This window comes from Styela clava, chromosome 12 (genome assembly GCF_964204865.1).
Source record: "Styela clava chromosome 12, kaStyClav1.hap1.2, whole genome shotgun sequence".
Classification (NCBI taxonomy): domain Eukaryota; kingdom Metazoa; phylum Chordata; class Ascidiacea; order Stolidobranchia; family Styelidae; genus Styela; species Styela clava.
The window spans coordinates 18,548,378-18,620,466 of NC_135261.1; the positions used below are offsets into that span (position 1 = coordinate 18,548,378).

At 35.6% G+C, this 72,089-nt stretch overlaps 6 protein-coding genes and 1 pseudogene across 10 annotated transcripts in view; 4 read left to right on the forward strand and 3 right to left on the reverse strand.

The window, feature by feature from the left end:
- Window positions 1-2,642: 2,642 nt before the first annotated feature.
- On the reverse strand, window positions 2,643-5,439 carry LOC144430619 (SCAN domain-containing protein 3 pseudogene; annotated as a pseudogene).
- LOC144430537 (uncharacterized) lies at window positions 3,236-41,482 on the forward strand. The gene is made up of 6 exons (XM_078118538.1): window positions 3,236-3,246; window positions 36,765-36,826; window positions 37,849-37,893; window positions 38,359-40,536; window positions 40,779-40,901; window positions 41,081-41,482. Exons 2-6 carry the CDS (start codon window positions 36,784-36,786, stop codon window positions 41,287-41,289), a joined length of 2,598 nt encoding a protein of 865 aa, XP_077974664.1. The 5' UTR covers window positions 3,236-3,246; window positions 36,765-36,783; the 3' UTR covers window positions 41,290-41,482.
- Window positions 14,539-15,213, reverse strand: LOC144430620 (uncharacterized). Its single transcript, XM_078118629.1, has one exon. It carries the CDS (start codon window positions 15,211-15,213, stop codon window positions 14,539-14,541), a length of 675 nt encoding a protein of 224 aa, XP_077974755.1.
- Window positions 22,642-33,473, reverse strand: LOC144430564 (uncharacterized). 5 transcript variants are annotated; one of them, XM_078118581.1, is made up of 13 exons: window positions 33,377-33,473; window positions 33,171-33,239; window positions 33,044-33,097; window positions 32,886-32,939; window positions 32,642-32,764; window positions 28,846-29,072; window positions 27,690-27,942; window positions 27,338-27,564; window positions 26,851-27,073; window positions 26,304-26,530; window positions 25,282-25,504; window positions 24,436-24,674; window positions 22,642-23,657 (listed from the first exon to the last, which is right to left on the reverse strand). In XM_078118581.1, the coding sequence occupies exons 1-13, from the start codon at window positions 33,450-33,452 to the stop codon at window positions 23,466-23,468; spliced, it is 2,187 nt and encodes a 728-aa protein (XP_077974707.1). In that variant the 5' UTR covers window positions 33,453-33,473; the 3' UTR covers window positions 22,642-23,465. The 5 variants fall into 5 exon arrangements, with proteins under 5 accessions (XP_077974707.1, XP_077974709.1, XP_077974708.1 ...); XM_078118583.1 differs by lacking the exon at window positions 33,044-33,097; XM_078118582.1 differs by lacking the exon at window positions 32,886-32,939.
- Window positions 41,483-47,345: 5,863 nt separating the features above from the next.
- LOC144430819 (uncharacterized) lies at window positions 47,346-51,120 on the forward strand. The gene is made up of 5 exons (XM_078118950.1): window positions 47,346-47,494; window positions 47,836-47,892; window positions 48,086-49,948; window positions 50,165-50,287; window positions 50,755-51,120. Exons 1-5 carry the CDS (start codon window positions 47,455-47,457, stop codon window positions 50,964-50,966), a joined length of 2,295 nt encoding a protein of 764 aa, XP_077975076.1. The 5' UTR covers window positions 47,346-47,454; the 3' UTR covers window positions 50,967-51,120.
- Window positions 51,121-61,837: 10,717 nt separating this feature from the next.
- On the forward strand, window positions 61,838-64,621 carry LOC144430734 (uncharacterized). Its single transcript, XM_078118787.1, has 4 exons — window positions 61,838-62,021; window positions 62,155-63,309; window positions 63,543-63,665; window positions 63,846-64,621. The coding sequence occupies exons 2-4, from the start codon at window positions 62,235-62,237 to the stop codon at window positions 64,052-64,054; spliced, it is 1,407 nt and encodes a 468-aa protein (XP_077974913.1). The 5' UTR covers window positions 61,838-62,021; window positions 62,155-62,234; the 3' UTR covers window positions 64,055-64,621.
- Window positions 64,622-69,816: 5,195 nt separating this feature from the next.
- Window positions 69,817-72,089, forward strand: part of LOC144430682 (uncharacterized) — a 3,953-nt gene continuing 1,680 nt past the window's right edge. The window contains exons 1-3 of the mRNA XM_078118708.1: window positions 69,817-69,962; window positions 70,239-70,295; window positions 70,478-72,089. The exon at window positions 70,478-72,089 is cut by the window's right edge and continues 392 nt beyond it. Of these exons, the coding sequence (XP_077974834.1) occupies window positions 70,714-72,089 (1,376 nt within the window). The 5' untranslated portion in view covers window positions 69,817-69,962; window positions 70,239-70,295; window positions 70,478-70,713. The remainder of the gene's footprint in view (window positions 69,963-70,238; window positions 70,296-70,477) is intronic.

The window sequence follows — 72,089 nt, forward strand, 5'->3', positions numbered from 1 at the left end:
CTTTAAAATGTCTCTGCAACAATCCTACAATGTCATTTGTTCTTCTAGTACAGCTTGGAACTGAGCAGTAGGGCATTAATGAGCTTGACGGACGAAAAATGTTAACCAGTAAATAGAAACGGCCATTGAAGCGAAGCTGAGTTGGCCGGCAATTTCGACGAATGAATACAACTTTTCATCTGTGACGTCATAAGAAATGCCATTGTCAAATGGTTAATTATGACGACTAGAATGGCCATCTTACTTCAGAAGCAACTCGGAACCGGTATACTTGTCTTCAAGGTCAATTGAATGTACTATAAATGTAATTTGGCAAACATGGAAGAATATCAACGTGTTAGGCTAAGATTCTCTTTCAAATCGCGACCTTCAAAATTTTTCTACTTAAAATATTAGTGAAAATAATAGGTATGTTTCAATAATTGTGAGCAAACTTCTACGTGTTCCAAGTAGATGGACACCGCCTACTTGGAGAAATTCTGACTTAGATCACTCGCTAACACTCTAAAACGGGAAATCCAGAAAACGATATCAAAGAAACGTACATTTTCCAATCTCAAAAAAGACGAAGTCGAGGCCTTGGAACTAGAACAAAGAGCAGCAAGGGATATCATCATAGTACCTGCGGACAAAAAGGGGGAACTTGCATACTCTCCCGAACTGACTACATCACAGAAGGTATGCGGGATCTATCGAATAACTTGGTATACAAGTGCATTCCAAAAGACATATCTATACAAATTGGCAACAAAGTAACCAAATTATGTCATAATATGAGGAAAGCCGGCATTATTGATGACATACTATTTAAAGGGATAACTCCAAAAGGACCTAAACCAGGTCGTTTACGTTTACAACCAAAAGTGCATAAGAAAAATCACCCCAGTCGGCCAATCATATCAACAAACGGAACTGCAACGGAAAAATTATCAGCTTTCATAAATTACAAATTAACTAACCTCATGTGCAAAGAGATAATACCATCATATGTCAGAGACAGTATGGATTTTCTGAATATTCTGAAAAAAATTGACAATATTCCGCCAGGATCTTAGTTAGTAACCATGGACGTGACTTCCTTGTATACAAATATTCCACATAAAGATGGCATCTTAGCAGTGGAGAAGTATCTCAGTAAATATACCACAGAAAAACGGGAAATTCCATATATTAAAGAAGCAGTTAATATGGTTCTTGATAATAATAATTTTGTATTTGACGGAAAGCATTATCTCCAAATCAATGGGACAGTGATGGGAGGAACTAAGATGGCTCCCAAATATGCAAACATATTTATGGCAGACTTAGAGTCTGAGATTCTAGAAACAGCCAAGATTAAGCCACAATACTACTATAGATACATCGATGACTGTTTTCTGATCTGGACACACGGCGAAACCGAGCTTATATCTTTTATAAACCATGCGATTTCAATACACCCTTCTATCAAGTTCACATTCGAATATTCAACGGAAAACATCGCCCCTTGATTGGCGTTTTATTTTACTATTATTTTCAAGTGTCCCAAGTTTAATTATAATTCAAAACCTTGGATTTATGTGCTTGCGATAGTTTTTTAATTTTTTTTTTGTCCTACTCGAAATATGCTAGATGGTTAATTCATTCATTTATCATTAGGAATTATTATTATATTTTAACGCTATTTAAGATCAAAATTCAGCAATAACTTTTAACCTTTTTCAATTTTGAAATTGGTCCTCACCAAACTAAGCCTTGATTTATGTTTAAATGTTGGTTTACTTCCTCGTGGTTCTCTAAGTGTCTATAATTTTAATTACATTTAGTTACCCATCATTTTCGTAAATGCAATAATAAAACCCAAATTGTCTGAAGAAGTCTGACTCTGGTCGGACGAAACGTTACAGAAATACATTTGTGTTAGTGTGCAGCTGGCCTCTTTAATTGAATAGAATAGTCATGTTTATTCCAGCTACAGTATCCTTGCAGTATACGCATACGGATCCACTAGCATAAAGGCATAGAGAAAAGATAGGAAGTTAGTCTCGCGCAACCCAACTCAAACTTCACATAAGACGCCGTTTTAGATGGCCGATAACAATAGGCACAAGATGGCGTCCATTACCAACTTTCATGACCTTTGACCGATGCTGCCAGCTCTGTTTTTTGTTCTGTTTAGGGCAGGGGTGGCCAACCTTTCACATACCATGCGCCACGTTTTAAACATAATGTTTCGGATGCGCCTTGAATCTCTTGTATTCCCACGCCTAATGTCCGCTTCTTGTTGAAATTATATAAATTTATAATACACACACATATATACACACGTATATGTAGTTTTTACAATTTACAACTTCACATGAATAGAAATTAAGCAAGGAAGTATAATACATAAAACTGATCAATTTTATTTAAGTACCGCCTTTATGAGACTTTTGCTGCTGTTTTACTTTCGCCAGTTTTTTTATTCTTGGAGTTAAGTTTGTTACTGAGAGGAGCAGTGCATTCTTCAAATTTTAATCTGTAAGTCTTGACCTCGCTTTGCTTTTAATTAGTTTCATGGCAGAAAATGTTTGTTCACATCTATATGTCGTTCCGAAACGACATATAAAACCCTGGGCAAATTTTCTCAGTTCTGGAAAATTTTCACGGGGTAACGATTGCTAGAACTTGATCATGTCAGATGCACTTGGGACTGAAGAAAGCTCATCAAATTTAATTTTCAATGATGGACGAGTTTTCAAGTCAATTAGTTCAAATTGTATAATGCTTGGCGTCTTCATTATGGTTAGTTCACTAAGTGAAAATGGGTTTATAAAAGCGAGTATAGAGTCTTCTTCTTTTGAAATATCATGAAAACGACTTTCAAATGACTCTTGCAATAACTTGATTTTTTCTGTGTATATTGCCAAATTGCCATTACCAGCAGCACATTCACGGTGTTCTTTTATGTGAGGAAAACTGGGAAACGAAAAGTTTCAACATCATCTTGAATGCGATAATGCCATTTACTAAGCTTGGAAATAAAAAGGTACGATTAATAAGTAAAGTTAGGCGTAATATTGTGACAACAGGACTTTAGTATCAATATCTACTCGACTCTACCCTCGATTCTAATTGGCTTTTGCTAATCAGCTATTTGGCCTAGCGTCGCGTGATTTTACTCCAGGCTTCTTCGAGATTAGTTAGTACTTGCGTCACAGCAAGCGATTTTACGCTTCGCTTTTGTTGACAACGGTCATTTGAAGTTTGGATGAAAAAAGTGATATTTAGGGGTCATTTTCAGCATGTTGTGGGTTGATTTATAATAAATTTTTTAGGCTTGGGCAATTCAACTGGTTGTTCAATGGTTATTGGGAGATATTTGGGAAGTCTGGGCAATGGAAAATCCATGTTTCAAGCTTATAAATGACGATTTTCTATTTTTCCAGAAGTTCTGAACATTTTACTTCAGTAGGGAAAATATAGTAAATTTTACTAATTTTTGCTAAAAGTCTAGAATGAATGTCATAAAGTCCGTCCAAAAGCTAACGTCGATAATTGCCTGTTGTTTCTAATTCAAACAAGCCGTAAATGGGCGACGTGGAGTAAGGAGAATAGATTTTAGGTACAATCAAAAGTCACCATGTAAATCGCAAAAAAACGGCTTGGCGTGGAGAAGCCGAGTGCAATTAACAATTTTGGCATGAAAAGGGTTAAAGATGCAATGCGCCACCTCTAATCATGCAATGCGCCACGTTTGGCGCATGCGCCATAGGTTGGCCACCCCTGCTGTAAAGCTTCTGTAGCTACGTCTGGGTATTCATTTAAGAGTTTTGACCAAAAGACTGGCAAAGTAGATATCGCAAAGACGCTTTTCAACTCATTATTATTTGAAATTTCAATCAACTGCTCTATAGAAGAAACTTTCATCGTCGTTTCGTTAGGTTTATTTACAAATGGATTTCGTATCCATTCTTTTAAAATTCTTGGGTCGTTTGCGCTAGGAAAGTAGCGTTCAAACGCCTTTGAAAGCATATCCAAGTGGTTACTCACGATAATAATAACGGTCTCATGCGGTGCGGAATCTCCCAATTGTTCTGTAAGTGTATGAAACATGTCAAATATCCCCATATCAACCCGCCTTTTCCAAAAATTCAATTTGTCTTTGAAAGCAGAAACTTTATCTGCTAACACAAAGACTGTAGTCATTTTACCTTGAAGTGACAGATTAAGATCGTTAAGCAAGCTAAATATGTCGCACAAGTATGCAAGTTTTTGCAGCCACTGTTTATCATTGAACTGTTCAGCAAACTGAGACCGTTTCTCCATTAAAAATGTTCTTAACGGCAGACGTAGTTCAAAGACACGGTTTAACGATTTTCCTCTGGATAACCACCTAATTTCTGTGTGCAGCAAAAGGTTTCTATGTTCTGCTTCCATATCTTCGCAAAGCTGTGCAAACAATCGGGAGTTCAAAGAATGTGCCCTGATGAAATTAATAACTTTAACGACATGATTCATTACTTCGTTAAGTTCTGGTGACATCTTTTTGCTGGCCAACATTTCTCTGTGAATAACACAATGCGTTGAATTGCAGTTAGGTGCGACCTCTTTGATACGAGTTACCAATCCAGACAACCTCCCAATCATAGCTGCAGCCCCATCTGTGCATACTCCGAGACAATTATTCCAATTTAATTTTCCCGAAATGTAATCATTCAGAGATTTGAATAATTCAGCTGCTGTAGTTTTGGTCGGCAATAATAAACGGCATAACATATCCTCGTGTATATCTTCCTGGTAAAGATATATTACGTAAACAAGAAAATTTGCATTATCGCTGATATCAATCGACTCATCACATTGAAGAGCAAACCATGGGGACTTATTATTGCGTTCTATCAATTCAGATTCAATGTACTCGGCTATATCTTCGACGCGTCTGCTAACAGTGCGGGCTGATAAGGGAACTTGTGCAATTTTCTTTGCTGCAGCCTCACTAACAACTTCGCGGCAAATATCTTTACATGCGGGCAAAATAAGTTGTTCTCCGATTGTAAATGGTTTGTTCGATTTTGCTATTCGACTGGCCACGAGATATGATGCCATAAGCACATCAGAACTGGACGTCGAGCTGACCCTCATTAACTTCATTTCTTTCTCATAATCCGTCTCTGAAAAAAACTCCAGTGGTTTATCTTTAAATCCTACGTGCTTTGACTCCAAATGTCGAAGAAGTTTCGAAGGCTTCATCGCCTCATTTGAGAGCTTAGTATGACAAAGGACGCAAACTGGACTAATTTCGTTGTTGTCATCTACCGCTATAAATCCATATTGCAAATACAATTCACTGCACTTGCGCTTGAAGGACTTTTTTTTCTTGGCGGATGATGTTCCCGGTATATCTACACTCTCAGTTTCGTTAGATATTGGGCCACAGTCATTCAAGAATTGCGTTATGGACGTTTGTTTAGCCATAATTAATTTTATTACAAGTGCTAACTTTATGTGTGCTAACTAGTTACGACCGGTTAGCTGCGAGCCAGTAGTCACGTTGTTTGAGAGATCTTACCTGGACTGAAGTGAGATGTTCTTATACAGACGCAATTGACGCAGCATTATTGCGACATACTGACATGGTAATTATTTGTGAAGTCAGAAATGCTATTCAGATGCGTTGTGTTTGTCTGGTTTCCTGTTTGGTGCTGTTTATTAGTCAGAAGGTTTTAGCTAGAATCTAGATTGTGGAGGTATTATTACGACCTTGTCTGTTTTTGTGTCACCTTGCCGCGGACCGGTCGTAACCTTTCCGCGGACCGGCGATGGGCCGCGGCCCGGTGGTTGCCGACCTCGGCCTTAGACCAACATTACTCAAAATGAGTCTCGAGATATCGTCGATTGTATCTTCATCCGTTGGCATGTCATTATCGTCTTTATTGACCTCTTCGCACAAAATAATTTTATTACTATTGTCCATGTAGAAAGAGATGTTGCTAACGTGTGTATTGAATCAGGAGACTCAGATTCCGGATTTGTGGTTTATTATGAGGCAACTTCACAGTTAAAACAGCACAAAACAGAGAACACAAGAAAGCACGTCCGGCCGCCAGCGCGGGGACCGGGGAAGTGGCGTGAAGCTCTTTTTTCTCACGACTCGATGTAGGTCGGAGTCTCACAGTAACCGGATCGGATGAAGTATATCCAAATTAAGGGTCCTCGTAAAGCATATAGACAAATATAAAAAGACAAACTAAATTAAAACACATGGATAATAAAATACGTGACACTAAGTGATCGTTACATATTTTTATACATATTCATTTTATAAACTAACGCTTTTTCTGCTTTATAGTTGGAAATTAATCGTGTCGTCATTGTCGTTAGTACGTTCGTCTTGTGAGGATTGCATCATAAATTAAACATTTCATCTTTATAAAGATGAACAATTTTTGCCAACCACGGTATCCAAAGTATGTTAAATTGATTATTCTTAATTTTTAATTCCCATAAGCTCTGGAATTTTCTGTGATGACTTTCATATGTGGCACTGCTCAATGCGATTACATGGTACACATGCGCTTCGTAAGGTTATAGATTAATATAAATATGGAAATGAATTAGATCTGTTCAAACTGATAATTTGATTAAATATGTAATAGAAGACAGTATTTGATTTCCTGTTATAAAATTGTAAAACGACAAAATTGTAAAAATTATAATCACTGTATATTTTGATAAATCACAACCAATTACTTACATTTTGTTTCCCATTTTTCAATGAATGTTTTACAAAAGGTAGTTTTATTCTCGACTTTCTCTTGTGATAATTCTGAGCAAATGTTGCCACATTTCATGTGGGCATCCAGGAAACATTGGCGACCCGAAAAATTACTACATTTACGTTGTTCAAAACATTTTGTTTGAAATACTCGAAATTCATATCGAAATTGGAACCGATTATATGAAAGTTGACGGTAAGTTATTTTATACAATAAACAAATATGCTCCAACTATATGATTATGTTTGACTGTAAAATAAATAAAGTTTCAGTATATATAGCATTGAGTAATAAAAATAATTAAATTTGTGCGAAAAATCATACCCTTATTAAACTGGCATTCTTTCATCATGCATGCTTTGCATGGTTTGGCGACCGCATCATCATTTTTCAAAATCTTTTCTCCCAAGGCATTTTAATTTTGCTTCACATTGCTTCTTGCACATTTTTTTCATCATTGTTTTTTTTCCGAAGGTTTTATGTATCACTTTCAGAATTCGTATCATCATGTTCTCAAAGTTGTCTTCATCACCATCTCCTGTGCGCCCAGAGAATCCAGACATATCCCTATCACCATCTTCTCTATGTCCAAGAGGTCCGGGTCTATTTCCATCACCACCTACATCCAAAATATACAGGTCTATTTCCATCACCATCTCATCTACGTCCGAAGGGACCGGGTCTATTTTTATCACCATCTCCTCTACAACCGAAATGTCCAGGGTATCTCTATCACCATCTCCTCTACGCCCGAAAGGTCCATTTCTATTTCCATCGCTATCTCCTCTGCGCCCTAAAGGTCCAGATATATCTCCATCCTTCTCTCCTCTACGCCCGAAAGGTCCAGGTATATCTCCACCAACATCTCCCATACGCCCGAAAGATCCAGGTCTATTTCCATCACCGTCTCATCTACGACCGAAAGGTGCAGGTCTATTTCCATCACCATCTTTAAAAAAGCCGACTTTTCAGCATATAACGATTTATCTGTCTAGTAAAATTTAGTTGTGTTCAACGTAACTCGCAATCGTATCGACTTACGGCAAAATAAAGTTATTGACATAGGAAACTACACCGACAATGTGAATTCAAATTAATATGTCCGTTTCTGCTTGTTTAAAGACTTGCTTGGAGTGATATCGTATAACGCCCTACAAGTCTTTATGTGTGTGATACCCAACTTCAACCATTGCGTAAATTAATATCTTCTTTCTGCTTGTCTGAAACCTTGCATAGAGTGATATCGTAAAACGCCCTTTAAATTGTAGCACAATGCATCGCCCTGTGGCTGGATATAAAATCAAATCATTAGATCTGCGTGGTAGTGAGGTCGCTGGCCTCATTGAGTTTGTTAACATAATCGCCAACGCCTATACGGGTGATCAGCTCCATTTCGTTATTGTGACGTCGCAATAACGTAATTTTTGGATGACGAAGTCAAGCTAGGGCCAGGAATGATATATGAAAAAATTGTTACGATAAGGCTAAGCCGACTAGAAGTTACCGAGGTACAAAACTACACTCATAGGGTACCCACAGGCGCCATTATTACGGTTTTATTATTGTCCTTATTATTGGGCAAGATCTATTCCGTGATTGTGACGTTGCAGTGACGTAATTTTTGGATGACGAAGTCAGGTGAGGGCCAGGAATGATATATGCAAAAATTGTTACGCTAAGCCAGTGGTTCTTAACCTGTGGTACGCGTACCACTAGTGGTATGCAGGGGCTTTTCAAGTGATACGCGAGAAGCTTTGAATTATTGCAACAACCGATTTCGTTTGCCCATTTTACGTGTTACATCAACAATGCATTTGCATTGAGACTATCAGCAACGAAGGGAGCGTTCGGACTTCGGAGGGGTGGTCGACGCGTGTCGAGATACCCTGATAAATACATCATGAGGATGTTACTATTATTACCTGATGTATGTGTTGGTTGATCGGCATAATCTTGACTTTTGAGGCAAAATAATTTGAAGATTAGGTTAGGCAGTTCCAGATAGCGGCTAGCGCCGACCAAAGTGTATTTGTCTCGAGTTGTGCGATAAGTCAGTGGTGGCGATGATCAGAGCCTTTCAGCTCTAAGTAGACGACGCAAATTCTCTCGTGATTTATTACGTTGTTATTGCATATAATTAATACGTTGAAACTTTGCACCAAGCTTTAAAAATGTAAGTGCCACATAAAATACTACCATAGACTGAGCGTTTCTTGTGCCATTGTTTCCGCCACAAAATCGGTTTTGTCGGTGGTACGCGGCCATGGTAAAAAACAAAAAAGTGGTACGCGGTCAGTAAAAGGTTGAGAACCACTGGTTTAGAAGCTTTGTACTGATTTTAATATAGCTCTATAGATCAATTTCGCAGAAAATGGTATGGTAAAAGTTGTTTTTGGATGAAATATTACATAATGGTCATGTTAACTACTTGGCGGATCACAGCATGAATATACCGATAATATGTAACAGAAATGTTACAAAATGTTGTCCATACTCGGGGTCTGATCTAGACGTTGAGAGGCCGTAGGCTGTGTCATTTGTGAGGCCCGTTTAACAGTGAAGCAACGAAGAAACCAATATGACGCCTAATGTTCATTTGTGTTATCGTAAAAATTTAGTATGGCGTCATGAAAATGTCAAAATAAGAAATTTGCGATTTTCAGTATCGTTCAAACGTTTTCTTGAAGAAGTTTACGCGTAAACAAAACTGGTTTACTCGCTCTCCATCAGTATGGTTCTCGTCTAACTCCGCCCAAAATAATTTATGTCCAACCTTACCTTATGAAAAAATATAACGAAAACCACAATTATCTAGAAATAAACTCTGTTTCAACACAAGCTCTTTCGCGTCTTTATTCCGTTATCAATTCCATGAATTGAGTTATTTACAGTATGATTGTTATATTTGAGCGAATGGCATATTGGAAGAGATTTTATATGCGAAACACCAATGCACAATCATTAATTTTGACGTTAAATTTCCTTGCTTTCCTTTATATTCAATATTAAAAAACAAAAAAGTAAATACAGAAAAAAAACAGAATCCATAATTTTTTTAATTATTTCTACAAAACTGGAGAAAATCTATTCAATTTTGTTTACAATGAATCAATTTTCAATTTCAGGAATTTAGTACACTTCGTAGAAAAATTATGTTCTCTTTAGAATATTTTTAAATGACCTCATCGGCGTTGAAAACAGACTGGCTTCTGTTGCATAAAATTGTCAATAACGTATAGAAGATCAACTCTGAACAAAATTAAATGAGTTTTCTTGATTATTGTATAGAAGTAATTGAGAACTTTATGTTTTTTATTTTCGATATGACGATACTGGAAAGAAGATTAATATAAAAGTTTTCTGTTGCGCCTATCTTGGGTGAAGTGCATTATTCTTGTTGGCGGGAGACCCACAGTATTTGTTTTCATTTTAATAAGCCTCTCGATTGTTCAAATATTTAAAATAAGCAGCAATGATTTAGGAGTTTACAGGAATTGCTACCTTTTCCGACATCGTATTTATGTGAGGCCGGATTTTCAATATTGACAACTACAAAAACGAAATATCGAAGTAGACTGGATGTAAGAAACACGTTACGTGTGTCACTGTCGACCATATCTCCAAATTGGAAACAGTTCATGGCCAGCAAACAAATGCAGATCTCGCATTGAATAGCAACGCCTATGTTTTTCAATATATTGTCAATGTAAATTTTCTATCGCGTGTAATTTATTACATAAGCTTAGTTCAGTTTTGTAAAGGTGGTCCGCCAAAATTTTTGTCAGGCTTTACCGGTCCGTCACCCAAAAAAGGTTGCCGACCACTGGTCTAAGGCATGTTACCAACGATGATAATCAGGAAGCTACATTACGGAAAATCGGACAAACAGCGGATATTTCTTATAGAACATTGTATATACTTTTTTACAAAAATTGTACATTATTTTTTATCGGATGAAATTTATAAATCGTATTGTATATATTTACATATATTCTTGTAAAACTAGAGTTAATTGTGTGAAGGTGCGGACGTCGTACTTGGAACACACAAGTCAGATTGGCAGTGCTAATCGAATTCCAAGAAAATTTGACGTCAACCTGGGTGTTTGTCAGTTACCGATAAATTTCAATTTAAATATTTAAAAACTCAATCAAGGCTCGATAACAATGGGCTGATTAGAACTCTCATTCTTTGATATATATATTTAAAGTAATTAAACTTGCAGTATTTTGATAACTTCGGGGTTTTCCCGACTGCGGCCCTCAAGGCCACAGCATTTTTTGCGGTCCTGCAATCTCGCAACCTTGGACCAAAGCGTATCAATGACATTAAACAACATGATAGGCAACTCTGATGTCATTCCATAAGACTGCAGGCGAAAGATTGTATTTCATGATACGCTCCAATGCACATATTTCTCGTCGCCTTTCGCGACCGTTTTCCGCTCGCTCTTGCTACTCGGCGTCTTTTTTACGTGTAGTACCTGCCTTTTTGCGCCTGTAACAAAAGAAAATAATCTCTATATCTAAGAAGTTTTGCTCACTTGGAAAGCTGGAATGGCAGACAAGCTGTTAAGAGCAATTCTGGACATCATAGACGTTTTTTTATCAGAGAAGATTACAAACGCGATAGCGGATAGATTTGTGTGGAACATTTTGCAGATACAAAGTTCAAAGTTAGTAATTTTGATGTTTGCGCTTAAACATTGAATTTTCATTTAAAGAGGGTGTCATACAAAACCGTTTTTACTTCTCTTAACGATGCTGTGATACAATTCTATAACACAAAGTTTGCAGCTATCGAACTAGGTGAATTTATTAGACATATTACATATTCAGTTTATCGTAGGTAACATTGCTGGTACACAATGCATCGTAGATAGGTTTGTGTCAAAATTTAGTAATTTAGCTCATAGCCCACTAATTAATATTATCTTCTATGCAGGAGGTTGCAGAGCTGAATTCAACTTGCAGCCTTACCGATCACTTGACGACGCTCATTTAGTTTGGCTCGAGCAAGTCTTCTTGAAATGCTTGTGTGGATGGAAACTACCTATATGTTTTGCCGTCCTCCGATATTAGACAAATTTATTCTGAGGGATTTCGCCTATATTTCTCATTGATTGTTGGCTGTTTATAATTCCTATTAATTGTGAATTCTGATTATAACAAAGAGTTGAAAATTTTTTTACCTAATTTACTGGCACCTTTTTCTTGTCAATACTCCAAGCTGAGGTAATAAACAAGACAATACATTTATGTCACCTGGAAGCAAAATATGCACACTAATTAATAGTTTGACACATTGAGATAATACATCATGACAGAAAATGCAAGTTAAAGGTAAGTATGACCATCACGTGGTAATTAAAAAAATGAACAGGGGCTGTGGAGTATGAAAAGTTCAAGACAAAGAAAAGAACAAATGTTCATAGCTAATGAACTCTCAATTTTGCCTCCATTGCTTTGTGAAGGCCAATATATTTCGATTTTGTATTTAATATAGCGAGATTTTTTTCAATTTAATTGAAGTGATATTCTTTCCCAAAGTTATGCTTGAATCCTTTAGAATAGATCAGTGGTGTCAAACTCATGGGTTTTCGAGAGCCGCATTGCATTTTGGAAATTGTAAAAAGGGCCGCAAACAGTTTTTAATAATGTATACTTGAAAGATATTTTTAAGATAGTTTTAGTTTGTGACCCATATTGTGATGCAACTAAACAGTTGGATTAAGTTTTATTATTTTCTTCAATTTCAAATGCAATTACATATTAATATTTGCATTCAACTATTATTGCAACATTTGCAAGTTACTGTATTTATTATAAAAAATCATAAAATTCCATGTACAACCATCAAAATCATTTTTGAACAAGCTTTGGATAAGGAAAGAATATTACATACACTAAAAATGACTTAATCTAAATATATGAACCTAAAATTAACAAAAATACTACAGTATATACTCAATGTTTTTTTAATTACATTTGTCCTGACGTTTGGCATCTTTTTTGTGTCACCAGCATACTGAGGCCAGGCTGAAATGATTTTATAGTACCAACTCTAACCAACGAGGTCACATGATCATGGGTTAATCTGGATCTTTGCGAATGTTTAATTAATTCCAGTAATGCAAAAAAGTTACTCATTTAATGTATAGATCAGTAAAAAAACAAATGACAGATTTTTTCGACAAGACATTTCGCACCACATTGCGTGGCATAGGATTGCTTGAATTATTATTGATATTGATTTTTAGTAACTAAGTCGTTGTATAATTATATTAATATACAAACACATGGAAATTTTCTGTTCGAAGTTGGTCTTCGAATTAGTGTTTTTTCATTGTATTGATGGAAATATGACAAATTAAACAATGTGCTTCAGAATTTTGTAAAATGCAGAAATATTGCAACTCCCATTTTCTTCGAAAATGCCACCTTCTTCATGTACTTTGCGTTTAATTTAATCACTCAAGTGTTTTATTCAAGTATTCTTTGGCTAGCTTGATGTGTATTCTTAATTGGGTCAAAATGGGGACAAAAAAAATTAATATTCCAAAATTACTTTCAGTAAATTGTTTTCTGTGTGAATAATCAATTCATTTTTGAAGGTTTGAAAAATATATTACATTTGGATAAGAAAAAAATTTCCAAAATACTATTACAATTATTGTTAAGCGTTCTAGGGCCGCACTTGAAGTTCTCTGGGGCCACGAGTTTGACATCCCTGGTCTAGATTGAAGTTGTCCAAAATATATATAACAGTATTTTATCATGAATGATGATTATACCCTTTCCGGAATTTCTTCTATAATACTACTAAAAGTTGATGAACCAAATATAACACTGGTGCAGTGAGTTACCCGTAATCCTCATTTTCCAAAGCTGTTTTAAGTCTGGCGTGTTTTGTGCCTTTTTACAAAGAAGACCGCCTATGCAATCCTACGCTTTGGAATTTTTAGTTATTTCCCTCAAGCCCAGCAGGATGTGGGGGCCATACACAAATCTACCGGATGGTCGAATCTCGAATGTCTTTGCATGCTTCCATAGGTTGTTTTTCTATTGCAAACATTTATGGAGTACTCTAATTATATTTCTTGGAATCACACTGTCACTGATATGTCGCCAGATTTCTGATATCTCCCCTTTTGCTATAGTTGTCCTGTGAATAAATAATGGGAAATTGAGATTAGGCGAATAGTTGAAAGTTTTGCTTTATGTCGGCTTAATTTCGTGATTGATATACTTACTATTTTTGCTATTGCCTCTTGTGCTGCAAGTGTCTCACAATGCTTAGACAGGTTGGCCCACAACTTTCATATCTAAAGAAAGAGAGGAGTGAAGCGAACTAACTTCTTTCTAACAAGAAAAAGACTTTCAATTATGTTGATGTTTAATCCATAACAAAGCAATGTTAACGACAAGCGAACAGAAAACAGAATGATAAGTTATCGTAAGAAAAGCACGTAAGTAATCAGTAGCAGTGCGGTAAGCCTGTGTATCCTTGTCGTTTAGTTGATCTGTTTATCCCCCGATAATTGCCCGTGAAACATTGGCTAATGTGAATTTCCAGATAAAATTTCTACCGCATATAGTCAAAGGCACTTTTCGTGTGCCATATGTCGTAATTGAGGTGCCATTAGCTGCCAAAAGTGCTTGTCATGGTCGCCCGTAACGACGGTCATGACCGGTGGCAGGCAGCACGCTGACTTGTGCACCCGTATCAACTAAAAAACTGCGTCCAGAGTTTTTGTCTGTGACGTAATAAAGGTTTGAATCGCCGACCGCCAAAGAGGTTACTGACGGTCGGCTATGGCGTTTTCCGAAACCACAAAAGAACATGGCGGGCGACATTTTTTGGCTTTCTTGCCGAATTTCCTGTGATAAAAACACATTTCAGACAAAACATGAGATGGTTTGAACGAACTGGTTTTTTGTACAGCGTTTGTCACCTCATAGCCTTTTGCAGTTAAAATATCATCTGCTTTCCTTGCCAGCTTCCGAAAATCGTCGCCCGTGGTTGTTAAAATGTCTGTAAGTTGAGACCGGACGTCTGGTGGCAGATGACTGACGAACAAATGGCGAAATAAGAAATCAGGTGTCTTACCTACTGGATACAATGCAAGCATGTTGTCCATAAGTTCCGTTGCCGTTCCATCCCCTAGTCCAGGCATTGAACAAAGGCGCGCAGCTCGTTCAGGATCCGTTAGCGAACATTTAGTAGTGAGCTTCTCTTTGAGATCTTGGTACTTGTTCGTTTCCGGCGGGTTATTGAGAACATTAAGAATGCTGGCAGCGGTATTGTCATCCAGAGCGGCAACCACGTAGTGGTATTTTGTTTCATCTGTTGTGATATTTCGAACAGCGAACTGCGCTTCGACTTGGTGGAACCAAACGGCAGGATTTTTAGTCCAGAAAATCGGCGGCTTTAATGATACCGCTGTTAGGCCTCCTTTGTTGTCTTCACTCATATTCTTCGTTATGTGCGTATTCTTTTCTCAAAAGTATGCTTTTCACGTCGGGATCACCATTTGAAGCGAACTAACTTCTTTCTAACAAGAAAAAGACTTTCAATTATGTTGATGTTTAATCCATAACAAAGCAATGTTAACGACAAGCGAACAGAAAACAGAATGACAAGTTATCGTAAGAAAAGCACGTAAGTAATCATGCGTGACAAAAACATAAACAAAACAATTGTGACTCATAACGGCTATTATTAGTTAAGTGGTTCGCCACAGGAGATTCATTAATTTTCGTTAGGAATAAATAAAGCAGTCTATATGATTTAGAAGGAAAAAGCTAATAAATCCAATATCTCATGTTTTGATGTAAAAAATATTTTACTGAATTTGGTATATAAACCAGCTAATAAAAGGGTTTAGTCAGAAAATTATAAGCATTGGTGGCTCCAAATACTTGAGAGATCAGCATATACAATATAGACCGGTATGAGTGAAATGTTAGGTGAACTTGTCAACACTTTGATTCAATACGCAAATAAAAGTGAATGTGCAATGGTATGTAACAATGAACAGCAATCAGCAATGAGTATATATCCTCACTGATTGAAAAAATCTAAACGGAGGTGCATGAACTATTTGAAACCATGGGGGGTAAGTAAATATGCAATTTCGACAAATGGGCAACTACGTACCGTACTGAATTAATAACTTCGTAGTATTTGACAAAGGCTGGCTTTCCACATGCACTTAACAGTGCGATGCCCGGGTGTGATATACAACAATAGTATTTACCTTACCTTTTTCCGATTTCTTTTTACCTCAACTTTCCAAAATATCATTAAAATCGACAACAACTGTCAAAGCAGGCGCGAACACTACTCGTGCTATGCCTTGAAAGCAGCACACATCCGCTCGTTTTCGTCTCGCCAAGTATGTGCATTGGAGCGTGCTATCAAATACGATCTTCGGCCAAAACTGCCGGAGTTGCGCATCATGTTGTTTAATGTCATTGAGCGTATGTATAATACAAGCGAGGTAACGCTCCGACAATTACGGACTTTCATACGAACCATCGGAGCCTGACGGCTTCTGCCAGGCACTGTTTTTATCTCACTCTTGGGGGACGCGGCGGTTTCGCTTTTCATTCGCGAGTTTGAGCTGTTGCTTGGTTGAGGGCCAATGTTGCACCTGGAGTGTACTGGATCAGGTGGAACTCGTAATATCTTTTTCGAAGGTATAAAATACGGCACCGTACTATATAAACTATGCTGACTATATTAGATAGGATGTCCGGCTACCAGTACTGCAGTACCTGATAGCACTGAAGTCCGGTACCTGCCATACAGTTCTTCAAGTTGTGTTAATGCCACTGCTTACTACCGCGTTTCCCCGAAAATAAAACCTTGTCCGAATTATGAAAATTATTGTAATATAAGCCCTTTAAAATGATAGTCCATACCTAAATTAGAAGAAATTGTAACTTGATGGCAAATTTGTGGAGCGAAATCACAGGCTGAAAGACGTCTGTTTGCTGTTGCTGACTTGACTACATAAGGTGAATATAAGTTGTAATCGGAAACCTCACAAAAATACAGTATGACAAACCTTTCAAATATAGCATTGGGCCTAAAGACTCCAATCATGAAATAACAAATCATGTTGATTCTAAACAATCATATATTATAGTATATATTTCGATACAAGGTGAAATGACACAAAGTTTCATACATCGATATGACATTACTGTTTAACATACATAATGTTCGTTGCCGTTTTGATTTTATATATCAGAATCTGAACCTATATATTATTTACATTAAAAACGTGAACTATGACAATAGACAATACGTTTATTTCGTCGTGCCAGAAATCACAACACAAGTTCACAACAGATAAAAAAATTATGCATTACAGTAACAGATTTCATTGCAATTGACAGGAAATCGCGAAGGACCAGAAATGGTCATCATAAGTCAGCGACCTAGACCATAAGTCACACCTAGATTTAAGACGAGTCAAAAGTATAAATTGCAATTAAAGAAAGCAATGGATACAAAGAGAAACTTAGTCATTCAAAAAATTACCAACAAAACAGGGAGTGATATAAATATTCATATACGGTAGCATTTGGGAGAGAGAAAAAAAACATAAGGCGGGAAAATTCAGTGATTAATTTTTTTTTATCTTTGTTCATTTCGTCATGCAGGAAATAATACACAAATTCAAGGCACAGCTTATACAATACAGAAACGGATTTAGTCGCAATTTAAAAACAGGTGCCTTTCATCGCAAGAAACAGAAGGGGTCATCATAAGTCTGCGACACCAACATTTGAAATGAGTCAAAAATTGAAATAATAAAAAAAGGTAACGGTAGAGAATATTAGTCATTCGTAAAAATTGTCCAACAAGGGGAGGGAGGGTAAGGATTCCTGTGAAACATCACATATAATTTTAGAATGAGATAAAAAAAAAGTCTGAGAAATACAATAAGACAAGTAGTTTTGAGAAGAAAAAAAACGGTTTAGCATATCAATTTCCTGAACTTCTGTATAATGGCAACTATTAAATATTGTCACTTGCAACATCAAATCGAGCTATATTTTTATTTGCAGAAGAATAAATAAATAAAAAATTACATAACTTTTAGGTACGAATGCGAAAGCAGAATTCATACTCCATGTACATCCAACATATGAGATTTGAATGTGAGAAGAGAAAATGATGCAGTTTAAATCTGACTGTGAAATAGGAAGAACAGTCTCGGTGACCTTATTGCCACCAACTAACAAATGTCAGCCGGGCCATCAAAAATCCAGAGAACAGAAACATATTCAAGCCTTATAAGTCTAAAGGTGATTGCATGAGTAATAAAAAATTTTAGAATGAGGTGATTGAGGTATGTCATATTTGATAAAGCAAAATCAATTCATCCCGACTGTAAAAGCTAACATTTTCATTCCCAAAGTCACCACCATTTTATACAATTCATGATTCGTTCGCTGTTCTACATAGGTAATATATTCAAAAATTTGCTAAATTAAGCAAAATATTATTGTGTACAAATTTAAATAAAGAAATTGTTTCTTTTTTAATGCTGTTGCAACCAAAGCCAGTGTAATAAGACCAGATCCCAATTTATTGTAAATTTGAGACATAACTCTCACATAAGGTAAACTTAAATTTTCGAAGTTTTCGAAGAAAACTTCAAATTTTCGAAGAAAATTCAAGTTTACCTTAAATTTTAAATGTCATTCACTTATTAATTTCTTGCATGTCACCATTATTGCAATTTATACAAATCAACTTATGTAAAATTTCATTTTTAATAAAAATAAAAAATATCATAATTATTGTTGAGTGTTCGAGGGGTGCGAGTTTGACATCCTCTGGTCTACCGTGCTGAGAATGCATCCAAATGATATCCAGGCTTCAGCCCCGATCATCTATTAAACAAATTCCACATCCAGTAGGGCATTTATGCATGAGTCTCAACAACTTGGGGGATCATTCCTTTTACTAATTTTCAATTGTAGACTAATCTTCTTTTTAAAACATGATTGGTACCTAATCAAGGATGAAATTTCCTTTCTTGATAGCTGCTTTCTCCCTCCATATAGTTACATTCTTTTGCAGTTCATTACAATATACAATACAATTTTATTTCGATTACTGTTACTTTGCAAAGTACGTCATTTTATAGATAGCTCTTAGGTATGTAATCCTTTTCCTCTGGAAAGTTTAGCTCCCAAATATCAAACAAATCCAGCTCGGTGTATTCCAGTGCAATAACTGAATGAGAAAATCCAGTCTGCCAGTACCATCACTTTTGAAGTAGCTCCGTGTGATTTGTGTGACTGTGTAACAGAGCAGCTCAAATGCATAACAGATATACAAGCTAGTCTGGATTCGATCTATAAATGAGAAAAAGACTGTTGAAAAAACGCTAACACACAGCGATATATTTAAACAAGTCAAAGCAACGCACAAGTATAAACCTGACGAAACGTGCTACGCAACGAGTGTCCCCCTAATTTTAGGTAAAACCCGAGTATTAGAAATTATTTTTTGAATCGAGTTTCGTATTTAAAACCGAATAGGTCACCCTGAGTACGAATAAGAAATTCATCTCACCCATAACCACGAAGAAGTACAAAACTGCAACCAATAGTTTCATTGTGTTAGAATATTTGATTACGCATTTTATCACAAAAATTGCAGTCGATAAACTCAGTTCCACCAATCACTTTACAAAGATATTCAAACAAAAATACGATTTTCAAATTGAATAACTGCTTTTTTGTGTACAATTATCTTTTATGCGGATACCTAAATAAACTACTAAAATTTGTTATTTTTTCACATTTAAAATTAAGTTACGCAGATTTTAAATGGGTCTGACTTCACATCGAAAACGTGGCATAAAAATACTATCTTCAGGTTAGGCCCAAATTATCTACTCTCTTTTTATGTTTAAATATTCGTGGGTTATCAGACTAACCAATAATATCGAATAGCTAATATAATCTTCGTAAATTAAGTAGTAGATTTAATGGATTGAAAACTTGAAGTTGTTTGTCAGATATATTTAGAAAATTCACATGACGTTGCATCGTCATTTTGTTGACATTTCGTCTACACTAGAAATGCTAATTAGTCAAACCTAAGCACTCGATCAGAAAACTTTATAAAATAAAGTTTTGCTAAAGTTTCGTAACGAAAACGTCAGAGAATACCAAAAAAAAAATGTACGCGTTTTTTGTTTATGGCTAATGACAGCGATGTCAGAGTTTCTCCGTATAGTTGAATAAATATGTTGCTTGTCCATTTTTTTGTAGATCTTCAATAATGTCGATTCGATTAAATGAGAGTCCACTCAGTTTCCGCCAGAACATTCACAGTCATTTGTCGCTATTTTGCGAGAATAAAAACTAGGTCTAATGACAGCGTGTTCACAGTATTCAAAAATGTAAGAGACATGACAAAACTACTACATTCAAATTTTTTCTAGTCGTCGCTGCCGATACTTAATCCAAAATTTCGGTGTTATTAGTTAATTCTTGGAAACACTCTTATATCACATTGTGTACATGCTTTTCATAATATCCGTTACAATTATTTTAACACTCAACTGTAATTTTTCTGAGATTGCGGTATTCATATTTACTGTAACTGTTTTTATTTATATTAGTTGTTTATTTCTGTTTTGTATAACAGCCTTATTGGCATGGTCGTATATACAAATATATGACGAAATAAATAAATCGAATTCAAATTTTCAGGATTCACGATAGTAAAATAGGAATGTTAATAATATGGCGTGCAATACATATCATGTATAACCAGATACAAAATCAAAATAGTATATCATTGCTCACTGATGGTATAAAATACTTTTTAATAAATATTTTAAATGACGTCGACTATTTTATTCGACTCGTGAATACAACGATGATGCTATACCTATTTTAGCAATAGTTGTATTCACTGCCATCAAGAGTAACGCTATAAATATCTTGTATTAAGACAAAATTTGGAAGTTTTAATTCACCAATAAGAAATATCGCTCCAAAAATACATCGTTAATGTGATAGATAGAGATGATTTTCACCAAAGCACACCACTACTATGTCTTAAAATATACCCAAACATTAGACCGAAAACACCTGCCTATAAATAGAATGACTAATAGATTCGACTACATGTACTTGTTTTAGATTTTAAAATGACACTCCGATAATAGACTATAATTAAACCACAGCACAGCAGGTATGCTAGAAATAAGTTTAAATATCCCGCGTTTTTATTAACGTAATAATCCTTTCATGTTATCATCGACCCATGTGATGTTGGTCTGAAGTAGAACGTTGATCCATGATTAAATTTCGACTTTCTTAAAGTTCCACTTCTGGTATTGGATTTGAGTGCGAGATAAAGATAAATTCATTTTGATTTTCTCGGTAAGCTGTCGGCAAACGTGGACATTATAACCCCTGCACGAAAATCATAAACCCACATTACTTTTCATACAGTTCAAAACACATACAAATATGCGCGCTATTTTAGCGTAGCGAACAGTATGGCACATTTTTACCGAACCACATATTAAGATATAGATAATCGTCAATTACACTAAAAAATAAACATTCAGTACTGTACATTCATTACTTTAAATAGTAAATAGCCTACAGTGTGCATAAGTTATCTCAACGTAAACATTTATCGATCTGCAGTACATTTTGTTCAAGCTATGTATAAAATGCCAGAAGATCATAATATGCAAACAATGGAGTAATGCTGAAATATATATATGTAGCCTACACGAATGCAAAAACAAAATATTTCACCCATAATTTCACTGTAAACCATACCCTGGACGATGCTGAGACTGTGAACCATCGTAAGTTACCAGTGATGTATCCGGACTGCTCTAGCAGGTACTGTGACAATGCCTATTCACCCTCTTCAATACAGCCACTTGACCTACTATTCATAACCAAATTAATCATTGTATTTAGTTTTTCATGTTCCTCTCACGCACTCTTTTAACACTTTAGAAAATTGTGACATTCCGGTAAATTTAATCTTCTATTGGGCCGAAGTTAAGTCAATTGGGGACGTGAACTACAAAAATGCGGAACAAATTTGTAACGGAAGAGGTTCTAGAGTTGGCCAAAGTCCGTCCCTTCACCCATAAAATAATTTATGAGTTCTTTGAGAACTCAGATTCCAATAACACAGACATTATCAATGGTGAGCTATGACGTCATCAGAATTTGCCACCATGTGGCGATTCCGCAAACACATATTGATCACGTGATCAGCAAACAGGTTCCGTGGTCAAGCCAGCTGGTAAGTTACCGTACCGTACCACAGTGAATTTCAGCGTAGCATAGCTCTCTTGATAAAAGTGCGACCATCGGTAACAAAATGAACGTGGTATACATGTTATAAACAATACGTCTGATTAAATACCAATTTTTCATGCCCTGTTCATACAAAATTTGAAGGTTTTTTCAACATAATAACGTATTTTAACAAGAAACATGAATTTAGCGTAGGTTCATCAAATTGGATGTACAGTATGAAATTTAGCGAAGGTTTATTATATGAAGGTATGTGAAATTTGATTTCGAAAACTTCCGAATCTAGACTGCTGAAGTGTTTCCAACCAACCAATATATAAAAACAATATACAAGGGTCAACAAGGTCAGGTTACGCATATGAAGAGGCGACGTATACATTTCATAAGAGAATCAAAATGTAGTACCCATTTCTTTTGCATTTTTAGCCGAGTTTTTTTTTATCATATTACTGTCGTCAGGTAAAAAATGAGTATATAAACTGCTTGCATAGCCTTTTTCTACATGCTCTTAAGATTCAATAGCAGTGCGCGGCGGCAGGTCTTCTTGCGTTCTACAGCGGAACTGATAAACGGAAAGAAAAAAATGCCGCCGAATTGAATTTTATTCAGGTAACACATTCACAGCCAACATAAAAATGAAACATCCGTTTTATTCATATATTTAACCTAGTGGGTTATAACATTAGCCTAATCCAACTTTTTCTCAATATTTCATTTGGGTTTGTCCGGTATATGAATTGGTAATTGCCCGGCATTGTATAACTGTAATTAGATGATAAGAGATCAACAACAGTGTAGCAATGGTTTACTCCTTGTCTAATAACACACGATACTTGGCTCTTGCTCAGCTGGAGTTATTGCATCTGAAACCAATGAATGTGTAACTATTTTCAATTTATACTTCAAGACTCGATAAGATGCCAATTTACACGAAATAATATTGCTAACATTGATTCAGAAACAACGCATATTTATTGCCAATCAACAGCCAACACCTAAATTTTATGTTGTTAGAGAGTTAGGTTGTTAGAAATGAAAGCACATTACACGTGTCATGCGTTCCCATAGTTCCAAATGGGAAGAGTCACGTTTCGGCCCGAGATCAATGTTATCTTTATCTTTACTGTGTGAATATAATTTGTTATAAAATGTCAATTTGATTTTTGGATGGCCTTGTGCGAAATGAAATCAGTTTTAAACGGATAGAAGATGTAATTTTCGTAAATATTAAAAAATAGTGGATTACATTGAAATGTTCATAGCGTTAATAAGATGCATACAATATGAGGAAATATAAAACGTCGTCAATTGAAATTCTCAGATCAAGTAAATATTCTTCTGAGTATTACTGTGAATTATCAATTTTTTTGTTCCATTTGTTGTTCTTTTCAGCTTACAAATTCTTTTGGCACAGAACGCCTTTCACAGAATCGCTGAAATGTGCATTTTTCATTCCCTGTCCCGGATCTTCCAAAAATACTTCGGCAAACAAATAAACATTCCTGTCTTCTTTGGTGTTATACTGATTTATTGGAAATGAACTAGGCCATCTTGTATAAGAATTAGATGGTTCCACTCTTCCTGTCTTTAAAGTTAAAAAAAACATATAGTATTGAAAAACTCAAGTTTTACAACTCGGTTTCGAATTTAATAATAGTTCTTGTTGTGAAAAAATCATCTTTCACATTAACTACTGGACCCAATTGCTTTGAAATTTTCAGTGGTTCAAGATTGCTGTTGTCACTAGAGGGCTATTACTTTTGTTACAAAACCTAATGGGGCCTATGTGGTATTCGTTTTTATATTTGGCATTTTGTGCGGCGACGTCAACAATACTAAAAACTAAAATTACGTGTAGTGGTTCCGCGACCCCATGTCCCCGAATCTCGTTCTTAGCGAAAGTAGGAAGTTTTTCTTTGGGTTGTTTGGACTACGGTACCGGTACTGTAAAATATTTGATAATACAGTAGTATTATCATTTGGTATTTCAATGCACGTTGGGACTGGAAGCATGAATCATCTGAAAAAGCTTGCACAGTCCGGTGCCGTAAAAAGATACTGGTAAGTTACAGCATACTGTTGCACAGTTGTAGCTTCGTCCAGGTTATGATTTTAAGGAGAATTGTGAATGGGGAAAAAAAAATTTGGCTTTTGTGTCCATATATTTATCATTGCTCTCTCGTATATTATTGAGTTAAAGATATTACTGAGGCCACACAAATATAGGGAAATATCTATCTCCCCTGACTTTCACACTTACAGATGCAGTATGTTACAAATTCAAACTTGTCAGCTCCGGATAGCGAAGTCAATATAGCAAACTTGTATGTGTTTATTACTGCAAACTCGAATTTACCACTGACCTCGGGTTCTACTTTGAGATCGATCCATGCACTTGCCGTGGTCTGCGCGTCATGAATTTTTGTTCTGAGGTAGCTCATCATATGGTCATACGTCAGCTTATTTGGTACATGAGCAATTCGGGAATTGCCTTCGGTGCATATTTGAGTTGCTTTGTTGTAGTTCACAACGGCCTTGTCGTATACCGTTGCCCAGTAGCAAATTCGGTCTATCATTATACCTCCGTCGCATATTTGTTCAGCTAAAATTTTTGATATATATATAATAACAACATGCCTGTTTCTATATATGAGGTGATGATTGAGTTAGTATAATAGTGTGTTGTTTGGCAAAATATAGATTGAAACTCTATCAGGGATCTTAGTATTACGTAACATACGTTTAAATGGGTTTTGAAATATCACACTGTTTGTTCATGGTTTACTATTATATATATGGATGGATGAAATGATGCACGAAATGATACTTGCTCAAACGTGAGTATGTGGAATATAAGCAAAAGCTATGAAAAGGATGCAATGACATGATCATATGTCCGTTAGATATTTTTAAAATAGGTTGAACACCGACGGATTGTACTCAAGTGTAAACCTTGGAGACGAATCAAGTTGTAGCTTATGAGTTTCGAAAAGGTCAGACGAGGAAATGTTTTTCATATTGGAGTCAGTTTCATTTCAATCGTGTGTTGAGCTCGATTGGAAATCTACAGTGAACCCAAACTGATGATGTAAAAAGGTAAAGTAGCAAGAAATGCCCCACGTTCAGTATATCTTCTAAGCATATAGGCTACACGACGTTCAATCGTGCGATTCATGAGATTACGAACAGAATGCATTTGCTTTTCTCACCATTTTGAGGAGTGGGCTGTTGTACCACTGGCACGTCTTCTTGTTGACACAAAACACCGTACAGATTTTTATGATAATCAATGTTGAACATTCCTTGACCGTCAGTATCAACAAATATCTCAACATTAAGAAAGCTGTATGTAGCTTCTCCGTACCCATACCCCGTCCTTGGGGCTCCTGACGCCCACCGTGTATAATAATTTGTAGGAAACACTTCGCCGGTCTTAAAATAAGCAAATATGCTTTTAGATAGAATATGTACAAATGAGAACAACATGCAACTAGAGCTGCGTGCAGCTTTAACAGGCTTCCCGCGTAAAAAAAACTGAAGACGCGTTTTTCTCACTGGAGCGTGAAAGCGTGGTCAGTCATGCATAAAATTTGCAATTTATGATGGGGGACTTATTATCTGCATGTGATAAATTTCAAGTCTCTAAGTAGTGTCGTTCTCGAGAAGAAGATGAAAATGTAAAATCCTATATTGCTCACTGGAGCATATCGCCGAGGTCACTCATGCGTATCCTTGACATATCGTATCCAGAACATGTCCATTAATCATTGTTATGGATTTCAACCCAATAGCATGTATCAATTTTGAGAAATCGCAAAAAAACTGAAGACGCGTTTTGCTCACTGGAGCGTGAAAGCGTGGTCAGTCATGCATAAAATTTGCATTTTATTGCTAGCTGAGAACTTCTGCACATTTGAGGCGAATGTCAAGTTTGTAGGACCAATTTGAAAAAAAATAATAATAAAAATAAATAATAATAAATAAATAAATAATAATAATAAAACACAGGAATACAATAAGTTCCCTGCTGACAAGCAGCGGTAAGCCTAATTACATATCATGGTAAAATGTTACCTAACAGTATATATGAGTTGCCACTAAATCCGAAAGTAAATATCAAATCACATTCAATTTCGATTATGTAAATAAGTCAGGTATAGACTCAAATACCAACAAATACGCCCATAGGAAACGAACATAAATTTCCTTACCAAATTTTGAGAGAACTTACCGTATGCTTCACTCTTAGATCAAACCAAACCAAAGATTCTGTAGTAGGAGTCGGTATTTTTGTTCGCAGATAACTCATGATTTGTTTGTAATGAGAAACATCTGGAATCCGACCAACTACCGAGTTTCTTTCATTACAGATTTGATTTGCTCTTTTATAATTTACATCGGACATTGAATGAAGTTCAGCCCAATAACATGTTGTATCGATCTTTATATCACAATTATCTGTTTAAAGTGTCAGTCGTTGGTCACCATTAGCATTTATTTTTTGCCATGTCTCAAAATTTGCAAATAAAATTATAATAGCTGTAATACAGCAGTAGTTGAGTATATAACCAACTTACAGTCGAGGCATTGTGTTTACGTCAAATACCGCTGTTAAAGTTCCAATGAAAAACTTCTATTGTGCTTATGAAGACGTTTTCCATCTGCTTATATGATTCATAGCCATTTACGTTCTATATCAAGCAAACTTTCATCATGATTTTGACGTAATGCAATATAGTTTAAAATTGCGCAAATATATTATACTTATTTAATCTTACCCGTCTTAACTTTATTCATTGTTGAGACTTTTGATGTTTTTTGCTGGCATACAACGCCATTCAGAAGCCTCGGATAATCATAATTCATCATTCCTTGACCAGCACCATTGATGAATATTTCAACATTAAGAAATGTATACGTCGCCTCTCCATATCCGTAACCTTTTCTTGGTGATCCTGCCGCCCATCGTGTATATTGGTTGGTTGGAAACACTTCAGCAGTCTAAGTATCAAAGTGTATTTTCGCAACTCGGAAGTCGAAATCAAAGTATATACAGTGAACACACTTTTAATTAATAGGCCTTCGCGAAATGAAATGAATTCATAATTTTGATAAACGTATACGCGAAATTCATGTTTTATGTTGTAAAATTCCCAAACTTTCACAGGAACAATGCATGAAACGTATTTGTTTAGAAATAATTACCACGTTTGCTTTGTTACCGATGGTTCCACTTTTCATTACGATATTTTTTATGTAGCTTACCGTTGGTTTCACTCTCAGATCGAACCACACCATTGATGTTGTTTTTGTTATTGGAATCTGAGTTCTCAGGTAACTCATGATTTGTTGATATGAGTGAGGGTCCGAAATTTGGGCAACAATAGAACCTCTTTCGCTGCAAATTTGCTCCGCTTTTCTGTAGTTCACTTCACCATTTGAATGAACTTCAGCCCAGTAACAGATTGAATTTAGACGAATGTCACAATTTTCTAAAATATATATTAGAAGATTGCGTGACAGGAATATGAAAAACTAACTACAATATTTAATTTGTTTATCAATGGAGTCCAATAGCTAGTTTATTCAATATTACGTCAAAATATATTAGACTAGCCTGCTCCGTAAAACGAATCAAGATGTTCCAACTCCAAAGTTGGCTGTGAATAAAACCGACGTCTCGCTGGAACTCGACAGAGTACTCCTTGATAATCCCAGTCGTGATGTCCATTGCCCATCCCCAAGTCGGGATCATTTGGATTGTTGCCAACGACCACATAGACGAAGGTTGTGTCGGTGTAACCGTAACCAGACTTTGGAAATGATGGTCTCCACTTCGTATAAAAGCTAGGTGGAAATACCTCACGAGACTGTAAATATTGATAATGATCATGATGGTTAGTTAATAGGTCTACATCAGAAAATAACATGGGAATTGGCACCCGGTGTCATGATATGGGTCATTTCAGTATTGAAGAGCTTGTTATCAAAGATCACAGGATACCGATTCTAGGCTTTATCAAACATAAGAACACCACTGTCACAACTAAACACTGTAAACAATAGAATAATGCGCAAACAGTAGAGTATGTAGTGCGACAAAACTAGGGTAAACAAGGGTACATTGTCCATCTAATAATTACACTGTATGGACACACCAACACCACAGAGCTGAAGAATTTTTCGTGAGGCTATATAAAGCTAAAAAGGCAGTTTCAAGGCTTCAGAAAATGTCGGTTGTACTATAAATGACATCGATTTGAAGATGGTAAGTTAGAAGATTTGAAAACCTGGTATGAATCACTTAGAACCCAGATAAGAAATGACATGCATTCATTTCTCATAATCAATAGCTTAACATGTATTTTTCAGTGGATCATTCCATGCTTGGCTCTATTGTATCCTGAAAATTTCAACCGACCATGCATGGTGGGTGGGTGGTATAGTTGTAAATAAGAGCAGACTGTTAATTTGAGTGTGACAACGCATAGCGACTTGTTGCGGATACTATTATCGCAAGTGATTACGTTCGTTGTATTTTGATGTTTGGGTATTACGTTCCATACTTAAAATATAATTGGAGAAGTATCATTTAGCGCCATTTCGCGGAATACAACTCTAGCATACGCTTTCAAAAAGCCATCAGAAGAGTTTTAGGGCCTAATGATTGACGAGTAAAATCAATTTGGAACATACGACTTTATTATAAAAGTTCATTTAATTTAATATCTTCAATATGGATTAAGACCAGAAATATTAGTTTGCATAATTACCTCTTGATCAACCCGGAGTGCAATTAAAACACTGATTCTGCTTTGTTTAGCTGGAATCAACGTCTGTATATACTTTGTGATTTGTTGATATGCATAGTAATCTGGAATTTGACCAATGTCAGAATTTCGATCTCCACATATTGTAGAAGCTTTGGCAAAGTTGATGTCTTCCTTTATATGTATTTCAGCCCAATAGCATGTTGTATTCACACGAATCATACAATTTTCTTTTAGAAAATAACAAATTATAGTTTAATGCATCGATAGTTATTAAAAAGAACAATTATATATATTATAAAAGCAATGATGGTGGTGAAAATATGGCACCCATAGCCATGTAGAGCAATGGTTCGCAAACTATGGGTCGCGATATTAACCGTCTACGTTGATGTTGTCTGCTCTGCGGGCTAGAAAGGTTGGGTACCACTGGAGCCAATAGTTACATACAACAACGTTAAGCTACGGTTCCAAAAACTTATAGACGATATGGATATACAGTCATATTGGTCCAATTAAATAGAATATGCTGCTTTTTGATATTAATGTACTTTTCTTGTTGTGGGGCTGCGAATATCTAAAAGTTTTTAGTTTACTAAAATTCGGGTCGCCGGTAAAAAAGTTTGGGAACCACTGACGAACGGAATAATAATCTCTCTCTCTCTGACGGGATGGTCATCACTGACCAGCCGTGGCACTCTTCACGAATCGCCGCCATTGTTTCCGGTTTTGTGCCATTCTGAGTAACTCAAGCATGCTTATGTCTGCGATGTCCTTCACGTTGTCTGACATTCTTGTTTTTGGTCTCCCACGTCTTCTTTTGCCAGGGGTTTTACCAAAGAGCAAGTCTTTTGTTAGGCCTTCTGTTCTGGCGACATGCCCCAAAAATCGCAATTTCCTGTCATTGATGTTGTCCAGCAGTGTTTGGCACGGTTCAATCTTCTCCATGACCCATTCATTTGTACGTTTGTCCACCCAGCTTACGCGCAGAAGTCTTCGGTAGCACCACAATTCAAAAGCAGCAATTTTCCTTTTGTCGACTTTCTTGAGTACCCAACACTCTGCTCCATATGTTGCTATTGAGAATACCAATGTTCGTAGAAGTTGTTTTTTTGTGCGTTGTGAAATGGATCTGTCTTTCCAAATATTGGTCAGCGCAATCATCGTTGACTTCGCCATTGCAATACGACGTCTTATTTCTTTGGTGTCATCCACTTTGTTTGTAAAAACTGTACCCAGATAGTTGAAATTTTGTACATTTTCAACAGTTTGGTTGTCCACAATTAAGTTTATATCATTTGGTGCCTGTGTTATTTTCATTACCTTTGTTTTGCTGACGTTGAGAAAGAGTCCTGCTGTTTCGCTGGCAGCCTTTACCTTGTTGGTTAAATCTTGTAGTTCCTGCATACTTGGTGCAATCAGGACTACATCATCAGCGTATCTCAGGTTGTTGATTACTCTTCCGCCAATTTGGATTCCTGTTGGGATATGTTCGAGTGCTTCACGCATTACTTGCTCTGCATATATATTAAAAAGGTGGGGTGACAATATGCATCCTTGCCTAACACCCTGGCCAATTTCAAAAAAGTCTGTCATTCCGTGTGTCGTCCTTATTGAAGCTTTCTGGGACTTATACAAGTTTCTGATTAAATCGATTATGTGTACAGGGAATCCCATGTCTGCCATGACATTCCAGAGGACTTCCTGTACCACTGTGTCGAATGCTTTTCTATAGTCAATGAAACAGAGATAAACGTCTGTTCCTACCTCCCAGTTCTTCTCAAGTATCATTTTCAGGTTAAGTATTTGGTCCCTAGTTCCCTTTCCTGGTCTAAAACCTGCCTGCTCCTCTGCTATTTCATTACTTAACCTGTTCTGCATCCGATTTGCTATGATTTTTAACATAATTTTACTACTATGACTAATCAAGGCGATAGTTCGGTTATTGCTACATTCAGAAATGTCTCCCTTTTTCGGAAGTATGACGAATATTGATGTTCTCCAGTCAGACGGCCATTCTTTTTGTTTCCAAATCGCTGTACACAATTTGAGAAAATAGCGGATGACGTTGCTGCCTCCTTTCTTTAGAAGTTCAGCTGGAAGATCATCTATTCCTGGAGATTTACCTGCCTTCAAGTCCCCAATCGCTTTCTCAACTTCTGCATATGTTGGTGGGGGTTCATCTTCTTGGTGCACCCTTTTGTGTTGTTCGACTAGTCGGGTGTTTGGTTTCTTGTATAGATTTTCACAATATGTCTTCCATCGTTCTTTAACTTGTGGCCCTTCAGTCAGCATTTCTCCAATCTCGCTTTTTATAGCATCATTAACTGGTTTGAACTTTCTGGTCAAATTTTTGACAATATTGTATAAGTCTTTTGTAGAGTTAGTAACCGATTTCTCTTCTAACTGTTTGCATTGTTCATCAATTGCGCGCTGTTTGTCTTTCCGCATCATTCTTTGGACAACTGCGTTCTGTTGCCTGTATGCCGTCCTGTTTTCTGGTCTGGCGAGGCCACGTGCTTTGATCGTTCTTCTCTTTTCTACCTCTTCCAATGTTTCGTTAGAAATCCATGAGAACCTTGTTTGTTTCTTTTTGGGGATTTTTTCCTTGGCAATTTCGAGAATGATGCTCTTTCCTGAATCCCATATTTCATTTGGACATTTCTCCTCTTCGCACCTCAGCAATTCCTCAAATTTATTTTCTACATCAACAGTGTATTCATTGTCAATCAAGGTGGTATCAAATCTCAGCGGCGGTGGGGGTTTTTGTATCTTTTTAGCCTTACTCTGCATTTCGCCACAAGGAGCTGGTGGTCACTGTTGCAGTCAGCCCCCGGATAGGTCTTAACATTTTTTACACAAGCTTTCCAGCTTTTGTTGATCATGATGTAGTCTATTTGATTTCTTGTTTTTCCATCCGGTGATATCCAGGTGTAAAGTCGCCTTGGGTGATGCTGAAAACAGGTGTTTGTAACAACAAGGTTGTTGATTTTACAGAAGTCAATAAGTTCGTTTCCTCTATCATTTCTGTCTCCGAGTCCAAACTGTCCATGTGTTTCACTTTTTGTGGTCGATTTCCCTATTTTAGCATTTGCATCTCCCATAATTATCTTCATGTCTCTATTAGGAATTTTGTCGGTGACCTCTTGTAGCTGACTGTAGAAATCCTCGATCTCTTCTTCAGTGGCTGTGGATGTTGGCGCGTAGAATTGAACTATACTAATGTTATAAGGTTTGGCCTTTATTCGTACTGTGATTATCCTGTCATTCACCGGGTTATAGCCGATTATTGAGTTCGAGACTTCATTGGCGAGTATGATTCCAACACCGTGACTGTATCCACTTTCTTTTCCAGCGAAAAGAACTGTGTTATTGGCTGTTTTGAAACTTCCTCTGCTGTTCCAATTGGTTTCTGACAGTCCGAGAATTTGAATGTCGTTTTCTTTCATTTCGCTGCAGACTGTGTTCAATTTCCCAGCTTCCTTCATCTTTTTGACATTCCAAGTACCAATCCTGTACTCTTTTCGGAGATCCATTCCGGGTAATAATAGGGAGACCTAAACTAGGTCATCGATTTCAATGTTTAATATTTACTTGCTCGATATAAGTCACTGCTGATTATGTATATTAAATTGCGACTATATCATACACACTTCTGCATTAGCTGACACTTACTCAAATCTACAAATCCTATCCGACTGTATATTTGAGCTTGAACAGTTCTGGGCTTACATGATGATTTACTGGCGCATTGCACTTATATACCCAACGCATAGTACACAAGTAACTTTTTCTTTACCTTGCTGAGGCATCTCGAATGGTTGCATGATCGGTTCAATCATTGGTTGCGGCATTTCAAATTGACCATGCCCTCCTTTCACCACTTCGACGTGTTTATCCATTTCAGATATTTTTTGAGAAACTTATGGAAGCAAATAATCAAGATAAGAATTGCTATCATAGATATTTTTTTGAATAAGTCGATACAGCACAATAGATGCCCCAAAAACATGGTAATAGAAAAATTATAAAAGAAGTCTTACATTGAAAACGTTTTTCACTTTCTTCATGGCTATTTTGTTGTAGATGATTTAGACCTTAAAACGAACGAAAACAAAACAATAACAAATAAACTGTAAGGTGCAAGCATAATAGATGCCTCAAAAACATAGTAATAGAAAGATCACATAAAGAATCTTACATTGAAAAAGTTTTTGACTTTGTTTTTGACTTTGCTGTTGTAGATGATTTAGACCTTAAAAAGAACAAAAACAAAACGATAACAAATAGGTTGCAAAGTACAAGCATAGGTTTACTATTTTACTGACCCTGTTTGATATCACGAAAGAGATTCAACAGTTCTTGATCATTGTTTATGTTGTCGTCACTCTTCTCTTCTGTTAAAAATATTAAAATTTCATTAGTATATGATGAAGGCAAAGTTTTTTATTTTTTGCGATATTCAACCTGAGTACGAGGACAAAAATAGCTCCTGCATTTGAATAAATTGTTAGATATTAAATGTTCAAATTACCGGTATCTGTTGTGTTCACATCATCAGTCAAAGCATAATTCAGTAATCCAAAGATGACTATCAATTGTAACTTCATTGCTAGTTTCAATCGTCGGATATAACTGATGATAAATAAAATAGAAAAGAAGTATATATAATAAAAAAGTGAATCAGAATGAAATACTTTCATCCCTGATATATTATAATATAGTTTTTATACTAACTAGCAAATGCAATTATTAGTTCTGATGATACTTTTATCATCTAAAGAAATATTATTAGTCTTAGTTAGTCATTTACGATACAATCACTCGTACAATACAAAATGCACACATCTGTGGTTTAAATTTAACAAATAAGACAGCTAAGCGTTTCATGAATGTTCTCAACTAAACTATATTTGTCTAACGTAAAATTTATGCTTTGAAAAACATGCAGTTTGAAAAGGGCAGTATCTCTAAAGATTTTTTTATCAAAATAGTCGCGCATATGTGCAGCTAGCATGCAAGATTATGCAAGTTAACCACCTCGAACTGGCTCGGAGTCGAACAAATCGTTTTTTATTGTCCTGCGGCGTATATGACGGGGAAACCCCAACATCGGAAATAAAGTTTTGTACACGTACACATTGAACAAATTATAGTTCAATGCATATAAATTATATCAATAAATATTAAAAAGAAAACGATATCATAAAACAAATGATGGCAGGGAGTGAGAGTATGACACCCACGGTCATGTAGAACAGTGGTTCGATATACAGTCACGTTGATCCCATTAAATTTATTAAACAGAATATACTGCTTTTTGAAATTGATGTACTTTTCTTGTTATTACAACAAGCTTTAATTATACAACTGTGGTATTCAATGATAGTCCCTTATTCTATTCCGAATACAATTAAAAAGGCATAACAAATCTACTTTATTTTCGTAATCAGAAATTTCAAAATGAGGTAATGGATATGTATGCATACCTACAAAACCACAACAATATTATTATATTTGTGTTAGTGTGCAGCAAGACTCTTGAATCATTTAGAATATATGATATATATGGTATATTTACTTTTGCTACAGCATCCTTGCATTATAGGCAGGCATACTGATCCACCGGCACAAAAGCACAGAATAGGAATAAGTAGTTAGTCTCGCAGAAACCAAATCAATAGAACAATAATAAAAATGTGATAATTCTTATCGTTTACCGTGCGACTAGGTTCGTTATCAAATGTGTCATTATCAATTGAAAAATTCACATACCAGTGTTACGGTCTCAGAATACTTCTGCCTTTGGAAGGTCAATACCAAGTTTACGTTAGGTGGTAACGTCATTGTGTCTGGTCTTCCTCGACAAATTTCTCAATGTTTCCCATTGTACATATATGTGCTTAATGAGCATTTATTCTATTTTTAAGGTTTTATCGATTGTGAGAATATTTCATATAGAAACCCTAGTTGTTTTGCTTCACAAGGTACAAGCCGTCCCATGCGCAGTACAAACTTACAAACTTAGTTTGTGTTTTTTGTGACGTACGGACATCCATTTCTCTATAGGATTTCATTTTTTTATATTTTATTTTACAGTGTGAATGCATTGATACTCTGATATACGTCAAATGATATTAGTCGTTTGAAATGTATAAAAAAGTTAAACATAAAGTAAAATAGTTTCGTTTGAAAGTTACGAATTAATACTGCTATCGGATTTTTTAAATTCGAATTGTCAATTTGTTCAACAAAATTCCTAGAAAAAATTTTGTTTTTGTTATGCCACCACGTTGCGATCGGGCGATGGTATCAAACGTATCAAACCATAACAAATAAAACACAGAAAAGTGAGTTTTAATTAAAATTACAATTCTTTTTATACAAAAATAGTATACCCGTCTATACAACATATTCATGTTATACAATGAAACAGCCGTCAGTAGGTCTTGAATATTGAGAAAACAGATTTTCAGAATTGAAAACTGTATTGCATTTATATTTCGTCACGCTCATAACCGAATTGCGTAAGTCATTTTTAGCAGTTTTGAGAAAAACGTAAAAAACTTCTTAATGATATTGTTATGCCATTGAGAGTCAATAATTTGCCATAGTTCAATTTTTTGATCGCAGCTGGATTCAAGTTAATTTGTATGACGCAGTTATTATGGGACGTCATAATGGCACACCGTGACTTAGGCAGAAATGTGTCTATGACTTGGGGACATACGCAATTTCGCAACTTGAATTTGTATGCACCAGTCCTGAAAACCAAACAACTCAAAATCGCCAAAAATGACTTACGCAATTCGATTATTATCCTGACGATTTGATTTTTGCGTAGCTGTCATGAATAATATTCGCTGAATTCAGGTTCAATTCAATTTTTAAAAGAAATGCATTGCGATAATACGGCACAAATTGCAAAAAAATACAAATATACTAAGTTTCTAACATGGGCAATAGCCAATTTGTATTGTACTAACCGTTTTTTTTACAATTGATCATGTTGTAGTACCTGCAATATGGGTCTGTAAAATTCTATAAAAAATAATAAAACAAACAGAAAATGTTGGTTTACCGTCATTTCTGCTTAGCATTAAAGGGATAAGAAAAAAATGAATGAGAAAATGAGCTGTAGTAAAGGATACAAAAGGTCATGTTCAGCCAATAATTATAGTAAATGCTCATTAATTTCTTTACTAGGTCGAGTATTCATGCGACAATCAATCATCAAACATATTATTTGAAAATAAAACGCCTGCAGCGAGTTTGCAAGCAAACGCGTAAAAAATCTTGTTTTTGCAATACGAGCCCTAATTTTTCAAAAACGCTTCCAGAGATTTGGTAACTGATAATAAATTAACGTCATTATAGGGATATAACTTCATGTGATCCTTTTAAACATACTGTATTTAAATATTATGATGCTATTACTGCGTCATAATCACATGTTGAACACCTCGAACATTCTTCCGATATAAATTATCGGATGAAACGCTATTTATAGTGGAGCATTATGATTGGTTCTTTTCAATTTGAATCAAATTCAAAATTGAACTGTATTTTATATATCAATTGGCCTTTCGTACACTAAAATGTGTTTATATTTTCTATAATTAGACCATGTCGTTATGATCAAGATTGAGTAGGGGCCTAACTGTGATATCCAATCTTGGTCTAGCGTGGCCCACTCCATTTGTAATATAATCTGTAATGTGAACTATTCTAGTCAGGTCAGGGAAAGCATTGCTAGGTACTATATCTATTTTGATCATCGATATTTGAGAATATAATTTAGGCACTTATATCTCGCAGAACCAGTAAACTGTAAGCAACTGATCAGTATAAATATGACCCATTTTATCCAGCCCTCACAATTGACCAACAATCAACGACGTGAACGTTCTCTAAAAAGTGAGATCAGTTGTATAACAAAGAATGAATTTGTCACTAGCAGTTTTGTGCTGCTTGGCAGTCTTGGGTAAGTTGTTTATAAGTTTTTCCATATTCAAATAGATGTTGATTTGGGTTATAATCGTTTTGTCAATATTACTAGTAGAAAATAGTTTTCCTATTTCTGTTGTTTTTGAATTTGAGAATTGAAGATTAAACTATTCAAACTAATAAATACAACTTTTATTATGGTATATTGTTAGAAAATTATTTTTCTCGTATCTATGTATATTATGAATCTTTGACACTCCCAAGGCAATTCTTATCAATGGAATGTTTTAATGTCGCTAAAACAGTGTTGGCAAGTTTTCACTTTTTGTACTTCGAGTTGTGTCAGTTTAAATATTCATATTGCGCTTATTTCAAACTATTATCTTCGTCGACAAAGGTTATGGCGGTGTTGTGCGTCCGTATGATATTTTAATATAAAAGCCATTGTTTGTAAATGGACTTGCTTTGCAAAACTATGGATGGACTTTCTCAAAACTATGACTGTGACGGCGCGAGACGCTGTGCTATCAACTTTGCTTAGCATGTTTGGAACAAGTATAAATCGCTGAATCATGTAGGCCAATTAATGATAACTTTTACTGATTTAATCATACAGGTGTGCCTCAGGCAGTTGTTTGTTTGGCCATTTTATATAGTGCCTAACCGGATATTGTATCAAGTAACCGTAGTTTTGGCGCACTTTGCTCATTCGTGCTTGATTTTACTATGCGAATGTTCTATATAGGCACTAGATCAAACAACAGAATGAAAAATATCAAATTTCAAAACCTGTGGTCGGTACATTTTAATCTTGAAAAATCTTTTGCACTCCATACCCAGACATTCCCTTTATTCAATTTTTCAATTGTTTAAGAACGCTATAATATTTTTAGTTAAACCAAAACATTTATTTTTGGCATTACCAATTTTTTACATTTTTGGCATAATCGATAACAACGCATTCTTGTTGGCCATTATGAATACCACTCAAACTATATCATTGCAATGTGTTGTCTATCTGTATCGCAAACAATTTATTCAACAATAATCCTCTTTCAGTATCTGCCGAAGATGCGTGGATGTCAAGACGCAACTGGGGCGGAGGTAAGATTTTGAATTAAAATTGAAATAATATAATCCCCTTAGGCCGGTTTGTGGGATTATTAAAGCACTTTGCTTCTTTATTTTTCAAACCGACTAAAACTCCCGACAGTAAATTGACAAGTGAGAAGTTACCATTATCAAGTCATTTCTTTATGTGTAACATTAAACTGATGCTCAGTTATGATAAACTTTGCCTCAATCGAAATTAACGAGCTTCAGACGAGCAGCAACAAAATGTTGAAAATTGATATCCCGTCAATTGCACACCGCCCCAAAATTTCCTAGCTTGAAGGATACCATGTTTGACGTAATCCAGCTACAAAACATAGAAAAAAAAATTTTGTCGATCCTAAATGAATAATGCACTAGGGTTTATATTGTGTATCTTTTTATTGAAATGTATCCAGGAGAGGTTTCATTCAAGTTCTCATTTTATCGAAAACTGAAAAAGGATTTATTTTTTAGGGTACAATGGACCTAGACCATTTTCTGGTTCATCTCGTACACCATTTCAAGGCAATAGCAGACCAGAATCCTTTAGCCTTAAACCAGGTCTTCCAGGATTGTTTATGATGGTAAAACGTGTCGGAGATAGGGCTAGGTCAGCTCTAATGAGTAAAGGGCTGAGAGTGAAACAAGGAACATTTGGCCGACCCAAGCCAAAAGGGCCACTTGCTAATCATCTGCCACCTCGAGGAGTCTCTGGAATTGAAAGTGGACCGACGCCATTTTGGCGTAGATCTATTCCGTTTTCTCTACGAAGGAATCTTCCTGTAAGTAACGCCGGTCCGCGATCCGATAGTTTCCGTCGAATGGGACCGTTCGGTGGAGGCAGAAGTTCTGATAGACCTGGACCGTTTCAACGTAGTGAGCAAGGCGAACTGAATAGATATGAACTTTTCAGACAACGAGTTTTTGGTGGTGGAGATAATTCAAGATTCTTCGGACTTGGTAGAAATGAGCAAAGCGAGGATGAAAAATATATCGAAAACAAATTCCGAGGTGGGTATGGGCAGAGTCGCACAAAGAAAGAAACAAGTTGGCCAGGAACAGGAAAATTTAGTAATTCAATAGCAAATATGGTAAAGAAAATTATGGAGACAATTCTTCCTAAAGGCAAAGAAAATAACGGTGTTGGAGGTATATTCATGAATAAAGATGACATGTGGAAACCTGGACCTTTTGGACGTCGTCGGGAAGACAATGACGGTGAAAGACCTGGACCCTTCGGACGCTCAGGGGATAGACCTGGGCCATTCGGGCGTCGAGGATACGGTGAAGGAAACAGACCTCGACCTTTCTGGCTTAGAGGAGACGGAGGTAGACCTGAACCTTTCGGACTTCGAAGAAATAATGATGAAGATAGACCTGGATATCTCTGGCGTAGAGGAGATAATGATAAAGATAGACCTGGACCCTTCAGACGTCGGGGAAATAATGACGGAAACAGACCTGGACCTTTCTGGAGTAGAGGAGACAATGATAAAGATAGACCTGGACCCTTCGGACGTCGGGGAGATAATGATGAAAATAAACCTGGACCTTTCTGGCGCGGAGGAAATAATGATAGATATAGACCTGGATCTTTCTGGAGTAGAGGAGAGGATAATGACGGAAACAGTCCTAGACCTTTCTGGAGTAGAGGAGATAATGATAAAGATAGACCTGGACCCTTCGGACGTCGGGGAGATAATGATGGAAATAAACCTGGACCTTTCTGGCGCAGAGGAAATAATGATAGATATAGACCTGGACCTTTCTGGAGTAGAGGAGATAATGATAGACCTGGACTCTTCGGACGTCGGGGAGATAATGATGAAGGTAGACCTGAACAATTCTGGCGTAGAGAGGATAATGATAGAGATAGACCTGGACCCCTTAGACGTCGGGGAGATAATGATGAAGACAGAACTGGACCTTTCTGGAGTAGAGGAGATAATGATAAAGATAGACCTGGACCTTTCGGACGTCGGGGAGATAATGATGGAGATAGACCTGGATCTTTTTGGAATAGAGGAGATAATGATGAAGACAGACCTGGACCTTTCTGGAGTAGAGAAGATAATAATAAAGATAGACCTGGACCGTTCGGACATCGGGGAGATAATGATGGAGATATACCTGGGTCTTTCTGGAGTAGAGAAGATAATGATAAAGATAGACCTGGACCTTTCTGGAGTAGAAGAGATAATGATGAAGATAGATCTGGAGATTTCTGGCGTAGAGGAGATAATGATAGGGGAACATCTGGACGTCGAGGATATAATGATGGAAATAGACCTGGACCTTTCTGGAGCAGAAATGATAATGGTGGAGATAGACCTGAACGTTTCAGGCGTCGAGGAGAGGAAGAGGGAGCTTTCTGGAGTAGAAAAGATAATGACGAATACAGGCCTGAACCTTTCGGACGTCGCGGAGATGGCGATGAAGGTAGACCTGGACCTTTTTGGCGTAGAGGAGATGGTGATAGAGATAAAACTGAAAAATTCAACATAGATCAACATTCCAGAAAGTTCAAAGAATGCAATAAAAAATGCAAATTGAAAGACCAATGTTTCGGCAAAAAAGACTTTGAAAAAATGATGATGATTGCTCCTAAACCTTGCAAGACATGTGTGATGAAAGAATGTGAATTTAAAATGGGTAAGTGTACATTCATACTATAAATTTCAAGTAGCAGAATACCCAACTGAAAGTATATAAATGAACGGAACAAAACATTGAATTGTATGGAATTTGAATTGTCACTTCTGTTTTTAACATGAAGCTTAACATGAATATTATTATTTATTCAATTTTTCGCGATCAAAATCTATTGATTTGAAATTTACTGCTATTTCATATGTTTATTCAGATTGTGATAGTTATATGTATTATCTTTTTAGATCGTCAATGCTTTTTGGATTCCCATGCAACGTGCAGTGACATATGCCCAAAGATATCACCTGATAAAGTCAAGGATAAACGTTCCTCATGTAAATCTTGTATCAATAAATGCGAAGCGGAAGGTATTTCTTCATATTTATTTCTTTTTACACCTGATGTTGCTATTGTCTAAGAAGCTTGACCCAAGCTGGGAGATTTGAATCTTTTATAAAAATTTAAAATTTAAGCATTTTAGCCATCATAACCAAATAAACGACTCTAAACACGACGATATTTTAATTGGAACATCTTCTTTACAAAGATGACAACCAGCAATCTAAGGATGACAGTGAAGGCTACGGAGAAAACGTCACAAATGGAGTCGAAGACGACATGAATAGTGAAAATCATGGCAATTCTCACGATGATCAGACTGAGGCAGACAACGGAGATTGGCCAGAAAATGAGGAAGATAACGATGAGATAACCCCTGAGATGATTTTGTCAATATTCAATAAGTTGCTATCCTAACTTTTTGTCAGAACTAAAATAAAAAATTATTAACCCTGGTAAATTCTGGAATTTATTTTTCTCCAAATTTGACTTATATGACTATTAAAAAATAGCTTAAATAAATAAAATTTCGGTATGTAAGAGTTATTAAAAATGTACTGTTTGATAAATTAAACATATATATGTGTGAGTAATAAATTCATCAACTAAATGGATTGTCGTAATATAATCCGCCTAATTCGAGGTCGCATAATGAAAATGAAAAGGTTAGAAGAAGGTTAGCAGACTCGAAAAAGTTTTACATAGACGCTTAGTATCAGTTAGATATGTACAAAATGTAATTTTAGCAAAATGTTTTGAGTCTTTAATTCGAGTTGTTTACGTTGACTGCTCAGAAAAATGTTTTTGGCATTTCGTTATGTATTCCATAGCCTTCTGTTCAGAGCAATAAATCCCCTTTTTCTTTATTCTCTTACACAAAGGGTACGCATACATCGTTTGGGTTTTATGATATTGTTGTTGTCAGAATTCTTTTTCTTGTTCTTCTTATGAAAAATCGCATTTTTCTTTATTTACTAGACTAGACCAACTGCTTAAAAATTTATTTACATTGCGTAATGATTGAATTTGGCACTAGAAGGCTATTATTTTTTATTTATGTCAAAACTTTCTGGGAGCCCCATGGGATTCGTTTTGTTGTAACTTGATGTCCATAAAATAATGACCTTCTAGCGACACCAAACATCTTCAACCTCTGAAAACGCCTAAAAATAAATCCTATAGTTAATGATAAAAGCGATTGTTTCCCAATAACAACAACATGTATGTCAGCGGATCACGTGCTTAACGAAAGTCTGGAGGTTTTTTGGGGATGAGGTAGACTATGGTACTGGTGCTATAAAACCATTGCTAATACAGTTGTGACTCGGATCATTTGGTATTTTAATTCACGTTGAGGATGAAAACATGAATTATCATCGCCACAGGACCTGGGAACGCTACGACAGTTCGGGTACCTGTACCCTCATATAGGTACTGGTAAGTTACCCCACCTGTTCCACAGTTATAGATTCGTTCAGGATAGGATTTTGGCGAAATTGTGGGTGAAAAATACGTTTTGATTTCATGTCCCTATATTTCAGTATTGCTCCCTAGTTCAGTAATATTACTGACCAACCGAACGACGCTTAGGTAAGTGTCATCGTTGTCCTCATACTAAACGAATACCTGAATATATTCTGGAAAGTTATTATGCGACTTATAATAGAATCACAGATTTTTGAATTCGAACTCGTCTTCACGCCATTATCTCGCTTGTTTGTGGTACGTTGCAGTTGAGGCAAATTGTCTGTAATGCAATCTTAGCTCGCGGTAAAAGGAAAAAGAAAAATATATTCTTATTGTATAGCCAGTGTTTAAGATAATTACGATACATATAGCTCAGTTTTCGAGATTCCCGCATCTATTACGACCCCACCATTATGCTGACAACGAAAATTGCCAGGCAAATGGCATTTTCAATCTAGATATCACGAAAAGTCGTTCACCAACATGATGGCATTGAAAACTGCACAACAAACTTGTCTAACTAACTCGCATACTCGACAATACGTGTCATGCAAATCCTTTAAACAGATTGCTGGTGTGCTCGTTCAACAAACCTGTTTCCAATTAGATAGACATGTATTAATTTACGGAGCTGACATTCTGAAGAAAGAGCAGCAAATTACGTTTGTTACTTGAGATACGTTATGAGCAAAAATGCAGATTTGAGTTGAATATTCGATACTTTATTTTGTACGAAATATTGCAAATTAGGATGAATGAAACACACCAGGCTTATTCGTATATAGCTATAGCAATGCTTGTCGTGTCCAGTATGCCAACTACATGCCAGAACAGCAGCGTGCTTGATAACTGCGCGCGTATTTACATGTTTTCAACCTCGTTTTATGGGTTTCCTTTATTTTCTCAGTCCTTCGCGTATACACGTTATATTGTTTATGTTTGCCTATTTTATCGAGAAAATTGAAATAAATTTATGTTTATACTACACTCAAATCCTATACCAGAAGTGCAAATTGAAGAAAGTCGGAAATTTAATTATGAAGCTCCGTGCTATTTTGGTCCAGCCATCACGTGAGTCGATGACGATATGAACGGATTATGACGTAAATAGAAAACGCGGGAGATTTGAATTCGTTTCCAACATACAGGCGTACTATCCGCAGTTTAATTATAACCTATCATCAGATTGTCGTTTTGAAAATCAAAACAAGGTATCGAATTAATTGAAGCTAAAGATATTCTATTTATAGATAGTTATTTTCTATCAAATATTGTGGGTCTATTTTAGGACATTTTAGCGCGGGTTTTGGTGCATATTTCTAACTAGCATTTCAACTATATATTTTTGGAGTGATATTTCTTATTAGCTAATTCAAACTTTAAATTTTGTTTCATTTATAATATATTATGATCACACTACGAGATATCTATAGTGGACTTAATGGCAAGCGAATACAACTATTGCTAAAATTAGTATAGTGACAGAGTTGTTTTCATTAGTCGAATAAACGAAAGTCAACGCCATGCTTATTTTTAAAATATGTTTCAACATTACTAAGGTTATCCCACACTATTTTCGATCACTTATACCGGGTTCTACACAATATGTGAATAGTCAGGTTTACAGCCATGTCGTGACTCCTAAAATTCGGAAAAACTCCTCGGATTTTTTTGGGCTACATTTTAATCCGTTCTTCAATTCAGACCTATACACCAATATAAAATTTAAATAAACAAATACAGAAAAGACAGCTAGAGTCAATATGAGTAAAATTTGGATTAAATATTGGCTGTGATGACAAAAACTCATTTTATCGATCCGACACCATTGCAGATCTGCCATAAATTAGACAAACAACAGAATTGTTCGACTACACTGAGAAACACTGACATCATATTCAAGTGGTCTTTGGTAACATATAATAAAAGTAAAAAAAAGTGCGTGCATGTTATTTTTGTACACTCTGACGGTTTTAATTTACGAATTGCACATTGCACGCAATGTTAACAAAATGGCGATGCTATATCATTGTAATAATATTTTCTAAATATATCGGAGGAATAAAATTTAAACTCCAATCTATAAAATATACTACTAGGTTTACGGGGATAAATTTAGCCATTCATTATTATTGGTTAGTTTGATAACCCTCGAAAATTCAAACATAAAACGAGATATCTTGAACTAATCTTGATCAGCTTGGAGATGTGCCTAAAACTAAATGGAACCACCTTGACGTCATAAAAATATTTTATACCAGGTTTTGGATTTAAACCCAATCTCATTTAAATTCTGGGAAACGTATTGTTATAAATGAAAAAAAATACATAAGTAAGTCGAGAATTTAAATATGATGCACCGTGATATTTTGAATCAACATCACGTGAGTCACTGGTGATTTGAACGATTATGACCTAAATAGAAACGCGGGTGATTTGAATTTGTTTGCAGCACACAGGCGCACGAGTCACAGTTTAATTATGGCTTTTTATCAGAGTTTTATTTTAAAAGCTTGAACAAGGAATCGAATCAATTAGGCCAAAGCTATTCTATTTATAGATAGTTATTTTCAATCAATATGTTGTCCTATTTTAAGACATAATATCGGCGTGTTTTGGTGAATATTTCTAACTAGCATTTCAACAATATATTTTTGGAGTGATATTTCTTATTGGTGAATTCAAACTTTCAAATTTTGTTTCGTGTATATGATCACACTACTGGATATTTATAGTGGACTCTTAATGACAAACGAATACAACTAATGATAAAATTGGTATAGTGACATAGTTTTATTCATTAGTCAAATAAACGAAAGTCAACGCCATACTTATTTTTAAATATATTGTATCATTACTATTACTAAGGGCACACACCATTTTTAGTCACCTATACCCGGTTATAAACAATATGTACTGAGCACTATGTTTACAGTCATATTTTGTGTCGTGAATCCAAAAAATTCGAGTCGGATTTAATTAAGAATGCGTTTCAAGTGTGCGTTCATATATTTTTGTACACTATGACGCTTTTCTCTACAAAACTTTAGCATACGTTATTTCAAAAAATTTTCTGAATGGCTCTTTCGGGATGACTATTAAACATTGCACGAACTGTTGACAAAATGGCGACTTGATACCATGTTAATAATATTTTCTAAATATATCAGACAAATAAAATCAAAATTTCAATCCATTCAATGTATTACTTAGTTTACGAAGATAATTTACCTAGTATTGTTATTTGTTTGTTTGAGAATCAATTTATTCATTTGAATATTGAAACACAAAACGAGACAATTTGAGCTAGTCTTGATTAGCTTGAAGACGTGTTTAAATGGAACCATCTTGGCGTCATAAAAATATTTTATACCAACTTTTGAATGTAAACCCAATCTCATTTAAATTCTGCGAAACGTATTTTTAGAAATGAAAAATAAAATACAAAATGAAAGTCGAGAATTTAATTATGATGCACAGTGATATTTTGATCCATAATCACGTGAGTCGACGGCGTAATGAACGGATCATGACGTAAATAAAAACGCGGGAGATTTGAATTCGTTTCCAGCATACAGGCGTTCTACCCGTAGCCTAATTATAACCTATCATCAGAGTTGAAGTTTGAAAACCAAAACAAGAATTCAAATTTAATGGAGCAATTCTATTTATAGATAGTTAGTTTCAATCAATTTGCTGGACTATTTAAGATATAATGGTGGCGTGCTTTGGTGAATTTCTGTGACTAGGTATTTAATGATATATTTGTGGAGTGATGTTTCTTATTGCTGGATTCAAACTTTCAAATTTTGTTTCGCGTTTATGATCACACTACAAGATATCTATAACCGACTTTTAATGGCAAGCAAATACAACTATTGCTAAAATAAGTACAGTGTTAACGTTCTATTCATGAGCCGAATAAATTAATGTCGACGCCATTTGAAATATTTATTCCTGAATATATATATTGCATCTTTACTAAGATTTTCACACACCATTTGTAATGTCGTTTATCTGGTTATACATGATTTGTACTACATGCCACATTTACAGCCATGTATATTTTACATATGCAAAATAAAATTCCTTTTATTAATTCAGACGAATTAACTCATAAGAAAAGATAAAAACAAAAACAAAAATTAACAAACACGAATTGTACAAACAGAGTAAATTTAAATAAAATATTTGATTCGATATCGGCTGAATATAGATGAATATCAGAAAAATATAAAAGTAATAGCTTTGTAGCGACCTTTCCCATGTTCACGATGCCGAAAACTTGATGTCATTAGGTCCAGTAGTAGCCATAAAATTATTATTCTCACATGAGGGGTGACAAAAGAATGTGATGTCCGTGTTGACTGCAACTGGGTCAACTCTTATTCATCGATCCGACACCATTGCAGATCTGATTTAAATTAGTTAAACAATAGAACTGTTCGACTATACTGAGAAACTCTTATTCAGGAGGTCATTCAGGTTAGTGAAATATAACAAGAGTAAACAATAGGAACGTGAAAGTTATTTTTGTAGACTTTGGCACTTTTCTTTACGAAACTCTAGCTAAAGTTATTTTAAAAAGTTTTCTGATTGGCTCTTTCAGAATAACTACTAAACATTGCTAGCAAAGCTAACAAAATGGCAATGATATATATCATGTTAATAACATTTTCTAAATATATCAAACAAATAAAATCGTATTTCAATTCATTGAATGTACTACTTAGTTTACGAAGATAAATAAATTTAGCCATCCATTAATATTGTTTAGTTTGATAACTCTCGATTACTCGAACACAAAACGAAATGATTTAAGCTGATCTTGATTAGGTTTCGAAACGTGTTTAAATAGAACCATTCTGACGTCATCCTGACAACACTTAGACCAAGTTTTCAACGAGAACACAATCTAATTCAAATTCTGCGAAATGTATTATAAATGAGAAAAAATACGGTTATTTTGGGCAACAAAACAAGAGTTGATTTAGTATAAATTAGGTCCCTTGCTCACACTTGTTACCAGTTGGTGATCGACAGTGAAAAGCGGTTAATCAATTCGTAAGAACTCTGTTTATCGACTACAAATCAGAAACCAAATATTCTGATAAAATGAAGATACTGACTGTTTTGTGCAGTTTCGTAGTTTTAGGTAAGATAAAAAAAAAATTATAAGTTCTCACAAAAAAACCGTTTTAAATTTGATAAGCAATATTAAAAGTTTTGTGACCATATAGATATTCAAATATTCCAATAATTCAACCAGTCAAAAGCTTATTATCTGAAAATTACAGTATTAATTTCCCGCCTTTACAATTCATAGTAAATCTTATTGAAAATAGAATTGATGAAAGATTTTGATTTTTGTACACGGGCAGGCTCAATGACTGACAACATTTGTGCTGCCCCTTATAAAAGATATTACCAACGAGTAAAATGAATTTCCCAGAAGATAGGATCAACTGAAAACCTCAATATCTATATTTCTTTCAGTATCTTCATATGGCGGAGAGAGAAGACAATATACTCAATGGGGATTAGGAAACAAAGGTATTTGCTTTTTTTGTTTTGTTCATCAAGAATATAAACGTAAAAAAAGGATGTAACATAAAATAATTTCTTCTATATTTGTGATTTGTATACAAAATTTCTATCTGCTCACATATAACAACTTTACGTTCTTTACGACTGGATTTGGGGAAGCGAAAATATGATAATGACACTAAATATATTTTTTCTAAAGGTAACGTTGGACCAAAATCATTTGGAGACGGAGTTGGACAAGACTCATACGGATGGAGAGCGAGTAAACCAGCTTTGTTTATGCGTAAACGTCTACAAGAAAGAGCTAGATCGCGTTTTTCTGGAAATTCTCGTACTATGAGGCCATTCGGCCTGACAAATGGACCATCCCGATTTGGCTATTCCGCACCGAAAATACGAATCCCCTATAAACCAAGTCTCTTTAAACGTTCTCCCCCGGGCAATATGATCAAAAAACAAGATAAACCTGAACCATTGTGGCAGCGAGCCCTGAAATTTATTTTCGGTACAGATAAACCCGATGGTGGATATGGTGATAGTCCTGGACCTGGATTTTTTGGGCGTAGAAGAGATGGTGACAGACCTGGACCTTTTGGACGTCGAGGAGATGGTGACAGACCTGAACCTTTCGGTCGTAGAGGATATGGTGATAAAAATAAATCTGGTCCTTTTGGGCGTAAAGGTGATGGTGATGAAGACAGACCTGGACCTTTCGGTCGTAAAGGATATGATGATAGAAATAAATCTGGACCTTTTGGTCGTCGAGGGGATGATGATGGAGGTGGACGTATTTCTTTTGGACGTCGAGGATATGATGATGATAGAAACAGACCTGGACCTTTTGGACGTCGAGGAGATGAGGATGAAGATAGGAGTAGACCTTTTGGACGTCGAGGAGATGATGATGATAGAAGCAGACCTGGACCTTTTGGCCTAAGAGAATATGATGATGATAGAAACAGACCTGGACCTTTTGGCCGTAGAGGAGATGATGATGATAGAAACAGACCTGGACCTTTTGGCCGTAGAGGAGATGGTGATGGAGACAGACCTGGACCTTCCGGTCGTAGAGGATATGATGATGAAGATAGACGTAGACCTTTTGGACGTCGAGGAGATGATGATGATAGAAACAGACCTGGACCTTTTGGACGTCGAGGAGATGAGAATGAAGATAGGAGTAGACCTTTTGGACGTCGAGGAGATGATGATGATGATAGAAGCAGACCTGGACCTTTTGGCCTAAGAAGATATGATGATGATAGAAATAGACCTGGACCTTTTGGTCGTAAAGGATATGATGATGATAGAAACAGACCTGGACCTTTTGGCCGTAGAGGAGATGATGATGATAGAAACAGACCTGGACCTTTTGGCCGTAGAAGAGATGGTGATGGAGACAGCCCTGGACCTTCCGGTCGTAGAGGATATGATGATGATAGAAACAGACCTGGACCTTTTGGTCGTAGAGGATATGAAGATAGAAACAGACATGGACCTTTTGGTCGTAGAGGAGATGATGATAGTAACAGCTCGGGACCTATTGGACGTAGAGGTGATGGTTATAGGAGCAGACCTGGACCTTCTGTGCGTAGAGGAGAAAATGATCTAACTAGACCTGGACCTGTTGCACGTCGAGGTGATGATGGAAACAGACCTGAACCGTTCGGTCGTAGAGGAGATGATGATAGAAACAGATTTGGACGTTTTGGACGTAGAGGAGATGGTAATGGAGATAGATCTGGACCTTTTGGACGTAGTGGAGATGATGATCAAAACAGATCTGGAACTTTCGGTCGTAGAGGAGATAGACCTGGATCTTTTGGACGCAGAGGAGATGGTGATGGAGACAACTTTGAGAATGTGATGATGAGAATTCTTAAGATGATACATAAAACCTTCGGAAAAAAAGACAACGTTGAGCAAAAAAATAACAAAATATGCAAAAAGCAATGTGAAGCAGAGGAAAAATGCTTTGGGAGAAAAGATTTTGAAAAAATGATGATGCTATCGCCCAAACCTTGCAAAGCATGTGTGATGAAAGAATGCCAATTTATTATGAGTAGGATTTTTTTTCACATGTTCAAATATTTTTATTTTTAATACAATTTTGAAACTTTTTTTCACCTCACAGGAAAACATAAACTTAAAGAATGCTTGTTTATTGTATTAAAAATACTCATCTGCAACTTTCAAATAATTGTAATTTTGTAATGTTGAGTATGCCAAACAAAATGTTTTGGACATTGCTAATGTGTTATTTTTGCACATGTTTCAGATCGCCAATGTTTCTTGGATGCCCACAGGAAATGTGACAGCATTTGCCCAAAATTATCACAAGAGAAAGTCGAGAATAAAACGACCTCTTGTAAAACATGCATTGAAAAATGTGAATCAAAAAGTAAGTAATTGGTTATAATATTCTTTCTTCTATCATAATATAATGAATAACACATTCAACTCTTTTGGCGTTTTGCAATTTTTTAATTGGTTGTCATACTCTTTTCTCATCGTGACATGATATTCAACTCTTCAAATTTAACTCTTGTGTCTATTTACAATTTTGTAGCATGAAATCCAATCCTGTTTTCTCTCGCATATTTGATCAATTCATCAGTTTGAACATATCTAATCTATTTCCATATTCTATTAGTAATAAATGGAAAACTGTCTTGCTGTTTTAATTGTTCATAATAATAAAGATGGAATGTTTACTTCATGATGCAATCCTCACCAGAAGAACACACTAATGACAATGGCGACACAATGATTATCCAACTATAGAGCAGGAAAAGCGTTTGTTTATATAATGCATATATAGAAAAAAAATGTAACAATCACATAGTAACGTAATTATTTTGTGCGAAGGGGTCAATGAAGACGATGATGACACGCCGGTGGATGAAGACATGATCGACGATCTCTCAGAAGAGAAAGAGCTAGAAGAAGAGGATAGCCATGATGAAACCGCAAGTGAAATAGAAGTTAGCGATGAAGATGAATTTGGAAATGATGAGATGACTTCTGGTGACACAATGTCAACTACGGGTGGTGATATGACATCGGATTCTGATGAATAATAATTCTGATTCAATGACAAAAGCTTTCTTTTTGAAACTTGTTAAAATGTTCCAGTGTATACATGCATATCTGAAATTGTTGTGTAAAATACTTAAAAATGTTGCAGCCTTTATGTGTTGAGAGAATATGTTAATAAAACGGTATAACAGAGTATGAATGCGAGTGGTGTACTTACATAGCTGTTCCTGTTAAAACGAAAAATCATTACTTCGTTAAGTAACTTACACAAAGAGTAACCTTTTGTCAGATTCGGTAATTGTGTAAATGTGCGAACGTCATACTTGGAACACACAAGTCAAATTGGCTGTGCTAATCGAAATCCAGGGAAATTTGACGTCAACCTGGATGTTTGACAATTAAATTTCAAGGTAAACCATTAAAATGCAATAAAGATTCAATTTCAACGTCTTGTCAGACCATTCAAATTGCTCACAGGAGTCGTGGGTTAATTTAAATTTTCGTATAACATCAAGTCATAGTCTATGCACAAGCTATGCATCTTTAAGGATAGTAAACATTCAAAAGTCACTAGTTTTGGAACTTTTAGCACAGTTTTACATTCTGACAAGTCTGCTGCTTTTTCTATGACACTGAGGTGACATTCGATTGGGAATAACTATGATATTGACAATGCAAATCGCCAGGCATACGGTGTTTCCAATATAGTTACCACGAAACTGAAGTCGTTGACCCATAAGATGGTATTGAAAACTGCACAACAAAATTAGTCCTTTTATAATATACACTCATACTCGATAAGACTGAAAATATGCGTGACGTGCAAAGCATTTATTTGAGATAGATTGCTGGAGTGCTTATTCAACAAACCTGTTTCCCATCAGATAGACCTGGATCAATTTACGCAGCTGACATTCTGAAAAAAAAAACAGAAAATTATATTCGTTACATAAGTTACTTTATGGTTAATGAGTGACTATGCCAGACCACTCTTCAACAATGACGTCACAATGCAGTTGTAAATATATTATACCGTCATAAATAACTCTTGAACATCTCTGATATATGTGTTTCTAGTCGCGAGATGTGAGTGGGGCGCATTACTCAGTTACAGATAAATATAACATTACTGATAAACAAACTTACCATTCCTTATTTTTTAAATAAACGGGCATACGATAAAAATGGTTATAAAATAGTAAATTACCTAAATCGGAGGTTCGTTGTTGCATAGATAAATTAGTATAGATAGAAAATATCTGGGACAACAATTATTAACCTGATCAAACTCAGTCTTGAACCACTTAACTTATGAACCCCAACACCCTCAGAAGATCACACGAACTGAAAGAACTTTGTTGTAATATTCCGCTTGAAACTCGACAGAACAGTACGGCAATAACACTCACAAAATGCACACAGAGTTTGTGGACTATAGAGGACTTGCACGGGTCACGTGACATTGTTGCTGGACGGCAATAAAACAAAAACGTCCATTTGGCTCCTGTCAGTTGCAAGTCGGATTATACGTTTCCGTTTTGTTTGGCTGTTGAAAATGGTTATTTCGTTGTTCTGTTGGCTGTACGTATAGTATAGACAACGAAATGGATCTTCAGTAATATTCCACTGATTTCAAAAGATTCTGAACGTCGCGCAACGTGGATATCATCTATTGCCTATTGGCAGAACTGCTTGGTGTCAAGTCCAGAAGCCATCTTACTTGTGTTTCACTGTTTGCGGACAGCACTTCGTTGATGGTGAGTGATAATGTGCCGTTATCAATTTCTTTAAATATTCACAAGCTCCCTCATTTCAATGAAAAGCAGATGACAAACTACTGTTATCAGTATGCCTACTTGCAGTTGCAGACTTGACTTGTGTAAGACAGTAAGGAATTAATAATCTAATAATCAACTACTGTTATTAGTAGGCCTAGTTGCAGACTTGACTTGTGTAAGACAGTAAGGAATTAATAATCAATTGCTGTAAGGTATTGTTTCCCTGATTAGCAGGTAATCTATTACTAAGTGTGAAAGGTTGAATAGATAACTAAAGTTTAAAACCAGTGGTCATGCAAAAAATAACCAGAATTCAATTGAATTCGCCATCTAGGAATACGCTCGCCACGGCATCTCTGACCACCCTGGTAGTTTCACAGGTTTCAATCCCATGCGGGGATAGTTATGTGCTAGAGGATTGCAGCTCCACTCCCACCGAGGGTGGTTCACATGAACGCTGATCGGGTACGACCATTCCCCCCCCCCCCCCCCCCCAGATAAATCCTATCCTAATGGTGCTTGTACAACTGATTCAAAATGTCTTTTTATCGTCATTGGTAAAAAAGATATGCTACCCGGAATCAAATTCATTCACGACTAGTGGCTGTGGTGGGATATGGACATTAATTTCACACTCCTTGATTGTTAGATTTTATGAAAACTCTTATCTGTATCCATTATCTTACAGATATGGGTGCGACCATGGAATAGATGGATGGCAAAGTATAAGTTGCAACAAGACCACAGTGGCACAAGACCTCAGCTTGCGTGACTTGATAATACATCCTCAGTATCCATTTATTGATGCTTATCGTAATGACAAAGTAACTTGTCATTACTGTGGATTGGTGGAGATAAAGTGTCCATTGTGCTTTAACGAAATCAACTTCAAGACGACCCTATCAAGAAAAAAAATTGTTTCGGTGGGTCTGGTCGTGAAGGTTTCATCCTAACGTTGGACACCGATACTACAACCAGATACAGTTGCCTATGAAACTTAAGCGAGGCGTAATATTGCGACTTTGTGATCTGAAAGGAAATTCTGATGCGTAGCCGGCTAGCCGCAACCTTTTGTTTAAAGAATATTATGAGATACGACTTAAGAGTCTAAACTTTTATTTAAGAGGGGTGTAACCCAAGCTAATTTACAAATTGTATTCACGGTACCAAATGTATCACACACTTTACAGTAATTATAAATTATATTTGAAAAATAAAGCACATCAAAAATGTATTTTTAAAAAACTGGTTTTATCTGCAGATACTAGGTTGATATTGAGATTGACCATTTCAATGCTAAATTTTCTTTAGTCAAAAGGCAAACTTGATTCGCAAAAATTTGTGAATGCGCACAGTACACCAATTTGTCTAATGTTTTGATTCCATAGGCAGGAGGTTGTGGATCGGTGCTGCTCAGGATGGGATATTTTTGCCTCTAAATGCATATTACGTGTTTCACATGAGTCCATCGTGCTCAGATTCGACTGTTTTCAAGGTCTGAAGGCTCCAACAGCCTTATTTTATGGGTACACAAGAGAATTTTCAATGTGGCATGCATGGGTCAGTTGGAGTCACTAACCTCAAGATATCTATAAGCAAGGATAAGATAACCTGGAAGTAACATTCCATAATTTAGAGTAAAAAATGTATCTGCCTCCACAGCCCTTTCAAATGGAAGATATGATGCCTCGGGGGTAATTTCTATCAAATATTTTACAGTATTATGGTTCTAGTGAAAAGGGGTGTAGGCGGCTTTTTTTTAGTGTGGTAGGTCTAGTCGAAAGACACATTAAATGTTTATGCTAACAACTGCGAATTAATATTGCAACGCATACAAGTTAACAGAATTTGTTGAAATGGTCCTGCCTTTTGCCTTCCTTCAAAATCCTCCTTTTTCTAACTATTCTCTTCTTCTCTGGGGATGGCGAAAATTCAAATATCGATGGGACATGTAAGCAGCTGATAATGGGTATCTTCACTTTTTCCTGAAAATAAATTAAACACTAATCATCATTTGACAGTGCCAAGTTTGTGTATCAGATCAGTAATAAATTACCTGCTAACTAACAAAACAATCAGACAACACCTTCTGACCATTAATGAAGATTTCTTTCAGTTTAAAACGCAACTATGCCAACGCAACTAGTTTTTAGGATAGAATTTATCTGTGGTTGGGGACAGATTGCAAGGTGCAACATCGTACGATTACCATTCTATGTCGGGATTAGTTAGCCAGTTTTTTGTTTTAGAAGCATGGACTTGATGGTGGGGGATGTCGTAATCGACCAGCGGTCGTGTGAACCACCCTTAGTGGGAGGAGAGCTGCAATCCCCTCGCACATAACTATCCCCGCATGGGATGGGAACCTGTGAAACTCCCAGGGGGATCAGAGATGCGGTGGCGAGCGTATTCTCAGATAGAGAATTCAATTGAATTCTGGTTATTTTTTGCATTAGCACTGGCGTTAAACTTTAGTTATCTATTCAAATTTTCACACTTACTAATAAATTACCTGCTAACTAGGGAAACAATACCTCATGGCAATTATTGATTAATACCTTACACGAGTCAAGTCTGCAAGTAGGCCTACGCCTAAGCCTACCAATAACAGTAGTTTGTCATCTGCTTTCCATTGAAATGAGGGAGCTTATGAATATTTAAAAAAAATTGATAACGGCACATCATGACTCACCATCAACGAAGTGCTGTCCGCAAATAGTGAAACACGAGTAAGATGGCTTCTGGACTTGACACCAAGCAGTCCTGCCAATAGATGATATCCATATTGCGCGACGTTCCGGATCTTTTGAAAACAGTGGATTATAGCTGAAGATCCATTTCGTTGTCTATACTATACGTACAGCCAGCGGAACAATACGAAATAACCATTTTCAACAGCCAAACAAAACGGAAACGTATAATCCGACTTGCAACTGACAGGAGCCAAATGGACGTTTTTGTTTTATTGCCGTCCAGTAACAAGGTCACGTGACTCGTGCAAGTCCTCTATACTGAATTTGTAGATTGTGAATAACACACTGAGTTTATGGCTCAACTAAATAGGAGTTTGACTAATACACACGCAGAGTTTGATTTCAAATACTGATAGATTCCGGGATTAATAACTGAATAAAATACAAAAGAAATGGTAATTATAAACACATAAATCCCAGACTATCCTAAAACCTAACATAATGATTCCCTACTAAATATTAAAACTAACAGCAATCTAAAATGATTCATAAAATCTACACTCCTATAAATCCTAAAAAGACCAGCAAAGTAGATAACAGCAGATTGCACTATAACTAGCTCGCCTCGCTCACGCAAGCCGAAAGCAATACAAGAAACTAACTAAAGAGCAAAGAACTTTATCGGTCGATTGCCGCAGCCAATAGCGTGCAAGATAAACATATTGCGTTTATTGCCGTACAACAAACAACCAATCCGGAACCTTTTGAGTCTTCTGATTCATACAATCACAGTAGACACATCTTTTCTGCCGTGACAATGTGCTTGTTGGACATGAAATGCATGTACCTACTTCGTACCCATATATATATATATATATTAGAGCATTGTTCATTTGTGATTTACTTGTTGTTTTGAAAAAAATCGCATTTCGCTATTAACCGGACCAATTGCTTTGAAATTTTCATTGGTTGCATTATTCGCTAGAATGCTATTACTTTTATTTATTTTTAAAAATTACCATGGGCTCTATAAGATTCGATTTCTGGTGTGCAACGACGTCAAGAAAATTAAAAGTTGCGGCCCTCGTGGCGGTTCCGCGTTCGCGTTAATGGTCAGGCGACTGTGGTACGTTAGTTCACTATGACAGATTGCATATACCCGTACTACTTCGTTTTTACTTTCGTGTTCATATGCTTGAACATCGCCATCTTGTTAAAATATGTATTACTTTGTTTGCATATGATATTTTATACATCGCCGGAATAAAAATGGACGCACACGATAAACATTCACGTTCGAATAACATGTAGCCTATGCGCTGTAAGCTATTTGATATTTAAAACAAGTCAGATTGTATACGATAACGTAGCTAACCGTCGACACTTATTGGACATCTATAGCAGAGATTTCGTTTTCCTACATTCGTAGCGTTTTCGCCAATCACAAATTGTGAAAAATGTGTTTTCGTAAAAATTGAACCTGAATATTCCACTTATGGATTTATGCTAAAAGTATCTATTTGAAAAAAATGAGCACAACTCTTTCTTCTTGAAACATATGAATAATGAAACATATTTGAATATTAATAATATTCAGTCTACAGCTGTATTGCACGATTTGCACATCTTTGTATCTCTCTTGAAATTGGATTATTGCGCCAATTCGTTTCCCACAAATGTTAATTAATCAAGCATATGCGAATAATACGATAATTCATTTTTTCAATGTAATTGGTGATTAACTAGATTCCAATATTTAGTTTAGCAAAATGTACCTCTTGCCACGACTGGTCTGCGTTTTTGATTTTGTATGCTTATGGAAAAGAGAAAAAATTTCTCGCTATTACAATCAAACCATATACCAGAAGTACAAATTTGAGTAATTCGACAATTTAATTATGAATCACCGTGCTATTTTTGACCAACATCACGTGAGTCGGTGACGATATAAACAAATCATGACGTAAAAACGCGGGAGATTTGAATTCGTTTGCAGTCGTACTACCCACAGTTTATTTATATATAATCTATCATCAGAGTGTCGTTTAAAAACCACAATAGGTAACCAGAATTAATTAAAGCTATTCTATTTATAGATATAGTTATTAATATTCAAATGTGTTACCCTATTTGAGACATATTAGTGGTGTGCTTTGGTGAATTTCTGTAACTAAGATTTTAATGATATATTTCTGGATTGATATTTCTGATTGGTGATTTCAAACTTTTGAATTTTTTTTTCCGTTAATATGACCAATATAATAAACATCTATATTGGACGCTCAGTGGCAAGTGAATACAAGTATTGCTAAAAATAGGAAAGGGTCAACGTTGTATTCTTGAGTCGAATAAAATTAAGTCAACTTCATTTAAAATATATATTTTTTTTAAATATGTTGTAACATTACTAAGGTTATCACACACCATTTTCATCACCTATACCCGGTTCTACACAATATGTATATATATAGCACTATATTTACAGTCATATCGTGACTTCTAAAAATTTGATTCGGATTTATTTGAGCATGCATTTTAATCGATTTATCAATTCTGACCTATAAACCAATATAAAATTTAAAGGAATAAATAAACAAATAAAAAAATGACAGCCAGAGTAAATATAAGTAAAATTTTGGATTAAAATATCGGCTGCGACAATAAAAAAAAAACATTTATCGATCCGACACCATTGCAGATCTGCCTTAAATTAGACAAACAACAGAATTGTTCGACTATACTGCGAAACCGTGACATCGCATTCCAGAGGTAATTGGTAAAATATTCTATGAAAGTAGAAGTGCGTGCATTTTATTTTTGTACATGTACACTATGACTATTTTCTTAACGAAACTCTAGCAAAAGTTATTTTAAAAAATTTTCCAATTGGCTCTTTGAGGATGACTACTGAACATTGGACGCAATGTGAAAAAATGGCGATACTATATCATATTATTAACATTTTCTAAATATATCAGACAAATTAAATCACAAGTTCAATTCAATAAATGTACCACTTAGTTTACGAAGATAAATTTAGCTATCCATTATTATTAGTTAGTTTGATAATTTCGAATATTCAAACACAAAACAGGCTGATTTAAGCTAACATTGGTCGGCTTGGAGGCGTGTTTAAATAGAACCATCTCGACGTCAGAAAAATACTTTATAACAACTTTTGAATGTAAACACAATCTCATTTAAATTCTGCGAAACGTATTTTATAAATGAAAAATAAAATACATAAGTAAGTCGACAATTTAATTATGATGCACTTGGATATGTTGGTCCACAACCACACGAGTCGACTGCGTAATGAACGGATCATGACTTAAATAAAAACGCAGAAGATTTGAATTCGTGTCCAGCATACAGGCGTTCTACCCGTAGCCTAAGTTATAACCTATCATCAGAGCGTCGTTTGAAAAGCAAAACAAAAATTCGAATATAATGAAGCTATTCTATTCATAGATAGTTATTTTCAATCAATTGTGCCGGCCTATTTTATAACATTTTTGTTGTGTGCTTTGTTAAGATTATGTAACTAGGATTTGAATAATATTTTTGGAACAATATTCCTATTGATGAGCTCAAACATTCAAATTTTGTTTCGTGTATATGATTACTCTACTAGATTTCTTTAGTGGACTCTTAATTGCGGGCGAATGAATACAACTAAGGGGGAAAAAAGTAAAGTGACAACGTTGAACTTATGAGTCGACTAATATAAGGTCAACGTCATACATATTTGCAAAATATATTGTATGATTACTAATTTATTACACACACCATTTTTGACCACCTAAACCCGGTTCTACACGATATGTACTGAGCACTATGTTTACAGTCATGTCGTGACTCCAAAAAGTTCGAGTCGGATTTATTTAAGCATGCATTTCAGTTTGTTCATCAATTCAGACCTATAAACCAATATAAAATTTACTTGAATAAATAAACAAATACAAAAATGACGGCCAGAGTAAATATGAGTAAAATTTTGGATTAAAATATCGGCTGCGTCGAAAAAAATTTTTTTTATCGATTCGACATCATTGCAGATCTGCCTTAAATTAGACGAACAACAGAATTGTTCGAAAGATCATTGGAAAAATATAATAAAAATAAAAAGTGCGTGCATATTATTTTGCACGCTATGATACTTTTATTAACGAAACTTTAGCAAACGTTATTTTAAAAGCTTTTCTGAATGGCTCTTTCGGGATGACTAATAAACATTGCACAAACTGTTGACAAAATGGCGTTGTTATATCAAATTTCCTAAATAAATCACACAAAAATAGGTAATATAGGCTAATCTTGATCAGCTTGGAGACCTATTTAAATAGAACCATCTTGACGTTATAAAAATATTTTTTTCAAACTTTTGAATGTAAACACAATCTCATTCAAATTCTGCAAAACGTTTTTTTTTATAAATAAAAAAATATATTTATTTCGGGCATCAAAACAGGAGTTGATTTATTACACTTAAATCCAATACCAGAAGTGCAAATTAAAGTAAGTCGGCAATTTAATGATGATGCTCCGTGTCATTTTGTACCAACATCACGTGAGTCGATGGCGATATGAAATGTTTATGACGTAGATAAAAACGCGGGAGTTTTGAATTCGTTTGTAGCATACATGCGTACTACCCACAGTCCAATTATAACCTATCATCAGAGTGTCGTTTAATTAAAAAACCAAAACAAGGATCAGAATCAAGTTAAGCTGTTCGAGTTATAGATACGCTGCAATATTTAAGACACATTAGTTGCGTATTTGGTGAATTTCTGTAACTACCATGTAAATGATACATTTTTGGATTTATATTTCTTATTCGTGAATTTAAACTTTCGAATTTTGTCCTGTATATGACCACTATACTAGATATCTATAGTGTACTCATAATGGCGAGCCAATTCATTTATTGCTAAAATAAGTATAGTGTCAACGTTGTATTCTTGAGTTCAGTGAATTATGTCAACGTCATTTGAAAAAATTATTTTTGAAATATGCTGTGTATCACAACTAAGATTATCACACACCGCTTTTGTATATCTGGTTATAAATCATATGTACTGCATGTTATATTACCAGTCATGTATATTTTAACATCATGATCCCAAAAAACTTGAGTCGGATTTTTATATATGCCTGCAAATTTAATTTTGACTATAAGGCCATATAAAATTAACAAAACAAAAATGAATTACTAAGTACAAATAAAGCCAGAGTGAATATAAGTGAATTTTGGATTAAATATCGGCTTCGACGACCAAACAATTAAGTAATAGCATCATAGCGGCCCTTCCCATCTTCAAGAACTGAAACCCTGAAGTCATTAGGAAGACAAGGAAACAATTAATTTCACATAAAAGGTGACAAAAAAAGTGATGTTCATATTGGCTGAAACTGGGTGGACACTCATTTAATTTCATCGATCCGAGATCATTGCCCTAAATCAGACAAACAACAGAATTGTTCAACTATATTGAGAAACCCTGACATTGTATTCAAAAGTCATGTGGTAAGATATTATAGAGTAAACAAAAAGTGCGCGCATGTTATTTTTGTACACTCTGACGCTTTTCTTTACGAAACTGTGGCTAAAGTTATTTTAAAAAGTGATTGATTGACTCTTTCAGTATCACAATGGTAACAAAATGGCGACGCTATATCATTTGAATAACATTTTTCAATTATATCAAACAAATAAAAGTAGATACCATAAAATATACTACCTAGTTTAAATTTAGCTATTCATTGTTATTGGTTAGTTTGATAGCTCTCAAATTTTCAAACACAAAACGAGATAAATAAAGCTGATCTTGATTAGGTTTGGAAACGTGTTAAAATAGATCCATCCTGACGTCATCATGACAACATGCTAGACCAAGTTTTCAACATAAAAAATATCTGTTACAAATTCTACGAAATGTATTTTATTGAATATAAAAAAAATACATTTATTTTGGAAAACAAAACATGAATTGATTTAGTATAAATTAGGTCACTTGTGCACACTTGGCATCAGTGAGTGAAAGACAGTGAAAAAGCCGTCATTGACTTCGTGAATCGTACTTCCAATGAAATTTCTTGGTTGAAAATTTGAAAAAAAAACTCTGTTTTTCGAATGCAATTTTAAAAATAAACTCTTAAATCCAATATTCTGACACAATGAAGATACTGGTTGTTTTGTGTTGTTTCGTAGTTGCAGGTAAGATAAAAGTTTTCATAATTACACTATCTGTTTTAAATTTGATAAGCATTATCAAAATTATCGAGACTATAATAATATTCAAATATTCCCATAATTCAAACAATCAAAAGCTTATAACCTAAAAACTTCAGTATTAGTGTTTTTTCAATCTTATTGAAACAACAAACAGATAATTAAAGATTTTGAATTTTGTTCATTTCCAGCCGTGATGGCTGACACCATTTATGCTGCCCCTTGGATATTACAAACGAGTATATTAAATTTCGCACAAGGTTGAATCAACAGAAAATGTTAATGATTATATTCTTCTCAGTATCTTCATATGGGGGAGAGAGGAGACAATATTTTCAGTGGGGAAGCGGAAACAAAGGTATTTACTTTTTGTTTAGTTTATCAAGAAAGGTAAGTCAACATAAAAATTGATGCTTCTACATTAGTGATTTCTATACAAAATTTCTATCTGTTCAAAAACAACAATCATGCTCTTTAAATGAATTGATAACACGATAATGACACTGAATATATTTTTCAAAAGATAACTTTGGACCAAAATCATTTGGAGACGGCCTTAGACGTAGAACAAACGGATGGAGAACAAGTAAACCAGTTTTGTTTATGCGTAAACGTCTACAAGAAAGAACAAAATTTGCACCAGAAATACCAATACCCTATCGACCAAGTCTGTTTAAACGTTCTCCTCCAGGCATTATGATCAAAAAACAGGATACACCTGAACCATTGTGGCAGCGAGCTCTAAAAATTCTCTTCAACATAAATAGCAACAAATACCGGCCGAGACCATTTGGTATTCCGGGGGATGATGATAAAAGTAGACTTGGACAACTTTGGCGCCGAGTGGATGTTGTTAGAAATCGACCCGGGCCATTTGGACGTCGAGGAGATGGAGGCAGACTAGGGCCTTTTAGGCGACAAGGAGATGACGATGGTTATGAACCTGGACCTTTTCAACGTAGAGAATATGGTGATAGAGGTGGACTTGGACCTTTCGGGCGTAGAGGAATTGTGAATAGACTGGGACCTTTCGGGCGTGGAGGAGTTGTGAATAGACCTAAACCTTTCGGGCGTAGAGGAGATAATGATGGAGATAGACCTCGACCTTTTTGGAGCAGAGGTGATAATGGTAAAGATAGACCTAGACCTTTCGGACGTAGAGGAGATTATGTCGGAGATAAACCTAGACCTTTTTGGAGTAGAGGAGATAATGATGGAAATAGACCTGGGACTTTCTGGAGTAGAAAAATTAGTGACGAAGACAGGCTTGAACCTTTTGGACGACGAGAACATGGTGATGGTGATAGACCTAGATCTTTTTGGAGTATAAGAGATAAGGATGGAGATAGACCAGTACCTTTTGGACGTGGAGGAGATAATGGTAGGGATAGACCTGGACCTTTCGGACGTCGAGAAGATGGAAATAGGCCAGGGCCTTTTGGACGCCGAAGAGATGGCGATGAAGATAGACCTGGACTTTTTAGGCGTAGAGGAGATGGTGGTAGAGATAAACCTGAAAAATTCAATTTTGATGATAATTCCAGAAAGTTTAAAGAATGCAATAAACAATGTGAATCATTAGACGAATGTTTCGGCAAAAAAGACTTTAAAAAAATTATGATGATTGCTCCTAAACCTTGCAAGACATGTGTGATGAAAGAATGTGAATTTAAAACGAGTAAGTGTATATTTATTCTATAATTTTCTTTTAGCAAAATGTCCAACTCAGATTTTATAAATAAACGAGGCGAAACATTGATTTTTACCAGATTTGAAATGCTTTTTCTGTTTTTTCACATGAAGCATATTATTGTTAATTCAATTTTTCGCGATCAAAATCTATTGATCTAAAATTTACTGCTGTTTCATAAAGTCAGATTGTGATAGGTTATATTCATTATATTTTTTTAGATCGTCAATGCTTTGTGGATTCCCATGCAACGTGCAGTGACATCTGCCCGAAAATATCACCTGATAAAGTCAAGGATAAAATTTCCTCATGTGCATCATGTATCAATAAATGCGAAGCGGAAGGTATTTTTTTATATTTATTTCTTTTATCACCTGATGTTGCAATTGTCGAAGAAGCTTGACCAAAGATGAGAGATTTGAATCTTTTACAGAAATATGAAAGTTTAATCATTCAAGCCATCATAACCAACTAAAACTACTCTAAATATGACATTATTTTAATTGGAACAACTTTTTATAAAGATGACAACCAGAAAACTAAGGATGACAGTGAAGGCTACGAAGAAAACGGCACAAATGGAGTCGATGATGACGTGGAAAGCGAAGATCATGGCGATGCCCACGATGACGGAGCTGAGGCAGACAACGAAGATTGGCCAGAAAAGGAAGATGATAATGATGAGATAACCCCTGAGATGATTTTGGCAATATTCAATAAGTTGCTATCCTAACTTTTTGTCGAAAATAAAATAAAAAATTGTACACCCTGGAATATACATTCTGGAATTTCTTTTTCGCCAAATTTGACTTATGTGCCTGTTAGAAAATAGCTTATATAAATAAAATTTTGTTATGTTAGAGGTATTAAAAATGTACTGTTTGATAAATTAAACATATAAATGTGTGAGTAATAAATTCATCAACTAAATAGAATTGTCGTAATATAATTCGCCTAATTCAATGTCGCATGATGAAAATGAAAAGTTTAGAAGAGGGATAACAGACTCGAAAAAGTTTTATATAGACGCTTGGTATCAGTTAGATATGTACAAAATGTAGTTTTAGCAACATGTTTTGAGCCTTCAATTTGAGTTGTTTACGTTGACTGCTCAGAAAAATGTTTTTCGCATTTCGTTATGTTTTCCATAGCCTTCTGTTCAGAGCAACAAATCGCCTTTCTTTTTATTCTCTTACACGAAGTATACGTATACATCGTTTGGGTTTTATGCCATTGTTGTTGTTAGAATTCTTTTTCTTGTTGTTCTTATGAAAAAATTGGTTTTCTCTTTATTTACTAGACCAACTGCTTTAAAATTCATTTTCATTGCGTAAAAATTGGATTGGTCGTTAGAAGGCAATTACCATTTTTTATTCTTTAAAAACTTCCTGGAGGCTCTATGGGATCATATCAATAATATAAATACGACTCCAAGCCAATATCTCCTTTGTTTGTGGTGCGTAGCAGTTAAGGACAAATAGTTTGTATTGCCACCTTAGCTGGGCGTGAAAGTTAGCAGGAAAATTTATGCTTATCGTATACCCAGCTTTTGATAATCACATCACATAGCACACAGTTTTTTAGATCCTCGAATCTAAATTACTGTATTTTTGTATTACAACCCTATCTTATGTATTCATGTAATTGTGTCCCGATTAAAAGTAGTGTCGAATTATGCAAGATGATTGCTGGATTAGCTTTGTTCCGTGCGGAGATTCAGCCGGTTTGTACCGGTTCTATAGAACCGTCTCACGGAATTTTTTGAGATCAGCGAACCGGTTGGAATTGCTGGTGATTGTCAATGACTTTTTGTAACAGAACCGGCTGAAAAAATATGACTTTTGTGATAGAACCGGTTGACAAAAGATTTGAATCCCACCACTGGCTTTGCTATACCCTGTAGTCGTGCGTTGAAACTCAATAATAGTGAAAAGAGGATGCTTTGGGGGAAATGACTAAACTGGTCGTCATAAGGCGGTTAGATCTGCTGCAATTTTTATTTTTTTAGAAGTCGTCGCTAAAAAGGATCTAGATGATTGGGATTCAAAAATAATTTGTGACTTACAAATAGTATACGCAACGAATATGGAATCGACATGCATATGCAGGGAGCCATCAAAACTGCATTGTCCAACGGTACTTTGGATCGTCAAATTGACTGTCCCAATCGAATTCCAAGTGTATTTGACGTTACACAGGATGTTTGTCAAATAAATTTCGAAACAAACTCAACATGCGAGCATGCAATTCCAAGATGTAAGCATTTAACAACTCCTTAAAAATTTAATTTTATGGCAGTCAAGTTGCACGCCTGCTTCGGGAACATATTTTCTAAGAAGCAAATCACCAAGCAGACCCCCCGAAGGTGTCCGAGTGGCCCGCGCGATCATATTTGAAGCCCGATGTCTTCCACAAATCTGAGCGACTATTGAAACCTCTTATTTCTCTCGTTCCTTCCTTAGGCAAGTACACACTGTGTTTAATGTGCTCATATAAAATAGTATTACACTTTTTACATTTGATCTTCAAGGGTTTCATACATAGCTGAAACAAGAATATACGGCCTATCGACAACTTTTATTAAGCACTACAGTCTATTTACTATCTAACTACATAAACGTTGTTTCTCCTAAATCCTAGAGTTTTCACCACTAACAAGTAGAGATGAAATCGTTTTTGCAAACATTAAAAATGACAAATTCATGCCAGAGGGACGTGTTTGATAACTGAAGAAATGATTCTACTTATTCCTTTGCGCTCAAAGAATTAGACTGAAAATAATTCGACCTACGAATCGTTATGATGTTTTCATGCTCTACTATCTATAAAAAATATTCAATGTTATTATTATTTAGCCTGACGGTAGTGTATTGCACAATATGAACATTTTCCACACATGAGTTAAACAAAAAATACGAAGATATATGCTGTTTTCATGACGTGTACTTGCTGATTATATAGATTCTAAAATTTATGTCAATAAAAATGCGGATTACTTTTCCCACAACTATTCGGCGTGTTTGATTGTGTATGTGTATATAAAATAGCGCGCGTATTTGCATGTTTCCAGCCTGAATTTTTGCAATCTTTCGCGAAAAAATGAAAATCAATTTATCTATATACTACACCCAAATCCCATACCAGAAGTGCAAATTGAAGAAAGTCGGCAATTTAATTAATAAGCACCGTGCTATTTTGGTCCAACCATCACGTGAGTCGATGACGATATGAACAGATTATGACGTTATAGAAAACGCGGGAGATTTGAATTCGTTTCCAGCATACGGGCGTACTATCCGCAGTTTATTTATACCCTATCATGAGAGTGTCGTTTTAAAAACCAAAACAAGGATTCGAATAAATTGAAGCTAAAGATATTCTATTTATAGATAGCTCTTTTCAATCAAATATTGTGGGTCTATTTTAGGACATTTTAGCGCGGGTTTTGGTGCAAATTTCTAACTAGCATTTCAACTATATATTTTTGGAGTGATATTTCTTATTGGTTAATTCAAACTTTTAAATTTCGTTTCGTGTATAATTTATTATGATTTCACACGAGATATCTATAGTGGACTTAATGGCAAGCGAATACGACTATTGCTAAAATTAGTATAGTGACAGCGTTGTATTAATTAGTCGAATAAACGAAAGTCAACGCCATACTTATTTTTAAAATATGTTTTAACATTACTAAGGTTATCACACACCATTTTCGATCACCTATACTCATTTCATCGATCCGACACCATTGCAGGTCTGCCATAAATTAGACAAACAACAGAATTGTTCGACTATACTGAGAAACCCCGACATCGTATTCAAGAGGTCATTGGTAACATATAATAAATGTAAACAAAAAGTGCGTGCATGTTATTTTTGTACACTCATTTACGGTTTTTATTTACGAAACTCTAGCAAACGTTATTGTATAAAGTTTACTAATTGGTTCCTTCAGTATGACTCCTAAACATTGCACGCAATGTTAACAAAATATTCTTATTGGTTAGTTTGATAACCCTCGAATATTCAATCACGACGAAATAACTTGAACTAATCTTGATTAGCTTGGAGACGCGTTTACAACTAAATGGAACCATCTTGACGTCAAAAAATATTTTATACCAGGTTTTAAATTTAAACACAATCTTATAGTCTGGGAAACGTATTTTTATAAATGAAAAAAAAAATACATAAGTAAGTCGAGAATTTAAATATTGTGCACCGTGATATTTTAGATCAACACCAGTGAGTCGACGATGATATGAACGGATCATGAAGTAAATAAAAACTTGGGAGATTTAAATTCGTTTGCAGCATACAGGCGTACGACCCTCAATTTAATTATGGCTTTTTATCAGAATTTCATTTTGAAAACCAAAACAAAGAGTCGAATCAATTAGGCTAAGGCTATTCTATTTATGGATAGTTATTTTCGATCAAATAGGTGGGTCTATTTTAAGACATATTACCGGCGTGTTTTTGTGAATATTTCTAACTAGCATTTCAACTATATATTTTTGGAGTGGTATAGTCACTATACTGAGAAACTCTGACACCGTATTCAGGGGGTCATTGATAAAATATAATAATATAATGAAGTAAACAAAAATGTACGTACATGTTATTTTTGTACACTTTTACGCTTTTCTTTGCGAAACTCTATCAAAAGTTATTTTAAAAAGTTCTCTGTTTGGCTCTTTTGGGATGAGTAATTAACAAAATGGCGGTGCTTTATTTCAACATCTTTTTCTAAATATATCAGACAAACAGGATAAAAATTTCAATCCATTAAATTTATTACTTAGTTTACAAAGCTAAATTTAGCCATTATTATTGGTTAGGTTGATAACTTTCGAATATTCAAACACAAAACAAGATAATTTGAGCTAATCTTGATCAGCTTGGAGATGTGTTTGAATATAGATCCATCTTGACGTCATGGAAATATTTAATATCAAGTTTCGAATGTAAACACAGCATCAAAACAAGAGTTGATTTACTACACTGGAATTCACTACCGAAACTGCATATTGAAGTAACTCGACAATTTAATTATGATGAACCCTCATATTTCGGTCCAAAATCACATGAGTCGATGTCGATATGAGCAGCGGATCATGACGTAAATAAAAGCGCGGAAGATTTAAATTCGTTTGCAGCATACAGGCGTTCTACCCGTAGTTTAATTATAGTTTATATCATAGTATAGTTTAAAAATCAAAACAAGAATGCGAAGTAATTAAAGTTATTCTATTCATAGATAGTTGTTTATAATCAAATGTGCTGTCTTATTTAAGACATATTAGTGGCGTATTAGTATCGGTGAATTTCTGTTCTGATGTTTCCTATTGGTGAAATCAAACTTTAAATTTTTTTCCCTTGTATATGATCGCTATAAAAGATATCAACGTTGTATTCATGAGTAAAATATTTATTTTAAAATAAAATGTTGTATCATTACTAAGATTATCACACACCATTTTTGATAAGTATATCTGGTTATATATCATATGTACTGCATATTATATTTACAGTCATGTATATTTCACCATCGTGATCGCAAAAACTGTGATTCGGATTTTTATATATGCATGCAAATTTAATTGTGACCACCAGGCCATATAAAATGAACAAAACAAAAATGAATTACTAAGTACAAATGAAGCCAGGGTAAACACAAGTGAAATTTTGGATAAAATATCGCCTTCGACGACCAAAAAACTATAAAAGCAATAGCATTGTAGCGGCCTTTCCCATCTTCAAGAACGGAAAACCTGAAGTAATTAGGTAGAAAAGAAAACGATTAATTTCACATAAAAGGTGACAAAAAATGTGATATTCATATTGGCTTCAAAAAACTGAGTGGACACTCATTTAAATTTATTGACCCGACACCATTGCCTTAAATCAGACAAACAACAGAATTGTTCGACGCTATTGAGAAACCCTGACATTGTATTCAAAAAACATTCGTAAGATATAATAAAGTAAACAAAATGTGCGTGCATGCTATTTTGGTACACTCTGACGCTTTTCTTTACGAAACTCTAGCTAAAGTTATTTTAAAAAGTTTTCTCATTAGCTCTTTCATTATGACAATGCTAACAAAATGGCGACGCTATATCATTTCAATAACATTTTTCAAATATATCAGACAAATAAAATTTCAAACCGCTAAATGTACTACTTAGTTTAAATTTAGCTATTCTTTGTTATTGGTTAGTTTGATAACTCTCGAATATTCAAACACAAAACGAGATAAATAAAGCTGACCTTGATGTAAAAAGAACCATCCTGACGTCATCGTGATAACATTTAGGACCAAGTTTTTCAACGTGAACACAAACTAATATAAATTCTACGAAATGTATTGATATAAATGAAAAGAAAAAATACATTTATTTTGGGCAACAAAACAAGTGTTGATTTAGTATAAATTAGGTCACTTGTGCACACTTGTTATCAGTTGATAAACGACAGTGAAAAAGCGATTGTACTCAATTGTTAAATCGTATTTTTATTGATTTGCTCGGTTGAAAAAAAACTCGTATGTCGACAGCTATTTGTGATAAACTCAAAAATACAATATTCTGAAATAATGAAGATACTGGCTGCTTTGTGCTGTTTCGTGGTCGTAGGTAAGATAAATTTTTAAATAAGTTATCATATTGTTTTAAATATAATAAGCAAAATTCAAATTCATACGACTATAACGACTATATAAATATCCAAATATTCCAATAATTCAAAGAATCAAAAGCTCATTACTTAAAAAGTTTAGTATTAGTGTCATGCCTTTCCAATTTTAAAAAAAGAATCCTATTGAAAATGCAGTTGATTAAGGATTTTGAGTTTTGTACATGGCTAGTTCCAACAAGTATAATAGAAAACTTTAATATTTATCTTCTTCTCAGTATCTTCATATGGTGGAGAGAGGAGACAATATACTCAATTGGGAATAGGAAACAGAGGTATTTACTTTTGTGTTTTATTTGTCAGAAATAGTAACGAAAGAAAAGGAATTCAACATAATAATTAATGCTTCTTTATCAGCGATTTCTGTACCAAATTTCTATTGGTTCAAAAACAACAATCATATTCTTGACGTGGAATTGATTACATGATAATGACGCTAAATATATTTGTTCAAAAGATAACGTTGGACCAAAATCATTTGGATACGGCCTTAGACGAGAAGCATACGGATGGAGAACAAGTAAACCAGTTTTGTTCATGCGTAAACGTATACAAGAAAGAGCAAGATCCGCACCGAAAATACCAATCCCCTATCGACCAAATCTGTTTAAACGTTCTCCCCCAGGCATTATGATCAAAAAACAGGATAAACCATAACCAATATGGCAGCGAGCTGTAAAAATTCTTTTCGGCATGAATAGCAACAAATACCGACCGAGACCATTTGGTATTCCTGGGAATGATGACAAAAGTAGACTTGGACCATTTTGGCGCCGAGTAGATGTTGATAGAAAACCCTGGCCATTTGGACGTCGTGGAGATGAAGGCAGACTAGGGCCTTTTAGGCGACCAGGAGATGGCGATGGTGATAGACCTGGACCCCTTCGACGTAGAGAATATGGTGATAGAGATAGACCTGGATCTTTCTGGCGTAGAGGAGATGGTGATAAAAATGGACCTGGACCTTCCGGGCGTAGAAGAGATGATGATGGAAATAGACCTGGACCTTTCGGTGGTAGAGGAGATGGTGATGGAAATAGACCTGGACCTTTCGGGCGTATAGGAGATGGTGATAGAAATAGACCTGGACCTTTCGGGCGTATAGGAGATGGTGATAGAAATAGACCTGGACCTTTCGGGCGTATAGGAGATGGTGATAGAAATAGACCTGGACCTTTCGGGCGTAAAGGAGATGGTGATGGAAATAGACCTGGACCTTTCGGGCGTATAGGAGATAGTGATAGAAATAGACCTGGACCTTTCGGGCGTATAGGAGATGGTGATAGAAATAGACCTGGACCTTTCGGGCGTATAGGAGATGGTGATGGAAATAGACCTGGACCTTTCGGGCGTATAGGAGATGGTGATAGAAATAGACCCGGACCTTTCGGGCGTATAGGAGATGGTGATAGAAATAGACCCGGATCTTTCGGGCGTATAGGAGATGGTGATGAAAATAGACCTGGACCTTTCGGGCGTAGAGAAGATGATGATGGAAATAGACCTGGACCTTTCGGGCGTAGAGGAGATAATGATGGAAATAGACCTGGACCTTTCGGGCGTAGAGAAGATGATGATGGAAATAGACCTGGACCTTTCGGGCGTAGAGGAGATGATGATGGAAATAGACCTGGACCTTTCGGGCGTAGAGGAGATGATGATAGAAATAGACCTGGACCTTACGGGAGTAGAGGAGATGATGATGGAAATAGACCTGGACCTTTCGGACGTAGAGGAGATGATGATGGAGATAGACCTGGACCTTTCGGTCGTAGAGGAGATGGCGATGGAAATAGACCTGGACCTTTCGGTCGTAGAGGAGATGGTGATGGAAATAGACCTGGACCTTTCGGTCGTAGAGGAGATGATGATGGAGATAGACCCGGACCTTTCGGTCGTAGAGGAGATGATGATGGAGATAGACCTGAACTTTTTGGGCGTAGAGGAGGTGGTGATGGAAATAGACCTGGACCTTTCGGTCGTAGAGGAAATGGTGATGGAAATAGACCTGGACCTTTTGGACGAAGAGAAGATGGTGCTAGACCTGGATCTTTTGGACGTAGTGGAGA

Coding starts and splice junctions, on each gene's coding strand:
- LOC144430564 (XM_078118581.1), bottom strand. CDS start 33,452: ATGAAGTTACAATTGATAGTCATCTTTGGATTACTGAATTATGCTTTG. Junction 32,940..33,043: donor AAGTCAAAAACTTTTTCAAT/GTAAGATTCTTT, acceptor GTTCGTTTTAAG/GTCTAAATCATCTACAACAA. Junction 27,565..27,689: donor TGATTCGTTTTACGGAGCAG/GCTAGTCTAATA, acceptor TATATATTTTAG/AAAATTGTGACATTCGTCTA.
- LOC144430819 (XM_078118950.1), top strand. CDS start 47,455: ATGAAGATACTGACTGTTTTGTGCAGTTTCGTAGTTTTAG. Junction 47,495..47,835: donor GTGCAGTTTCGTAGTTTTAG/GTAAGATAAAAA, acceptor TATTTCTTTCAG/TATCTTCATATGGCGGAGAG. Junction 47,893..48,085: donor ATGGGGATTAGGAAACAAAG/GTATTTGCTTTT, acceptor TTTTTTCTAAAG/GTAACGTTGGACCAAAATCA.
- LOC144430620 (XM_078118629.1), bottom strand. CDS start 15,213: ATGAGTGAAGACAACAAAGGAGGCCTAACAGCGGTATCATTAAAGCCG.
- LOC144430537 (XM_078118538.1), top strand. CDS start 36,784: ATGAATTTGTCACTAGCAGTTTTGTGCTGCTTGGCAGTCTTGG. Junction 36,827..37,848: donor GTGCTGCTTGGCAGTCTTGG/GTAAGTTGTTTA, acceptor ATCCTCTTTCAG/TATCTGCCGAAGATGCGTGG. Junction 37,894..38,358: donor AAGACGCAACTGGGGCGGAG/GTAAGATTTTGA, acceptor TTTATTTTTTAG/GGTACAATGGACCTAGACCA.
- LOC144430734 (XM_078118787.1), top strand. CDS start 62,235: ATGCGTAAACGTCTACAAGAAAGAACAAAATTTGCACCAGAAATACCA. Junction 63,310..63,542: donor AGAATGTGAATTTAAAACGA/GTAAGTGTATAT, acceptor ATATTTTTTTAG/ATCGTCAATGCTTTGTGGAT. Junction 63,666..63,845: donor CAATAAATGCGAAGCGGAAG/GTATTTTTTTAT, acceptor CTTTTTATAAAG/ATGACAACCAGAAAACTAAG.